This window comes from Eptesicus fuscus, chromosome 8 (genome assembly GCF_027574615.1).
Source record: "Eptesicus fuscus isolate TK198812 chromosome 8, DD_ASM_mEF_20220401, whole genome shotgun sequence".
Taxonomy (NCBI): domain Eukaryota; kingdom Metazoa; phylum Chordata; class Mammalia; order Chiroptera; family Vespertilionidae; genus Eptesicus; species Eptesicus fuscus.
In genome coordinates, this window is record NC_072480.1 from 101,128,516 (window position 1) to 101,200,604 (window position 72,089).

General features: G+C 46.5%; 1 protein-coding gene and 1 pseudogene across 1 annotated transcript; both read right to left on the reverse strand.

Moving 5' to 3' along the window:
- Positions 1-3,645: 3,645 nt before the first annotated feature.
- On the reverse strand, positions 3,646-38,473 carry NEIL3 (nei like DNA glycosylase 3). Its single transcript, XM_008151919.3, has 10 exons — positions 38,258-38,473; positions 27,723-27,850; positions 22,080-22,214; positions 21,323-21,536; positions 17,742-17,816; positions 15,293-15,459; positions 13,352-13,518; positions 10,948-11,365; positions 6,372-6,546; positions 3,646-4,091 (listed from the first exon to the last, which is right to left on the reverse strand). Exons 1-10 carry the CDS (start codon positions 38,411-38,413, stop codon positions 3,930-3,932), a joined length of 1,797 nt encoding a protein of 598 aa, XP_008150141.2. The 5' UTR covers positions 38,414-38,473; the 3' UTR covers positions 3,646-3,929.
- On the reverse strand, positions 19,980-20,100 carry LOC114235276 (small nucleolar RNA SNORA42/SNORA80 family; annotated as a pseudogene).
- Positions 38,474-72,089: the final 33,616 nt, after the last annotated feature.

A 72,089-nucleotide genomic window follows, 5' to 3' on the forward strand; every position in this document is an offset into this window, starting at 1 on the left:
GAGCCGCATGTGGCTCGCGAGCCGCAGTTTGCCGACCACGGGATTAGGGGAACTGCAATTCATCATGAATTTACACTCACTGTTGGGAGACGTGATCCCTCTCCAGAATGTGGGGCCCACCTGGATGACTCCGACTCTGGATCCCTCGATTCTTCATGAATTACGGCTGTTAGTCGTCCTTTTATGGTTCCTACTTCCAATTTTTCGATGTGTCACTGGAAGCATAAAACTCACCTCAGCATCTTCTTTCTAACACCTTCTTTCTAAACGTTCGGGTCTCTCTGTTCCCCAAACACAACATGTACCTCCTCATGCCCCACGCTTTCTTCCTGCTGTTCTCTCTACCCTTCGTGCCCTCTGACTATGGTGAAATGCAAGTCCTTCTTTAAATCGCTTCCATTGCTCTCTCCTTTCTGAAACTTCCCATGCTAATAGCTGTGATGGTAGTAGTAGTAGGAGTACTGTGAGTAATAAAGATAATAAAATGGAGTCAAGTGCTTTAACTGACAGGGCTTCTGCTAAGTCCTTTAAATGAATACACTTTATCCTCAATTAGGCGCTGTGAGATGGTGCCATTGTGCTCACCATCAGACCGATGGAGTAATGAAGACCTAGCACACAGCGGCTAAAGCTCCCTCAAATATCTTGTCCAAGGTCACATGGTCAAGGTCAAGGTAAGGGGTGGGGCAGGTCCTTGAACTCACCCTCTGACCCCAGAACTCAATCTTATTCCGGAATCTGAGTGATGAAACCCTACACAGACCGTCTCACGCAACACTGGCAGGCTAGACGCCATTCCCCTTTGCTCAAAGGCCCTCTGCTTGCATCATTAAGCAAAATTATAACCAAGAACTAGGCGTTAATGCTAAGACTGACAAATACCATCACTGAAATAAAACAAACTTGCAGGGGGGTCCCAATAGTAGAGGGGAGATGACCGAGAATAGACAGTGAAATTAAAGGCAGATCAATAAAATTTACTCAACTTGAACAAGAGAGAGAGAGAGAGAGAGAGAGAGAGAGAGAGAGAGAGAGAGAGAGAGAATGGAGCCCAGGATCTGTGGGACAGTAACTGCTGATGATCTAATCTTGCATCACTGAAATCTCAGCAGAGAAGGAAGAGTGTGGGACTGAGAAAGTGATTGAAGAAATGATGGTTGAAAAGTCCTCAAATCTGGCAAAAAGTATTACACCGACACGCCTAACTTTTTACAATTAGCGTCATGATGGTACCACTTCCCATAAGATGTAGAAACTTGCAATCATATAGGTCCTTCGACCTCTGTCCTTATACCATGGTTGTCATATGCATTCTATCTACAAACATTATACTAGAAACGTTACAATTGTTTTATTTTAAACAGTCCTGTGTATTTTAAAGAAACAGAGGCCACAACAACATTTTCTATTTATTTAGATTTCCATTTTAGATTTTCTGATTGCTTCTTGAAGATTTGAACTTTCATCTGGAATCACTTTCCTTTAGCATTTACTTCAGTGATAACAGCTGCTTTGAAATCCTTACTTGCTAATTCCAGCATCTCGGTCATCTTGGGTCGGGTTGATTGATTGTCTTTTCTCTGAAACTGGGTCACATTATTTGGTTCTTATGTTGCATAGTTTGGAGTTACTCCTGAGCATTGTGAACATCATGTGGTGGAGACCAGATTTGGTCTATTCCTCCACAGAGACGGGATGTTTTTTGTCTCAGCAGGCAATTCATTGGGTTGGATTCAAACCGGGATTTTCCTTGGGTGCCAGATCGAATCAGGGTTCAGTTCTTTTACCTTTAGCTGCTCTGTGTTCAGTCTGCCCCACCCACGTGTGTGTGACTCAGGGGTCAGTCAAGGACACAGAACTTGGGGCTCCCCTTCTCAGAATGTCTCCTGAGATTTCCCTCTTTCCAGTGGCCCCGTTGCCCCAGATGCCTGCCAGCTCGGCAGACCTGAGGGAATATGGGTTGTCTGCCAGAGCTTTTGGCCAGCCTGCCTGATCCTGACTTTCTCCCGGGGATAAAAAACTATAAAAAATGGAAAATCACCTCCAACTGCTCCCTTTTTCCACGCCTCACACCACTTCAGAATCTGCCTGCTTTTCTCCACATTCCAGCATTGGTTTTTTTGTCCAGAACCTGGACTTGGGTTCAGCTAGAGCTTACTCCACAATGGAAGCAGAAACCACCTTGAGATTTTGACATGAAATTTTGTTAAAACTCAAAATTAAGTTTGGAAGAATGCCATTTCTAAACATCTATCCTTGCCCTGGTTGGGTAGCTCAGTTGGTTAGAGCATCATTCTGATACACCAAGGTTTGTAGGTTTGATCTCCCGTCAGGGCACATACAAGAAGCAACCAACGAATGCATAAGTAAATGGAACAACAAATTGATGTCTCTCTCTCTCTCTCAAAATAAAAAACAAAGAAATCCTTCCTAAACAAGGTCCTATTTTGTCTATCCATCTGGCTCTGCGAAGTTCCTCAGTAAAGTTTTCTTCATATAAATCCTGCACGTTTCTTACTAGAGAAGCACCTAGGCTTATCATGATCAATGGGCAGTTTCATTCTGAAAGCACATGCTGAACGTCACGTGACTTCACTAAGACCGCCAACGGTCCAGTCTGGTGCCTGGTCTGCCCCGTAGAGTCGCTGTCCCCTTGAGATCTTTGGGTTAAGATCCCTGATCTCAGGTTGGTTCTAATTGTCTCTTCAGTGCAGAGTTCAAACATATAAGATAACTAGAGGCCCGATGCACAAAATTCATGCAAGGAGCTCGGCCCTTGCAGCCCGGCTGCCTCACAGCCTCACAGCCATGCCCACTGGTCTTCCTGAAGGTCGTCCGGAAGGTCATTCCACTGTCTGGTCTAACGAGCATATTAGCTCTTTATTATATAGGAGGAAACAGGCTCTGTTGTGCTGGTAACCTCACATGCTGTTACCTTCAAGACCTCTGCATGGACAATTTAGACAGAATGGAGAAGAGGTGCAAGCCATTTTCCATGCTGCTCTTTTTATTTTAAACAGATGGAACCACTCTGAATGGAAATTTCCCACAAATATGCAGAAATACCTTAAGATTGAGTTTTTATTTTCTTTGAATAAATAATCATCTAGTTACCTGAACTAAATGTAAAAAATAAAATAAAAAGGACAGCTAATTTAAAACTAGAAACAAAATATAGCTCATTATTGAGTTTTTGAAGTTGACTTATTTTTAAAAATTAATTGATATTAAAATCAAGATCAGAAAAATTTAAATCAACTTGTCTCCTAAAGCTATACAGACAATCTCTGTACTTCCATGGTACTTATGTATTCTGAATAACCACAGCTTTCCATGAAAATGCATTTGAAGTTAGGCAAATGCTTGGTATATCTCTAGCTTCTAACAGGAACTTGTTTGTTGAATAAAATACTAAGTAAAAAAGAAAATATTATTTTCCATAAAGAAGATCTCATTTCTTAAATGTTATTTAGAAAAACAAAAAAGTACCTTTAATCGCATGAATAGCGGTGATACCTGAGAAAATTATTCATTTCAGACAGAAGAGCTTAATATTTTATTGTGCTGCCTAATCTTCTCCTAAAAGAAATCATTTCTTCCCCAAAGAAGTTACAAGAGACCAAGAGCATGCTAAAAATACTTTATTGTCATTAATAAACACATTAAATAGACATAGTAAGTGTAATACACTGTACATTTGATGAAACACAAATAGCATTCATCAAGGTTAAAAAAAAAAATGCAGCCATAGAATGGAAAGATGGAACACACACAAAAAATGAACAGTTTTCAAATGTTGCATGACTTTACCATGTGCCATAGACAGTCTACGGACTTTCTGATAAACTCCAGGGGACTGAACACGCGTGGTTTGGAGAGAGGAGCTGCCGGATGTTCTGCAGGAGAAACATTAGCACCGGGAGTGGTGCTCACTCCGGGCCCGGTGCCGCCCACTGGAAGAAACGGCACTGTGTTTCCTTACCAAGAGGACACACAAAAAACTTCTTCCCGTTGTTAGGGCCCATCTTCAACACTGTCCTCAGGACGGAGCGTTTGCCGTGGTTGCAGAACGGGAAGGACAGGTCTGCCCACTGCCGGGACAAACAGAGAGATAGGAGAGCGTGGAGGGAAGCGAGGAGTACCCAGGGGCTCGGCCTGCGCACCTTTGGTCAGTGCCATGTTGCCTTCATTGCTGTGACTATCAATTTGACGTCGTAAAACCAACAGAAGTCATTCATTGTTACCATTAAAAAAGCCTATCTATATATATATCCTATATAATAAAGATGTAATATGCAAATGGTCTTCATAGCGTAACGACCGACCGTGTAACGACCGGATCACAGATCAGTAGGAGGGTGGGGCAGCGAGCTACAAGCAGGCGACAGTGAGCTACAAGCGGGGGGCAGAGAGCTATAGAAGGGGGCAGGGCAGCAAACTATGAGGGGGGGCAGAGGGAGCTACAGGAGGGCAGCAGCGAGCTACTGGTGAGCTACTGGCGCACAGATTCATGTGCAGGGCTACTAGTATATATCTATATAAAAGCCTAATATGCAAAGTGTCCCCTTGGGAGTTCCACCTACCGGGGAGTTTGCTCGCTATGACGTGCGCTAACCACCAGGAGGTGGCAAGGAACGAAGGGAGGCCCCAGCCAGCAGCCGACAATTGCTAGGACCCTACCGTGCACGAATTTCATGCACTGGGCCTCTAGTATCCTATAAGAAGCACCTCTTACAATTTTGCTTGGATCACACAGAAAATTGCCATAATTCAGAGCTTTCCTTTGTCTTGCTGTGAAGCAAATACCAATGTTCCTGCAGATCGATTTTAGTTACTGGTGAAACTATTAAGATCATCCGGTCAGTGTGAGTCAGTGGTTGAGGATTTACCTATGAACCAGGAGGTCACAGTTTGATTCTGTTAGGGCATATGTGTTAGTTTTGGACTTGATCCCCAGTTAGGGGAGGCAGCCCATTGATGACTCTCATCATTGATGTTCCTCTCTGAAATCAATAAAAATGTATTTAAAAAAAAACAAAACACTATTAAGATCAAAGAATGTCCATGATTCTAATACTAGACTTCCTCATCTCCTAAGCAAAGAACAAATCCAATAGAGAATTACTCGAACTAATTTAGGCAGTTCCACTGTGCTACTCTTGTTCTTATTAAGTTTGGCCTCAAGATGGGTATCAAGCAGGCTGTGATATGATTAACGTTGCTAATATTTCTCCATTACGTCTATAAAAGCCTCCCGAGGAGCCAATCTGTGTGGTAGGAGGGAGTCAATCTTGTGCCGGGTTAAGATCTGAAATCATGATCAGATTTTCCCCGGGAACTTCCTGAGGAAGATCCTGCATTGAAGACAGATATTTCCCCTCTCAGTAAGGCCAACCTGAACCTTGTGCTCCAGCTCAGGAACAGATCCGTTTTTCTCTTCTCTGTTACACACCAGATGAAGCAGTGAAAAGCATGTATCTTGAAACACGAGAGTGACACTCAGCACAGTGGATGCTCACACTCTGAGGAATGCAGAGTGAGAATGACCAGAAGGACCTGGTTCTTTGTTGTTGTTGTTAATCCTCACCCGAGGATATTTTTTCCATTGATTTTTAGAGAGTGGAAGGGGAGAGAAAGAGAGAGAGAGAGAGAGAGAGAGAGAGAGAGAGAGAGATGTGGGAGAGACACATTGACTGGTTACCTCCTGCAAGTGCCCCAGTGGGGAACAGGGATCGACCTGCAACCCTTGATCAGGAATGGAACCCGAGACTCTTCAGTGGTGCATGGGCTGGCACTCTAACAACTGAACCACACTGGCCAGGCCCAGAAGGACCCAATTCTTGTCTCCCATCTCCCATTCATTTTCAGGGGCACATGCACAGATCAGCGAGGTGTGAGGAATCGCCTGCGTCTGCACTGTTACTGTGCCATCGCTACTGTTGGATCAAGCTCGAGCAGTGGGAGTCGCTAAGTATACAGTAAACCCAAGGCATGGTGATGGTTTTTCCTATGTACCTCTGTGCAGGGCACCCGAAGGTCTTGATCACAGCACCGAAATGAAGAAGAGCAAGTATGCATCTTGAATTATTTAGTCCCCTGCGAGAATTACTCAAGGCCTTTCTATTTTATAAACCAAGGGCGACACTTCTATACCACGGCTGCGAACAGGAGACACTCTACTAATACAAGAGCTATCGTGTGATTAAGTTTTGTGATGACCCTCCTTGAATTTTAACTCAGGCTTTAGACTGAATGTCAACATGGCTATTTGAAATTTAAAGGTGAGACCGGAAAAGGATGGCTGTGTGCTACATTTCAATGGCCGCAGTATTCAACTACACCAGAGCAAGACTGACAAATCTCACACTTACTTCGAAAAACCCGCACTGCGCTTCCCTGGGTAGAGGACACGTGTAGAAGGGCCTGCCCTTGTTCTCGCCGTCCTTGCTCACGACCCGGAGGACGCAGAGGCGGCGGTGCTGACTGCAGCGAGGGGCGGGAGCCATGGGCGCACAAGCACCATCTGTCGTGTCCATCTGAGGTTCCCTGTAACGACAGGTGACAAAACAACTACCGCACCTGGTGCGAAGGGGACCACTCACAGCTCCTCACCCCGTAGAATCCGCCTGTGCAAAGTAATCGTATCAAAAAGTGGACCCTGGTCAACTCTAGGTAACCACGCAACTGCTAAGGCTAATTCGTGGTTTTCCCAGGTAAGTCTAACTTACTTCCTAAGCCACCTGTGTACCCAAAGCATGTCATTTCAATCTTACCTAATAATAGACAAACATGTAAATTGACCGTACCTCCGCTACGCCCACCAGCCAATCAGGAGTGAATATGCAAATTAACCAAACAAAGATGGCGGTTCATTTGCATATGCAGGCACGGAGCGGAGACTGAAGACAGTGTAGAAGGAAGCCAAATGCTACAGAAGGGAGCAAATCAGTGGAGAAGGGAGCGAGGCAGCGGAGATGGGAGGGGGCAAGGCAGCAGAGAAGGGAGCCCTATTCTTACAGGAATCTTCCTGCAACGGGCCTCTAGCATGTAAATAACAGCACAGCTGAACGGTGATGCAATGCAGCCAGCTTCGTTAGCTTGCATCCGTGATGGTTGGTTCTTCTCGTGCCCCACATTAGTGCGGCCACTTTTATTTCCGCTAAAATATTCTCAGGCCCAGCTGCCCTCCCACCTGGCAAAGTGACTAGACACAGTCTTCACTCATTGTTTTCTCACCACAGGCAAACTCTCAGCAATGGCCCTGCCTCGTCAAGGGAGTCGCTCCTTCCACTGTCCACTTACAAATGGTTTCCTACACTTCCCTGGGTCAAGGCCGCTGTAGTAGCCGCAGCCACGGTTCAGGGAGGAGCAGGCAGCTAGCGGAGCGGAAACGTGCCAGATGTGAAACAGGTCAGGATCCTGGTGCTTACCATGAGACTTACATAAAGTCTATTAAAGGACAGCACTTTATTTTAGACTGATAGAACATGCCCGGCCAGTGTGGCTCAGTGGTTGAGCGTCGACCTATGAACCAGGGGGTCATGGTTTGAATCCTGGTCAGGGCACATGCCTGGGTTTTGGAGCTAGATAAAATTCAAGTGTATCTAAGGACTGGTCTGAAAACAGGCCTCACCAACGTGTTGATGAGATCAGTAATTAAGAGATCAAAAGGCGAATTGATTATCATACAATTATTAAAGAAAAGCGGCACTGGCTGCAAGGTCTCTGAGGGGACCACCTGCTCTAAAGGTACCACGTGGAGAGCTCCTGCTTGGCGTCCTGTCCGCAGACGAACACTGCAGCTGCCAGACAAGCGGGAAAATGAGCTCAGTGGCAGTAATTTGCGATTTATTCCTGGGGAAGTGGCTGGGTGCAGGAGGGCTGCTGGGTAAATGCATCCCATCACTTGGCACTTATTTTGCTGGCGGATCTTGATTGGTTTAGAGGCTCAGGCCTGGGGTTCTTTATTCCACAGGTGCCCAGCCGCAGCGTCTCCAAGCAAGGCCGGGAGCTGTGATTAATCACACCACCCTCCTGCTAATGGCTCAGGAAGAAATCACTGAAATTTAAGGTTCCATTAATGTTTTTTTAAGTCCCTAATTCATTAGTGAAATTGTCCGAGATTGTCTACAAAGCACCAAGGAAATAAAAATAGGACGGGATATTTCATCTGGGTCCAGCAAATGCCACGGTATTTTAAAACGATCACATCTGCTGCTTTTATGCTCAAAAAGGCTCCTTGAAAAGGGTTTCCCTACAGGACTGCTCCCAGCTCAGACCTGTCACCGGCTCCTTTGTGAACCTTCATCACGAGCCATGAAATAGGGTTAGGAAGAGAAGATGGGGTGCTGATCGAGGTAAAAGCCTGGCCCCCACACTTTAGTTCAAGCGTCTATCATTTGAGAGTATGATGGACAAAACATAAGGCAGTCATTTTAAATGACTAGAGGCCCAGTGCAAGAAATTTATGCACGGGAGGGGGGGTCCCCTCAGCCCATCCTGAACCCTCTCAAAATCTGGGACCACTGGATCCTAACTGCTCACCTGCCTGCCTGACTGGTCACCCCCAACTGCTCCTCCCGGCGGCCTGGACTCCCCATGCAGCCTGTTCGGTCGTCCGTTCGGTTGCAATGGTCCTTAGGCTTTTATATATATAGATTATACACAAAACATTTTTAAAAGTCAGCCAGGGATAAATCATCGGGATTCACTGCTGGTAAATTTAGAGTTGGGAGGGAAACTTGAGATAGAAGCATCTACTGACCAAAACTGACTCAGAAATCTGTTAGGGTTTAAGGATTCCCAGGGGTTGGTCTAGGAGTATACGCCACGTGGTCCCTCATCTCGCTGCCCAGAGGAAGAATCTGTGCATCAGCCCAGACAGAGCTCACCAGAGACCTAGCAGCCAGACCCCTCTGAGGTTACCTGAGAGCCCGCCCACCCCACGCTAACTCTCTCTGCTCCGCCCCCATTGGAGAGATGGGATGTGTGGGAAGACGACTCTTGGCGTTCACTTCATTTGGAATCTAATGAACAATATAAACTGACACACAAAATAGGACCAGAGGCACAAAATAGGATGCAGGGAACAGACTGACCGATCTCAGAGGGGACGGGTGGAGAGGACTGGAAGAGGTTAACCAAAGAACACACATGCATATATGCATAGACACAGACAAGCATAGCCCATGGACACAGACAACAGTGGGGTGAAGGCCTAGGGCGGTGGTCGGCAAACACATTAGTCAACAGAGCCAAATATCAACAGTACAACGATTAAAATTTCTTTTGAGAGCTGAAAACCGACTCCTGCGCATGGGCCACGAAGTTTCAATCGCACTGTACGTGCGCGCCCGCACGTGGTATTTTGTGGAAGAGCCACACTCAAGGGGCCAAAGAGCCCCATGTGGCTTGCGAGCTGCAGTTTGCCGACCACTGGCCTAGGGTGGGGCGAGAGCTAGGTGGATGGAGGCAAAATGGGGGGGAGGGGGGGATGTAATAATGTCAACAATTTTTAAAATGCTGAATATACAGCATTTCCTTTCTGCAGGGAAACCTCCCCAGCAAACAGCTCGGGGAAGAAAGTTGAGATGTCCCTCTGATGGAGGCTGGCGTCAGGCTGGGCCAGCTGGGACGCCCGGGGAAAGCACTGAACCAGGAGGGAAGGAGTGTGGACAGACAGCGCCAGCCGCTGCCAATAATCACTAAAGAACAAGAGGCGACAGTGTCATTAACTTTCCGTGTCTCAGCGACATCAACGGGGCCTTCCCCGGAGGCCCTGGCACTCGCGTGAAGCACACGTGGCGGGGCGGTATTTACTGGCTGGAGGCGCAACTCTCTCACTGCAGACACACGTGCTCTTTGGGCCTTTGTGGTGGAAACAAAAACCACCCTCCCACTGGGCTGTCTGACATACAGCCACTGTCTCTGGCAGAAATGCCACTGAAAACATCTCAGCTCGTTCTTTAGCACAGGAGACACTTACTAACCTGCTGCCAACGGTCGCCTCCCTTCTGGAAAAGCGATCTTCCATTGGAAGGAAATAAAATGAAAATGCTAACAGTGGTGAACCGGTAAGATCATGGGTGTTTTAAATATTTTTCTTTATAGACTTCCCAAATGTGCTGTATTGAGCACATACATGGTTACAGGCAGAAAAGAGTAACTTGTTACCGAGGTGGGGGATTCTGTTTCTCATCCCCTTCTCCTCTCACATTGTAAACTGGAGAAGGAAGAAGCACCTGACTGCCCCCGGCTCTCAGGGTGTGACTTACAGGACCGCAGCCGTCTCAGCTTCCTTCCTGTAGGTGACTTTGATGACACTGATACAAAAATGAGAAGCAAAAGGTTGTAATTATGTAGGAAGGAAGGAAGGAAGGAAGGAAGGAAGGAAGGAAGGAAGGAAGGAAGGAAGGAAGGAAGGGATATTTCCAAAAGAGGAACCTGACAAAACTGCTTTATACAGTGGCCAATTAGAAACTGGATTTTTAAAATGTGAAAATGTTATGTATAAAATTCAAGTGACTTTATCTACATCTATAGCAACGGCAAATTTAGCCCTAAGTCAAAACCCACCCCAGGGACTCAGTATGGAAAATTGCTATTTTTTTTTAAATATATATATTTTATTGATTTTTTACAGAGAGGAAGGGAGAGGGATAGAGAGTTAGAAACATCAATCAGCTGCCTCCTGCACACTCCCTACTGGGTATATGCCCTTGACTGGAATCGAACCTGGGACCTTTGAGTCCACAGGCTGACGCTCTATCCACTGAGCCAAACCAGTTAGGGTGGAAAATTGCTATTAAACCAAGTGCTTGTGATCACTTAAAAACAAACAAACAAACACACAAAAACAACACACACACACACACACACACACACAAATAAAATAAAATAAAAAACCTTAACGCCAATGCCTTCGAGATCAAGGTGGAAGCATCCTACCTGTTAGAGAGTCCAGGGTCGCGACTTCCGGAGCCTGGCGAGGAGCCGTGGGCAGTTTTCAGTCTTTTGCAGGCGGGACGGCGGAGCGTGGAGACGGTGGGGGCTACTAGGAGGCTTGTCGTGTTGGGTGGTTGAGTTGTACTGTTGGCTCTCTCCTCAGAGGGGCGAGGCATGTCCCGGAGACAAACCTTAGTGGGAAGAGGGCTTTGAAACCCCCCATCGAGTAGCCCGTCTGGGCTTTTCTCTCTTCCCGAAGGCCTGCATTTATTGCTGAAATCCGTCAAGACCAGGGTTGTCGTGCCAAAGGCAGTTTTCCTGTTGATCTTCACTTCTGAGCTCGGCTTTCCAAAGCCGCTGCAGGGGTACTTCACCAAGTCGCTCACGGCAGCGGGGTTTTCCTCATTCTCGAGCCCGGGATCTGGAAGGAGAGAAGGAATTCTGCAGTGTGCCCAGAGATGGGATACTGAGTACTGGAAACATGGTCGTATTGGATGAAAACTTTCAGTTCACGTATTACGGTGAACTAATGTGTAGAACTAATAACACCAAGTGAGCTTGGGCAATTCATCATTAAGCTCCTGTTAGGCAAGGAAGCATAACATGCAACAAAGTTTTAACAACTCCGAGGGACCCGGAGCTGGGTTTCGCAAAGACTTTCACTTGCTTCCTATTGCATTGAGGCATCTACATCAGGGGTGGGGAACCTTTTTTCTGCCAAGGGCCATTTGGATATTTATAAAATCATTTGCAGGCCACAGAAAATGTCCACTTAAAAGCCAGCCTGTTCTATTTGGCCAAACATTTAATGAACGCACCCCCAATCCTGTGGCAGGGCCAGACCAAGTGATTTCACGGGCCTAATGCGGCCCGTGGGCTGGATGTTCCCCGCCCCTGCTCTGAAGGTTCTTCAGCTCTCACTTTGGTTATCACCAGGCAGGGGTACAGCAGTGGTAACTGGGAGGTGATGTGTCTAAAAGCTTCAGAGCCAGTAGCTAGAGGCTGCGTCTGCGGCGGGAGTGGGGGTGGTCAGGAATGTTTCGGGGAATGACAAGACACAAAGCAGAAGGCTCATCTTACCTAATAATAGACAAACATGTAAAGTGACCATACCTCCGCTATGCCCACAGCCAATCAGGAGTGAGTATGCAAATTAACCCAACAAAGATGGAGGGTTAATTTGCACACGCAGGTGCGGGGTGGCCGGGCGGGGCGGGACGCCTGCTATGACGGGGAGGGCGGGGGTTGGGGGGTGACGGAGGGAGCTACAGGAGCGAGGACGTGCCAGCTCCCGGGCGGTGGGGAGCGAAGCCAGGGGAAGGAAGCCTGTTCTTGCACGAATCTTCGTGCAGCGGGCCTCTAGTTAAAAATAAGACGAATGACAGAGATTTACAAAGCACCCTCAGATTTTGGAATCTGTACTGTAAGGTATTCTGGACTGTAGGTAAGGTAGATGTCTATCAGACTCAGAAAACAAACCATCAGGAAAACAGCAAGCAGGCTCAAGGCACTTGGGATAGTTGCAGTGAAGGTGGAATCCTAAGGCTGGCTTTCTGAGGGCTCCCAGGAGAGGCAGATGCGGGAGGGAGAGGCAGACGTGGGAGGGAGAGGCAGACGCGGGAGGGAGAGGCAGACGGGAGGGAGAGGCAGACACGGGAGGGAGAGCTGACGCGGGAGGGATGCGGTCCCTTTGTCCCTCCTGCTCTGTGCCAGGGGCCACGTGGCCCTTCCTTCCGACCCAGAGAACAAAGGGAACAAAGCGCCATCCGACAGTGAACACCACGCGGGGTCTCGAAGTCAAGAATGAATGTTCTCATCTCTAATTGAAGAAAGAAAGAACACTCTGAGAATACAATAGAGGCCAGAGGCCGCATCCACGCGAAGGTTCTTAATCACAGGTTTCCTCGAGGTTTCGCATTCTCCAAATTGTGAACCACAAAGAGTTATTCTGTGGGATTTCAATGGAATCAGCACAATTGTCCGGGTAAAGACTTTAATAACAAGGGGTGGGCAGCCTAAAGAAGAGAGGGAAAATGCAGCGCTTTTCTGTTCCACCTGCAAAGATATCCTTACAGAGACCCTCCCTCCCCATTGATGAAACCTTGGGACTGAAAGACAGACTGCGGAGTTGCTGAAATCTGCATAAAACAGAGCTTTCCTGAATAATTCATCAGGACCCCAGAGCGCAGATGGGATCCTGTCAGTTCTCTGAGACACAAAGGCGCACACTTTTCTAGCACAAGAGAGTTTTATCTTCCCTCCCGCCCCCCAGAACATCAGCGTGGGGTACGTGCAGCGGAGTGTTGCCCTGGTTAAGAGACATCCAGCCAGAACAAGGTACGCCCCCGACTGGTGTAATTAAAGGTCTGTGAGAAGGAACGCATTCCAAGTCCACGTTCATGCTTACCAGCAGGCCTGGGCGCCAGGCAAGCGTCGCAGGCCTGGGCAGAAGGCATGTTTATCAGGGTGCAGACCCCACACGCCCAGGCCTCTTCCCACTTCCTGGCCACGTGGTCCCCAAGATGGTCCCGATGGGGCGTGGGGCCGAGGGCAGTGTTTCTCGTTGGCGGCTTGCTGCGGAGAATTTTTACAGTTGACCATCAACACTGTCATTACTGCCTTGCTCTAATACATCCTGGGTGTTGGGGGAACTATTACCGAACCATTAATACACCCAAATGCCACAGGTTTACTGTTGCAAACTATCTCAATAAAATGCCTTCCCTTGGGCCCTGTGACGGCTGTTCAAGACAGAAATACCAAATAAAAGATCTTATTCAGGATCAAGGAGCTGTGGTTTTGTTACTGTTCTTTTATACCAACTAAAAATAGTTGACATAACCACCAGGAAGCGTTTCTCAAATAATGTTTTAACTAAGAGGTTCTCTTCCCAAAGCAAAACTAAAATATCTTTCTTCAGACTAATCAGGGGAGAGGAAGAGCCACGTGGACATTAGGACATTGACAGTGAAATAAAGTTTGCCGCAGCCGGTTTGGCTCAGCGGACAGAGCGTCAGCCTGTGAATTGAAGGGTCTCGGGTTCGATTCCAGTCAAGAGCACACGCCTGGGTTGTAGGCTCGATCCCCAGTGTGGGGCGTGTAGGATGCAGCCTATCAGTGATTTTCTCTCCTCATTGATGTTTCTGTCTCTCTCCCTCCCCCTTCCTCTCTGAAATCAATAAAAAAATATATTAAAAAAAAAAGAAAAAAAAGTGAAATCAAGTTTTACATTTTCCTCAGGTGCCTCTGGAATTCTCCACGGAAACTACTAAGCCCTGTGCCAATGGGCTGGTCTATAATGATGACAAGAATATCCATCCTCCTGTTATCTCACTGTGGTCCACCCGTCAGAGGAGGGGCTATGGAGGTCAGGTGACAGATGGCGTTTTACTTCAAGGTCATCCCGCAGAGGGCCCAGTGTGGCCCTGGACCCCATCTGTGGTTATTTTCCCCGTTCTCAAAAGCATCATTGCAACAGACAGACTCAGCTACCAGGAAAATCACCAGTCAGCTGTTCCACCAATAAGCCATACATTTTGTAAAGAGATCTCGTTCGTGTTTTATGTTATCCTATATAATAAAGAGGTAATATGCAAACGGTCATTACGCTGTGACGGGTAATGACCGATCACCAGGAGGGCGGGGCAACGAGCTACAAGCAGGGGAGAGCTACAGGAGGGCGGGGCACTGAGCTATGAGCGGCAGAGCTATAGCAGCGGTGGGCACGGCGGCCAGCTGAGGCAAGCGGCACCGAGCTACTGGCACACGGATTCGTGCGCAGGGCCACTAGTTTATAAATAAAGCGAGATGTTTGAAGATTGTCTTTCCAGTTATTGACATATCTACACCTCCTCGTAATCACGTTGCAAACAAGATTGCCGCCGAAGGCTGCATAGTAACATCTGAGCTGGAGACTTTCCAGAATCAGAATTGGTCCAAAATTCACCTGTGGCTCCTCCTGGTTCTTGATGATGTTACTTACTATTTAATTTTTTAATTTTTAAATATATTTTTATTGATGTCAGAGAGGAAGGGAGAGGGAGAGAGAGATAGAAACATCAATGATGAGAGAGAATCATTGATCAGCTGCCTCCTGCAAGCCCCCCCAATGGAGATCGAGCCACAACCTGGGCATGTGCCCTGACCGGGAATTAAACCAGGACCTCTTGGTTCATAGGTTGGTGCTCAACCACTGAGCCACGCTGGCCGGGCACTATTTCCTTCCAAGGTTCAAACGCTTCTGAGTTAGGTCTTCTTATTAACAGCCTGATAGCTATTCCGCTGTGGTTCCCTTATGAATGGCCTTTTATGAAAGTGGGGCCACTGCTACCCCGACTAGACGTCTCACCCTCTGTCGGCACGGTGAGCATCTTCTCTCTGGCAGTGAGGACAGAAGTACGTCATTCTGCTGTTCTCTCCCAAGCGACACACGGTTATTTTGCTGCGGCACCGACCACAGTGAGGACGCCCATAAACCTTATAGTGTTTGGAGACGGCAAGTCCAGCTTTACGGCACTAAAACCAAACAAAGGAACAATGTTATCCTCAAAACTGTTGCTAAGAGCCAAAGACAAGTTCTTGAAAGCCATTTCTGAAAATAATTTTTTTTAAAAATGTACGTTTGTATATACTAGTATGTCTGGATAATCTTTTCTTTCATCTGAGAAAAAGATACTGACAAGATTCAGCAATATTTGTTAAATAAGATTTCCTGTGACATAATTAAGTAATTATTTTATTACTTATTAGTATTCAAAATTGTTCTTTGAATAGCTTTACCCTCTTATCTAAATGGGATATAAGAGTTCCATAATTCAAAATGTCTTTCATGCTGTTAAGGTTTTAAAAAATTAAACGTAATTATGTAGTTAAAAGAAAAAGAGTAGATTAGCGTTAAAGCCGATTATTTTGGGAACTCGGAAGCTGTCCACTTTGTTTCAACAGCCAACCGAGAATTTAACAAGACCATCTTCTTTGTTGATCTGACAAAAGAGAGTTTTCAGTTTTTAATCCTCGATTCACTAAAAGGGAAAATAAAAATTCAAATGCCATCCTCGCAGAGAACAGGTTCCATTTTGGTATAAGTTCTGTTTCAAAAGACATTTGAGATTCTCCATCACAGTTTTATTCTGCTCACGTGCATTTAAGGCTCCCACAGAAAGAATATTTTGGGTTTACATCAGCAGTGTGAAATTTCAAAAGCCCAGAAATATGGCTGAAAATTACACACACATCACATTAATTTAAGCAAAGTACTGAAATACCAAACTTAATATGGGTAGGAAATGGATAGCTGTCTATAATTATACTAGAGGCCCGGTGCACGAATTCGTGCATGGGTAGGGTCCCTCGGGGTGTCCTACAGAGATCGGACCCCAGCTTGTGTCCCCAGCCTCACAGCCCCAGCTCCGGCCCCCAGCCTCTCAGGCCCGCAGCCCCTCCTGGCACCCTGCCTTGGCCTGGCACCGCCCCCTCACCTGCTCCACCATCCCGCCATGGTCCCACTGTTGTCAGGGCCCAATGGGGCTGGCAGCGCCTCCATTGCCACCCGCTGCCAGCACTGCGTCGCCAATGCCCACCAAGTTCCGTGCTGCCCCCTGGTGGTCAGTGTATGTCATAGCGAGCGGTTGAACGCCCGGTCTCCTGGTTGAACTCCCGGTCGAACACCGGCCGAGGGGACAATTTGCATATTAGGTTTTTATTATATAGGATTCCCTTGGAAGAATAAGTGAGAATATATAATACTAGAGGCCCAGTGCATGAAACCCGTGCACAGGTAGGGTCCCTAGGCCTGGCTGGCGATCAGGGCTCATTGGGGCCGTCTGGCCCTATTGGGGCCGGGCTTGCCAGGGCCTGCTAGCTGCTGGACAGAGCTGGAGGGACAGGGGGAAGGACCGCGGGAGGTTGGCTGGCTGTGGGAGGTTGGCTGTGGGAGCGCACTGACCACCAGGGGGCAGCTCCTGCATTGAGTGTGTGCCCCCTGGTGGTCAGTGCAGATCATAGCGACTGGTCAACTGGTCGTTCCGGTTGTTCAGTCGTAACCCGTCACTTAGGCTTTTATATATATAGATTAAAACAACCATAGATACTCAAGGCAGATCATGTAAAGCAAGAAGTTCATTAATATGTTAGGCAATTAATGAAGAATTCCACAATACCAGCCTTTCTGAACATAGTAAAAGTAGAAATTTGGAATACAGAAAATGGACTATGGATAAAAAATATTTGTGATGCTTTGTTTAAAAGATAAAATGTGTTTATTGAACTCTCTCTATATGTATGTATGTATATATGTATATATGCATAACTATAACTCGCAAAATTTATAGTTTAGCAAGTATTTATTTCATTCTCAAAATAGTCTTTGTGGTAGATTCTGATGGTTCCATTTTACAAACAGAAAGCTAAATTTAAAGTTATCTAAATAATCTCAACCACACAGACAGTAGTGGCAAAACCTGACTGAAATGAGGGCTATTTGAAGAAATTAATTCTCTCCAGGCTTCCTATATTTTACTTTTATATGCCTAAAATAGAACAAGAGTTCAAGTCGAATGCTAACATAGTTGTTCCCCAACGCAGTATAAAGATACTGGAACATAATTATAGTTGGATAAGTTCGGACTGACCTGTGACCTAAAATTTTAAGAGGTTAATTAGGCCCCTAACAGCACACTCTCCGTTACTGTACTTCCATACTCTGACCACTAGGTGGCTATATTCTGCCTTACCATTTCTGGTAGAATGGAAAGGGAAACCGTTGACATTTTCCACAATTGAAAAACACTTGGTCTTACCCTGTAGAAAAGAAGGCTGAAGTCACGTGTCATTTTCACTAGGTGTTGGGTCTGTTCTTCTGTTAACTGACAAACCTGAAAACAGAAAAGCGACTGAGGACAGTTTCATAATTTGCTCACGATAAAAAAATGGTATGACTCACCAGTTCTAGAGAACTGTAGATTTAAAATACATCCCCATCTTCTAGAACTCTGTCTCACACATCTACTATTTATTGTCATTAACAGTGGTTTTAGTTTTGTTTTTTAATTTTTTAAAAACATATTTTTATGGATTTCAGAGAGAAAGGGAGAGGGAGAGAGAGATAGAAGCATCAGTGATGAGAAAGAACCCCTTATTGGCTGCCTCCTGCACATCCCAACACTGGGGATCGAGCCCTCAACCTGGGCATGTGCCCTGACCAGGAATAGAACCATGATCTCCTGGTTCATAGGTTGATGCTCAACCACTGAGCCACGCCAGCCGGGCAATAGTGGTTTTATTTTTAATGCTAGGACTACAAATTTTAAAAATTCCTATTTATACATTTGAGTTCTAATTCAAGTGTTTATTGAATACATCTTCTGTATAAGATGGCGTCAAAGTCCCAGCACGGACTGTCAGCCACCTTAAAATTCTTGCTGGGTTTGCAAAGAGAGAGAGAAAAAGAAAAGAAGAAAAAAAAAAAAAAAGGCTCAGAAGTAGTTGACCATCAAGGTCACTACCAAGCTTTAAGAAGGTATGAATTTATATACACGCATTAATATCAAAGGACTTGTTAGCACATGGAAGAACTCAGGCACAGTCCTCCCTGCAGAATTCCTCCGTGACACGGCTTGGCATACACCCGTGTCACCCTCGCAGGATTAACCATCACGTGGCACGTGTGCTTTCCGTGGTCATTTCAGAAGAGCTGTCTGATGACTTACCCTGTGGCACGTGTATGAATGTATCTATGTCTATACACAGTAGAAACTAATGTATCAATGACTGTAAAACCTAAAGCCCTCTAATCAACAAAATCATTCTAAAAGCATCATATACATTTTCAATTACTTACTTAAAGTTTAAAACGTAGGCAGTCCTGAAGCTCATCTTTTTCTGACCATATCTTATGTACTTTATCTGGTTACGCCTTGAAACGTTAAACTGCCTTTTCAATAATTATGCATGTGCTTTTATAAGGCTAATAGCTAAACTTCAGAAATGTCATTAATTTTTAAGCTCTCAGACATTATGGGCAAATGACCTTTTACTAGATGAATGGCTGGCTTGGATGTCCAGATAAAAAAGTAAATAATCAATTTATCATCGATAATAGGGATAGTCCAGGTAGCGATACTCTGGGTTTGGTTTTGTTTTTCAGAAACATTTTCCATAGAGGTCTAGGTGATTGTAAAAGGCCTGTTGTTAAATTGTTTCATTATTCCCACATAACAGACATTGGGCAGTTTGTTTCAAGTGTCAAAAGGGAAAACCGCCTGGCTGGTGTGGCTCAGCTGGTTGGAGCATCATCCCATACTCTGAAAGGTCGAGGGTTTGATTCCTGGTCAGGGCACAAGCCTAGGATTTGGTTTGATTCCCTGTCCTGGTCCGCACATGTGCGCGAGGCAGCTGATCGATGTTCCTCTCTTTCTCTCTCTCTCTCCCTTCCCCTCTAACAACCAATGAAAATGTCCTCGTGTGAGGATTAAAAATGAATAAATAAATAAAGGCTGAGTCTCACCTAGAACTATTATTAACTGGTTTCTTTTAAAATTTATTTCCTACTGATTTGGATTTCATGAAGGCTGTCCAGGAAATAATTACACAAAATAAAACAGTATCTTTGTATTCACGTAAAAAAAAAAAAAGACTTAGTAATAGGGACCATTTGGGCCTGGCTAAAAGTCCTATGGGAGATTTCTTCCTTGGAAACTAAAATATACGTATCCCTCCACCCGGCTTAAGTTCTAACCTCTCCCACCGTCTCACAACTTTGTCCTGCTTAATCACCCTTCTCTTTTTTACACTTTTAACCTCTCCCATTTGACCAGGATTTTTCTCTCAACAGAAGAATAAGTTCACGTCTCTCCAGTTGAAGAACAAGAAAACGACATTAAACCAGTCCCTGTCCTGACATCTTCCTCCAGAAGTCTAGCACGTTCCCTTTATTCCCGCTATTTTAACAAGCACGGCCACATCTGGGTCCAGTTCTCACCAGTCACTCACTCTTTAGTCCCTGCTACTTGTCCATTCTTTTTTTTTTTTTTTTTAAATACTGTACAGCCCCCTTCAGTGCTCACAGCCCAAGGGTAAGGAGGCTGGGCAATGGTTTGAGGCTGCAACTTCCTCTGGCATGGGTCCACTACGAGAGGCCCACAGTGTACTTGTCCATTCTTATCATTCCATTAAAACTGCCTTTTCTGGCCGAAACCAGTTTTGCTCAGTGGATGGAGCGTCGGCCTGCGGACTCAAGGGTCCCAGGTTCGATTCCGGTCAGGGGCATGTGCCTTGGTTGCGGGCACATCCCCAGTGGGGGGTGTGCAGGAGGCGGCTGATCGATGTTTCTCTCTCATCGATGTTTCTAACTCTCTATCCCTCTCTCTTCCTCTCTGTAAAAAAATCAATAAAATATATTAAAAAAAAAACAACAAACAAACAAAAAAAAAAAACTGCCTTTTCTAATAAACAGGAGACACGAGCCTGGCTGGTGTGGCTCAGTGGTTGAGTGTCACCTATGAACCAGGAGGTCACGGTTTGATTCACCATCAGGGCACATGCCTGGGTTGCGGGCGGGCTCGATCTCCAGTAGGGGGCGTGCAGGAGGCAGCCAATCCATGAGTCTCATCACTGATGTTTCTCTCTCTCCCCCTCCCCCTTCCTGAGCTCAATAAAATTAAAAAAAAAAAAAAGGAAACATGAGCATGTGTTGAGTGTGAATTCAATTTTCCAGATACAAAAAGGAAGTTGTGCGCTGAGTTCACTCATCCAGTCAACGAATCTTTCTTTAATGCCAACCGTGTGCCAGGCGGTGTATTCTACACGCGTGGGCACACCGTGAACAGAGACACACCTTCCACCCAAGAGTCTGCATTCTAGCAGAGAGAGATTTCAAACAGCAAATATAACAAGCAAAGATCAGATGATGTTTGAACATGATCAGAATGGTATGAGGAAAATAAAAAGCAAAGCAAGTGAGGGAAGGCTGGGAGTATGAATTGGGAGGAGGGGATGCAACAGCGAATGCATTTTATTTTTTTATATAATTTTTTTTTTAAATTCTCATCCGAGGATATTTTTCCATTGATTTTTTTAGAGAGAGTGGAAGAGAGAGGGAACAACAGAGAGAAACATCGATTGGTTGCCTCCGTGGTACATGCCCTTGACCAGAATCGAACCCGGGACCCTTAGTTTCACAGGCAGACGTTCTGTCCACTGAGCAACACCAGCTGGGCACAACAGCAATTCTAAATAGTGTGGTCAGGGTTGGCCCCATTGAGAGGTTGACATGAGATCTGTTTGGGGAGCATGTCACCACACGACACATGGAAGTGTCCCATGCTGGTCTGTTAACCGTGTTTAAAAACACAGACAGCATTTTAAAACCCTCGTCACCTACTCGGACCGCGGGGTGGAGGCCACTGGCAAAGAGAGCTTCGTTTCGGATGATGTTGCCGACCCCAGGCAGCACGCGCTGGTCCATCACCACATCACAGAGCATCCGTCCCCGCTGCTTCCTCACTTCCCTTTCGGCTCGTGAGGAGTTAAATTTAGGCGAACACACATCCAACTCTTCCATCGTTCTTATCCTCCGTTGGCTTTCCGTTGAGTCTCTGTAGGAAGGAGTGTGAGACACGTTCGTCGTCAGTCTGGTTTCAACATCACAAAGTCTCACTTAAAATGAGCTTGGATAGGAATAACACTTCATGTAAATTGGGATATAAGAGTTATATAGCCAAGCGGTGAAGACCCTAACAAACTATATTACTTGAAGTCTCTTTTAAAATGAGGTATTGCCCGGCTGGCGTGGCTCAGTGGTTGAGCGCCAACCTATGAACCAGGAGGTCACAGGTTCGATTCCCGGTCAGGGCACATGCCCGGGTTGTGGGCTCCATCCCCAGGAGGGGGTATGTAGGAGGCAGCCGAATATATAATACTAGAATATATAATTCTCTCTCGTCATTGATGTTTCTATCTCTCACTCCCCCTCCATTCCTCTCTGAAATCAATAAAAAATATTAACATAAAATAAAATAAAAATGAGGTTTTATCAATTATAAAACATTTTTGAAAAATTCATTTACTTCCACATGTGACCCACTGTAGACCCAACCTTTAGGGTTTTGTAGCTGGAGGGCTTTTATTTTATTTTTCACCTGAGTTCTACCGACGAGTCAAAGAAACAAATCAAATCCTTGCTGAGCTGTACTTCCAGCACAGGAGAAATTCCATTTTTATTTTTATACTCAAGTGGGTTGATCCTGACGTAGCCTTTCATTCCAAAATGGATCCTGAAACAAAATCAAACCCCTTTCTGAGTGGCAGGAAGTAAATCATGTGTCCAATGGGTGTTCCTTCTCTTCACTGTGTGGATTCTAAGCAAACAAATGTTAGTCAGCACGGTCCCCCGGAAGGGCCAACCTTTTCTGTTCCGGCTCTGTACCTTCATCAAAACTAGAAGATGTGACAATCCGTTTTTCAATCCACAAATAAAATACATTCTGAGAGAAAGAATAAGGCCCCGAAAATAAGCCCAAGAAAACCTACCCGGTTCTACCTTCTTGAGAGATGAAACGTTTTTTATTCACGGAAGCGTCTAGCATCTCTCAGCTTTTGCTCAGATTCAAAGGCTGGGGATGAGATGAGGCTACATTTAAATTGCCTACAGTTTGTGTATTTATAAATTCTACAAAGCCACTAACACTCAAAGTCCTTATTTTCTAGCCACAGTGGCTTGGAAATGTTTACCCACTCCAAAAAGATATCTTCAGTTTGAGACACGTTTTTTTGTCCCGCCTAGTTTGGGATACACAATGAAACGATGCTCTGCAAAATCTTAAGCATTAAAAAAAAGACAGGTCAAAATGATACTGTCTTCAGTTCTCCTACCTTTACACGTATTGGGAAGAGGGGATATATAAATATTTACGGTTAACTTGAAAGCCACAATGTGGTGATAAAAAATTCATAACCTTTCAGTTTTTATAGGATTGATTAGCATGTCCCGTAAAAAAAAAAAAAAAAAAAAGGCAAGTGGCTTTGTGAGACCTCTGATGATGAAGATCAAACACCATTCTCAAGATGAAATACGGTGTTCTGCCTTTCACATCCTTCTCCTGATGGCTCTGCGGAGTTCATAAATATCGCTCTTTTGGCAGCAAATGTTGCCGCTCTGTGCTTCTAATTCCACAGCTCCGCGTTACAGCCTGGTACAAGGTTAGCCCGGCCAACTTTCAGAACGCGGGCTTTAAACTCTGTGTGCCCTACGATCAATCATGGGTGCATTTTACATGCCCATCGCTCCTGACAGGAGAGATGGGAGGCCGTGAGCACTCCATGATTTAGTTTATGGAGGCTCGACCCGGCGAAAGGTGTGCACTGCCGTGCCCAAGAGCCGCCGCGCCTCAAATCTTCTCCGCGGCGTGGCTCGTAAAGTGGATTCTAAATCACTTTCTGTAATGAAGCTGCATCCACATAAAACAATCGCAAAGGTTAAGATGCCATTCAAATGCTGGAGTGGCCCCAAGAAGAACCCTGAATCCAAGGAGTGTGCCTCTTTTTGGTCTTCTAAAGAAATCTACTCAATTTAGGGGGAACTATGCATAGAATAACTATTTTTTTTATCTTCTTTTTATTAAAAAGCTAAATGTTGTGATAACTGAGCCCCGATAAACCAACGGATTTTGTGTTTAATGTTCAGTACCTCTTAACGTAAACTGAGAAAAATCTGTACCATGAAAACGTTCCAGGCGCAATAAGGACCTACACTGTTGTAACAATGGCCACACTTACCGATCTCAATATGGGACCAGGACACAGGCCCACGCTACATTTACAATCAAGAGTTAGATTTGCTTTTCCAGATTCCTCATTGGGCCCTGGCTGGTGTGGCTCAGTGGATGGAGCGTCTACCTGCGAACTGAAGGGTCCCAGGGTTTGATTCTGGCCCAGGGCACAAAGGAAAAAGACAGGTCTGCTTCTACTTAGGATATAGATGCTAAACAAGGAGAAGAAAAATCACATTTATTTGAAACTGAGGTGTGGTTGACATATAACATCCTATTGGTCTCAGTTGTATGGCATAATGATTCGCTATTTGTATACGTAGCAAAATAGTCACCACAACAAGTCTAGTTAACATCCCTTACCTTACCCAGTTACCCCAAAAATGTTCTTTTTCTTGCGATGAAAACTTTTAGGATCCACTCGCTCAGCAGCTTTCAGAAACGCCATGCGGCGGGTTACTAACTGCCGTCGCCACCCCGCTGTGCACCGCACCCCCTGGCTTTCTTAGTTTATAACCGGAGCCGGTGCCTCTGGGTAACGGTCGGCTTCCTTAATTGCAAGTGACGAGGACCCAACTCAACGCAACTTAGGCATCAGGGCCTCACGGGACCTCAGGAAGGGCTGAAGTCGCCCCTGCAGGGAGGCGGGGTGCAGCCGGACCTCAGGCACAGGTGGGGTGAGGGCCCAAAGCGCCGCGGGACTCCCTCTGCTTCTCGGGGGCTGGTTTTCTCCCCCAGCACCGTGCACTGGGTCCCCGGACAAGCCCAGGGCCAGGGCCACCTCCCTGTTCATGTCACGTCCCCAGCTTCCTGCCTCACAGAGAGCCAGGCCCTGCTCAGCCCCCATCAGAACGATGGGAAACACTTAGACGGGCCCAGCAGAGGGTGTAGGAGAGAAGAGGTTAGGGAGGTTACGTTCAACTTGAACGCTGGTGACGCTAGCCAGACGACCAGTGTCCACGAGGAATAATGTCCCCAAGGGACAAGTGGGCATGCCGGGCAGACGACAGTGGGTGTTTACGAATGTGAAGTACAGGATTCAGTTAGCATCTTGATCACATTCTTTTTTGCCTAACTACAGTGGTCGGCAAACGCATCAGTCAACAGAGCCAAATATCAACAGGACAACGATTGAAATTTCTTTTGAGAGCCACATTTTTTAAACTTAAACTTCTTCCAACGCCACTTTTTCAAAATAGACTCGCCCAGGCCGTGGTATTTTGTGGAAGAGCCACACTCAGAGGGCCAAAGAGCCGCATGTGGCTCGCGAGCCGCAGTTTGCCGACCACTGGGCCCTAACATGTTACAGATTACAAAAACAGATTGCAAAGACTATGTCTGGATGGTCACTTTTGTACGCGGCATCTGAGGAGTTCCGTAAAAACTTGTTAGCACGCTGAGGAGAACTGCCAGCTGAGCTCTTGCCTCTCTGTCTAGAGGACCGTTATCACTGAAACGGCAATAAATTACAAAATCGATAATGCAGAAAGCTTCTCCACGGCGGCCAGGCCTCTCCAATATTCACACATAGTTTCTGCGTGGCTCTGATAATTGCAAACCATCAGTCACATCCCTCCCAACCTGGAAAGAGCCAAGTGTTCTGGAAAGAGAGCGTCATTAAAAAAATATATCCTTCAAATGTCGGTGCAAGATGTAACAGCTGTGTTCACGTGGACTGCCAGGGGCAGCGTGTAGGGTGGGCGTGTCCAGGCGGGCGGATGGGCAGACAGGAGATGCACGCACCACTCACAGAGATTACACCGGGCGGTGGGACAGTGAACGTGTCCATGTGTTGGTTCTTCAGTTTGCTCTCACGAGTATTTTGTTACACGTGTAATAACACATTAAAAACGAGTTTTGTTTTTGCTTTTAATGTGTTATTATATGAAGAGCGCCTGGCCGTGTCCAGAGGTGTAGGTATTAGCCACACATACCACAACGGCACAGCTGAAGCCAGGGTGTATGAAATAACCCGCAGAACCGGTATTCTCCGGTGCTGTTACGAGCGCTGGAGCGCTACGGTACATGTCTCAGTGAGAGAACTACCCCTCTCTGATTTGTATCTTTCCGAAGCATGTGCATTACTACACTGCACTGTCCCTGACCGCGGGCCAGGCCTCCAATCTAGATTCACAACCAACGAACCCCAGGAAGATGCATGGCCTGCCTGTCCGAGGCCCTCAAAGCCACGGGCCATTTTAATTGTGCAAAGCTGCGCCGCCTTCAGGGGACACTGGAAGCAGCATTAAGCACGCTTCCGGCCCTGAGCTCGCGGAACTGCAGGCCACCACCGGTGGGTGGAAGACAGAAGTCAAAAGGGAAGCCTGCATGTCCGTCTCCCGCTCCCAGCTCCCAGCCTGCAGCCTCAGGCGACCAGCACATTTCCGCGACAGAGTCAGCGACAGAGTCAGCCGTTCTCCCAAGAAGCGTGGGCCGGGCGTGCATTTCTTTAACTTCAACTGTGAACGGGGCTACCGTTGATTTTAGGAGGCTCAGTTATATTCCAACACCTGATCTGCCGTTGACCTTGAGTTGTTGGATCAAACAGTCGTCAAGGCTGCAGGGAATGAAAGGCAGCCGCCGCCACACTCCTCCCCACGTACCCCGAGACTCGCCCTCTCCAGGGATGGCGTCCTGGGGCTTCGTGTGAAGAGGCGATTGCCCTTGTCCGCTTGCTGATGGCCCTGCACTAGAAGTGACTCCCCCTTCTCAGCCCGGCGGGGAACCCTTGATAAGACCTGCCTCTCACCCTCCGGAAATAAACCTGCGCCTTACACCAGAGAATCAATACCATGTCAATGCTCCCCACCGATCTTACAGGGACTCCATTGTGTCCTACTCGGCTCGCAGCCAGGAGTGTTCAATCACCCAGCCCGGGACAATGAGGCAGCCCGCAGCAGAGACCTCTGCAGAACCCGGCGGCATGAGCTGATGCTATCACCTCCAGGTGGGCAGTGACAGTGGTGTCCTGGGACAGCAGCTGCTGACAACGGCAAACACCTCCAAGGACGAGCAGTGACATAAACTCGGAAGTAAGTCCTCCAAGCATGCGGGAGACGAGATGCAGTGAGTATCAATCCTATCACCTCTGATTATCTATATATATAAAAAGCCAGTGTCCATGATGACCGTGGCGGCAAACGGTATGAGCGTGCTGAGCCTCTAGTCTCATAATAGTCACACATCACCCCTTCTCGCCCATTATGGACCTGCAGTGGGAAGCCTGGGGTACAGTCAGAGGACTTTTAAGATAAAAACTGCCCAGTATCTTAAAGAGACGGAAAAACATTCAAGGAAGCAGCACCCATCGTTACGGCCTGCAGTGGCTCAGGCTGCGTGTGATAGACCTGGATTAGACGGCATATTCACCCATGGGCCTTTTTTCTTTTCCTGCAAAAGTTAAGAGGCAATTACATGCATTTCAACCTTTTTATTATCAAGGCAACCGAGGCAGCAGATTGCGTGGCCTGTGCCAGCAGAACAGCAGGGGATTTCCACGGGCCCCTGTGGAACAGCGGGGAGCCTGGGACTTCCGTGGACAGTTTCTGAATTCTACAAATACGTTTCCAGCTCTGTCCGAGGCTTCCGAGAGAGGAAGCAGGCAGAAAAACACAAAAACCTAGAGAACCATTTAATCCAAGCGAGGGGCTGTCATAAACCTCAAGAGGCTGATGTCGCTAATGCAATAAACATGTGGTGAACAGAGAGGGGAGCTGCGTAGGGAGTTCGGATAAGAACCACGGGCTGGGCTGTGCGGCTCGAGTACCTCTTGGGAAGTCCTCCGAGCCCATCCGTTTTTTAAGAAAAGAAATAAATAGCCCGGCCCTCCTCGTAGCCATGACATCACACTTTCTCCGGCTGCTGCTTACCGCTTTCCGTGATGGCCTCTCGGCCTCTTCTATTAGAGTGGAGCACGTCCTTCATGATTCCGTGTGACACCCGGCCCCCTGCACGGAGAGCCTCCCCCCCGCCGGGCGCATGGAGGTTACGATGGGCTGTACGGGTTTATCTTACCGCAAAGCTTTCGGCCCGAAGTACAGAAACAGCTCCTTCCCCAACGTTCCCACGCCGCTGTACGCGTGTCCACTCAGCAGCCTCAGGGAAAGCCCGCCGGAGTCGCTGTCATTGTTCTGTGTGGCAGCCTGGCAGAAAACACACACACACACACACACACACACACACACACACACGTGTAAACAAAATTATAATTTAATTCTTAAATGTGTTTCTGGTGCTTCCTGCCCAGGTGTGTTCCAATGAGGATTATCTCCAACAAGTCCCATGTAATCAACTGTTTACATACATTTTGTCAGATTACTAGGCAGTCATTTAAAAAAAAAGAGAGGCCACAAGACTGAGGTGGAAAAAACAAAAAAGGAACTGACGCTCAATCACAGTGAGTTTCTTCCAGGACCACACAGCTCTGCGATGTGGGAAGGAAACACAGGAAAACGATGTGAATGTCTTAACACCAACGAGGACACGGCCTTCCATTGCCAGAAGTACAGCCGAGGTTCCCGAAAGAGCCTTCAGATCGAAACAGCTGAAAATGGTGGGTGAAATATGACAAAGATATTCCGAGCTGCAATGATGAATGAGGAAGCCAGCAAGTAAGAGGATGAGGAGCTCCCCGACCCAGTGAGAGTGGGAAGGGATGCCAAGGGTGAGCGGCACCCCGAAGCCGCCCTATCAGGGGCATTTATGGGGCCCGTGGCACGGAGCTCCCGTTTTCACATCTGGTGGGTGTGGGGAACCAGAGAGCAAAGCTGGGCCCCCAGAGGACTCTAACCTGAGGCCTGCTCCCGCCTCCTCCTCAACAATGTCAACAATAAAGGAAAACGATACCCACCACCCTTCCCCCACCGCCATGCAAAACAAAGTGCACAAGGGATGAAGGGATAATAGGTATTGGAAAAAAAAAAAAAAGGTTGAGAAATGCCAGGAACTGAATTTTGTCCCTTCAAATCTTGAAACCCCCTTGTGCCTGGGTTTGAAACAGGGCCTTACAGATGCAATTAAGGTTTGATGAGGCCACCGGGTGGGGCCCTGATCCAATGGAGTTAGTGTCCTTCTAAGAAGAGACACCAGAGAGCTGGCCCTCCTCCTGTGAGCTCAGAGGAAAGGCCGTGTGAGAAAGAGAGCGGGTTTCTGCCCGCCAGGAGGCGAGCTCTCACCAGAAACCACACAGGCTGAACGAACCTTGATCTTGGACTTCTAGCTTCCAGAACTGAGAGGAGATAAACTTGTGTTTAGGCCTCCCAGTCTATGGCACTTTTGTTATGGGTGCCCACAACGGACCAAGGCAAGAACAGACACGACTGTTCCACTACTCCATTCACAGCTGCAGGGGCTACGTCAATGCCAGAGCTCCCCGACTGCCCCAAGTTCAGAAGGTCAGGTTGGCGGGGTTAGTTCCCTCCTTCCCATAAGAACTGGGGGGTCCACCACGGGTGCATGGTGACCCAGGCACAGCGCACAGGGGTGCTGAAAGGGGGCAGCCTTCCCGTTCTGCACAAACCACTAACAGGACCGGTGGGAGATGCCAGCACCGGGACTGCAGACACACAGGTCACCCCGCCCTCGGAAGACCTGCCTCTGGTTTCTCTATCTCCCTTGGATGAACCGGGGGCCTGTCAACGAAGATGGAGCCCTGGCCCGGCACGATGGAGGCCCCAGTGAGGAAATGCACTTGCCTTGTGCTTATACAGGAACCTGTGAGAGCCCTGAACTGAGAAGCATGGAGAGTCCCCACGGGTTTCTTCCTAACAAAAGCCTCCCCCCTGCCACTTACACACACCTCAAGCCCAGCGCAGATGAAGACAGTGGGTGCCCATGTACGTTTCCATGACAACCAACCGGCGGGCAGAAAGTTCTTATCAACTAGCCGGGACACTTTAAGCGGATGATGTAGAGAGCAGATGAAGATCTGTTATGAGTAAACTTTGCCTCCACGTCGGCGAGGTTTTATCCTTTGAGGATCTCGAATGCCTGAGATGTTTTAGCATTTTAAACCGTCACTTCTGAATTAAAGGCTCGCAGTCTTGCTTCCCCACTGCTCCATCGACAGCCTCTTCTCCCCTCCCAGCATTCTTTACCAGCGGCTGTTTCACCACGTGCTCGGACCCTCTGGCTCCTGCTCGGTTCCCAGCGGAGGCCGGTGGGCATCCGATCCCGTCTCATCCATGCAGCCCATAGGGAGGATGTTTGCTGCTACGGTCATTCCAGTGCTTGAACCGCCCCTAAATCTTTGTTTCCCAAGTTAAATCTAAAACGCAGCACCCACCCACGCTGTTGGAAAAGGCCATTCTGTGCAGTCCGTCACCCGCTCCACCTCCGTGAACCTGGGCTTCCCCTCGGGGAGGCGAAGAGCCCGCCCAGCCGGTGGGGGTCTATGGCCTGTGAGGGGGCATTGTGCCCTGGTCCGGGCTTGATGTCTACTCCTGAGTCCTGTTTAAGCAGCTTCACGTCAATGGCCCCCAGAAAGGTCCCCCCGTTTCTGTATTTCAGACCCCAGGGGAGGGTCCTTCCACTGCGGACAAAGTGGGGTACGTGCAATGGCAGTGCGTGTCCACCGTGGATCAGAGCCACCGGGGACCGGTGCGCAGTGGGGGCTGCATCTGTGCCCTCTCTCTCCTTCTGCTGTAAACAGGAGAACCTGGTGTCTCTGCTCAGCGACCTGGAATCGGGCCCTGTATTTTCCAGGACAATTAACCTGCCTTTAACCTTGTGATATGATATGATACGATATGATAACATAACACTCATGCTATATTCTATTTTCTTTGGCACAGCCTGACCCCCAGGTGAACACTGAAACACAGTATCTGATTGGCCCAGGGAACACTTCTCTGCCAGCTGCCGGGGGCTGTTCTCACTGCCCTGCTCTAAACCCAACCGCCCGCTCCACGACGTCCCAACGGGGGAACCACAGGACTGAGTTGCTCTCACTTCGCTACTGCTCTTCCCTGCCCAGACCACTCTTCCTCCGCTGAACCCTGACTTCAGTGGTTTGTAACGGCACCTGGCAAAGCGGCCGAGCAGGTCACCTGGAGACAGAAGGCGCTGCCACACACCTAGCAGAGGAGTGAAGGAGTCCCCGTCGTCTCCTGGGAAGTCGGCTCCCGTTGCGACAGGAACGGTTTGACAAGAGCTTACCCACTTGGTTTAAACCTCTCACCACCTCAGCCGTCACTGCTCGTGTCACTCACTGGGCTGTGTCTGCCACTGAGCCCTCTGACAACAACGGTGCCACGTGCCCTCTGGAGAGACACCCCTGCTCATTAAAGATGCACCTGCCATAGCTGCCTAATTGCAGGCACGCACTGTAGAGAAGTCTGTCTGCATCCACTGTGTCTGAGGCCGTGTTCTTGATGTCGGGGGTGTATCAATGAAAACACACACACACACACACAATGAAAAGCCTCCTGCCTTCAGATCGTCTGCATTCTACTCGGGGAGAGATCTTACCTAATAATAGAGAAACATGTAAATTGACCGTACCTCTGCTACGCCCACAGCCAGTCAGAGTGAGTATGCAAATTAACCCAACAAAGATGGCAGCTAATTTGCATACATACCTGGGTCCTGGGAACCTCCTCGGCACCCAGGTCACTCCCAGCCGGCGATCGGAGGGGCCGGGAGGGGCCCCCTTCCCAAGCCTAAAGCCTGGGGCAGAGGCTTTAGGCTTGGGCAGGGGCTGAGCCTGGGATCAGAGGGAAGGGGAAAAAATCAATGAAAACATATCCTCAGGTGAGGATAAAAAGAAAAATAAAGAAAGAAATGTCATATCCTATGAAAGACACATCTTGAAAATGCCTAAAGAAAGTTGTCATTTTTTTCATGGTGAAGGGACTGGAGTCCGAGTTGATAAAAATACCTTGGCAGCTGTGATGACTGGCAGTGGCTGCAGCAGCAGGATGATGGGGCTGGCGCCTTCCCCTGATCAGCCCGGTTGCCTGACGCAAAGGGAGGCCAGACTGCGGCTTAGGTCCGCTCCCAATGGGGAGTGGGCCTAAGCCGTCAGTAGGACATCCCCTGAGGGCTCCCAGTATGTGAGAGGGGGCAGGCTGGGCTGAAGGACCCCTCCCCAGTGCACGAATTTTGTGCACCAGGCCCCTAGTTTAACAATAAACAGAATAACAATATATTAGAACATTCTGAAAAGAAACTGAGATGAGAAAGAGATCAAAATAGGGGAGGGCGTAGCAGGCTGCAACTTTAGTTGGGCTGTCCTCGCTGGGAAAACGATATTTGAGCACGTCTTAAAGGAGTTGTGAGTCAGCCACACCTAAGCAAGAGGAATGGCAATCAATACACATGCCCTGGGGGTGGCAGAGTTTCCTGTGTCCTGAGGAAACAGACACAGAGCAGAGGGAGGACGGGACCCTGAGGAAGTCTGACATCATAAGAATCAGATCATGTGCCCACCAGGTCCACGCTGAAGACCTGGCTCTTCCTCTGATAGAAATGAGGTGGAGCCGAAACCAGTTTGGCTCAGTGGATAGAGCGTCGGCCTGCGGACTGAAAGGACCAGGTTCAATTCCAGTCACGAAAATATACCTTGGTTGAGAACAGATAGGATATCCATCACTCTTTTAAATGCTCTTCTCACTGCTGGACAGAATTCCCGCTAAAGGCTCCAGGGTGGAAGCAGGAAAAGAACCACCCAGACAAGAGCTGGAGGTGATCCGGATCATTTAAAGTCACCCCGTTCTCAAAACACCCAAATCTAACTCAGCACTCATACATCGTTGGAAGTTGTTGGACTGGCTAAACAAAATATTTAAGAGTACAATTCATTTCGAATTTTTGTGTGCCACTCCTTCTTAAATCGATATATGACATACATTTCAGAAGAGAACAATGAAGAGAAATAGTAACACCTGGTGAAAAAAAAGGTAGGTTCTTCATGAAAACCTCTACCATTTTTTTTTTTTTTTTTGCCCAAATAGTTAAATGCTCTGGGCTCCTAACCATGTTTATTAGGAAGAAATTCAAACCCAGCTTATCCCGACTTCTGTCCTGGACCTCCCCAGGGGGATGTCTAGGTGCTAACTGCATCTAAGGCCCTGCCTCAGGATGGTACAGGACCCACTGGTCCCATGTTTGGCCAGCACAGCCGAAACCTCCTAACCAACGCTGAGGGGTGGGTTAAAAAAAAAAAAAAATCCAGGATTTCCCCCTCGGGCATCAAAGCAGTCCTGCAGCAAACATCCCTGCACTCTCCAAATGACTGCCACCTGTCGGCAGTCTTAGCCTGTCGAGTGGATCTACCCACGGGAAACGTGGCCACTCACGAAGAGGAAGTCTCAGGGGCCAGCCCTGCGAAACTGGACGGTTCCCGGACTGCGTGTGAACAGAGAGAGCGCAGAGCGTGCCCTGGAAATACATCCCGTGCTGCGTAGCAGGAGGAACCCGAAAGCACAAAGGGCCGTGGACTTAACATGCATGAGACCACTGACCCTCTCCACCGGCTGTCAGGGAAAAACGAAATGTGTTGTCCCGGCTGACAGAGCCTCGAAGGGAAGCGAAAACCAAGGCCTTCCAGGTGCAGTGTCTGTCTTCCTCCCTTTACTGGTGTTTTGTCCTGTCTTCCAGAATTAAAAAGAACACGCAGTGCGCCCTCCAAACAAGAAATGCTGAGCCAGCCAAGAAAGGAAAGGCTCCACAGACAGAAGAGATGTCCACGGCCTGATGAAGGTGACGGTGACCTTCAGCACAGAGGTGGGCAGGAGGGTAAGTGGAGGAACCGTCCCAGGGAGAGAAACCGTCTGGAAACCTACAGACCCGACACGATCAGTGCCCAGGGCGGCAGCAAAGGCTCCAGCTGCAGGTGCTGCGTGACCTTGGCTGGGACGAGTTTTAATACTCAATGAGAAATTCAAATGAAATGTTAGCATAGCCCCTTCCTTGCTCACACGCAGAGTCTGTAATTCTCCTGCTATTAGAATGCCCCCCCGCCCCGAGTCCCCGGGAAGCAGAGTGATGGTGAGGCTTTCTACCTGACAAAGGGTCGGCCACAAGCACAGAGCTCACCACCCTGAGGGATGCTGTGACGTGGTTCTCCCTCATCTATATATATAAACAGGTAATATGCAAATTAGCCGGGCATCACGACCGGCTCGAGGAGGCTGCATCAGGACCACTCAGGAGGAGCTGCGCGCACAGATGGGCAGGAGGGGACTGCGTGCCGCCCCCACCCCAGCGGACACACACACACACACACACACACACACACACACCAGGGGTGGGGTTGTGCTCCAAGCGGCCATGTGGCACGGCTCGGAGCATGTCCCCGGTGGGTGGTGGCAGCAGCCGGAGCGAAGCATCTCAGGTCCTGGGTGCCGGTGGGAAGCCGGTGCCGGCAGCCAGGGGAAGGAAGGCCTATTCTTGCACAAATCTTTGTGCATCGGGCCTCTAGTTTGTCTATAAGCTCCGTGAGGACAGTAGGGATGCTGCTGAAAATCCCTGAGAGCCCCACTCAATGCCTGGAGGCCAGTGAACATTTTGGGGGTTAATCTGCTCCCTCCTCCTTTTCCTCCTGAATCTGAGTGTGGCTTTAAAACCCAGGCCCACTGTCTCCCCACCCACCACCCCCATCTTGCTTGACCAGCCCAAGATTTCTTGGCAAAAACTTCCACTCTGCCATCTGTTTAACCTACTTAGAAAATTATTAACACCGCTGACTCCTATGTTCTAATTATCTGCAATGGAGTGCGGTTTAAGTGTAAGAGGACCCAATTCTCAGGACTATCCAAAGCTAGATAAAAACAAAATATTATACTTACCAGAATCTCCCACAAAGGAAAAAAGAGCTTTATGGGGAGGTTTCGGGAGGGATTTAGGAAGGGACGGATGTATTTTCAGCAACCAGTCCTAGCATGGCCTGGTTTTAATGAGATGTTTCTTCGCATTTAAAGGATTGCTCTAAAAACATTGATTCCAATACTTCATTTTGGTTGTGAGGAAAATGATACATAAAAATCCTTTTATTCAGCTGTCTATCACGCTGACACCTGACCCAAGTCATAGGATTCCCAGTACACCAGCGTTTCTAAAAACATCAGCTGGGGACAAAAAAATAATTTTCAATTGATGATTGGCTATGTCAAGCACCTGCATACACACTGAGTGGCCAGATTATTATGATCTCCGAATGCATAATAATCTGGCCACTCAGTGTATATCCTATATAATAAAAGGCTAATATGCAAATTGTCCCCTCGACCAGGAGTTCGACCAGCAGGCAGGCAGGCTGGCCAACCGCCCATGTCCCCTCACCCTGGCCAGGCTGGCCAGACCCCACCCATCCACCCATGCATGCACTCATGCACCAGGCCTCTAATATATACACATACACACACACACTGAGTGGCCAGATTATTATGCGTTCAGAGATCATAATAATCTGGCCACTCAGTGTATATTTTAACTGCCTTTTTAAGCTCCATCTTCGGGGGGAAATTCTGGTGCACCAGTGACAGTTTGTTCCACGATGTTGAGAGCTATCGCGTGGGAACCAGGCAGGGCTTTTGCATTAAACCTGAGATTTACAAGATCTTCACTGGACCTACTGCAGAATCCCCTCTGTATGAGCTCCAGCTGCCCAAATCCAAAAGTGACTTTCCACAAGCCTTCTGTCTTTGCTGTAACTGTACACAACAGCCCGATATATACTTGACTTTCTCATGTTGACCCTTATAATCCGGTCACTATATTATTTGAACATTTCATCCTCCCCTTCCCCCCAGAAATAGAGCCGGAAATCTCCTTTGCCACGACTCTAAGTATGATTGAGAAGGATTCACCTTCCCATTGTCAAGTGGCTTACTAATAGGAAACTGTCAAAACCACACGGGTCCTGGGAGACAGCACACGCCATACTGGGCTGATAACCACGCATCCCGCTTGGCCATGGGGAAGGGAAGATGCTCTCTGTCAGAGCAGATTAAGGCTCTTCCACAGAGAAATGTTTCGGGTTCCAGTGCAGTTACACCATCGCCCCAGAGGGAAAAAAGTATACCATATTCACTCTCACAGTTTCTTCTCCTGGTTTTCCTGCCTTTTAAAAAATTTCCTAATACCACACTTTTCTTATTCAGAGGTCACTTACATGCCAATTTAAACCATCAAAGAGCCCAAGCCCCCAAACAGAGGTCTTTCGGTCCATTCATCAAAACACAGCCTGCAATTTTGTAAGCGGGGAACCTTCAAGCACTTAACCCCGAGGCGAAACGCTTTGCACATAATTTGAGGGCACACACGATTACAAAAAAGACAAAGGGGCTGGTGAGAAAGCCCTGATCTGGGAGAAAAAGTAACAATTTCCAGGATTTGTCCTCTCCTGGGCACTGAACTACCAGTTTCAGATGTTCTCTAATCTAATCCTGAGCAAATAAGCACCTACGGATAGGAAGTAAGGAGGGGGTTCAAGTTCAAAACCAAGAGAATCGGATGTTCACGGGGAATGTGATGATTAAAGCTACCATGGCCGTGGGAAATCACCTCCCTCCTCTCCTCACCCATAAGCCTTAGCTGTAGCCTGCCACCTCTTGTTCCTGGATTCTCCATAATGCGGGTGACAATGTCCCTGAGGCATTAAGGGAAAACCATTATCAGCAGCCATTTAAGAAGGTGAGGAAGTGTGTAATACACGTCCCACAGAGGGAAGAGCTGGTTTTGTTCCCCTGGTTCCTTCAATATTCAACATTTTGTTGAACGGGTAAATTTTTATAAGAATATTTTAGTATTTGAAGAGACCATCCGAGATCCATCTATGGGACACCCTGAGGAGCTGTTAAGAAGCACTGTAATAGGAGACGAGATGCTGACTGCTTATTGACATATACAGCCAAAATAAATAAAATACAAAGGCAGTTAATTGGAAGGAGGAGGGAAACATTACTTTTCCCAGTTTGAAAACTGTCTTTTCTCGGCCTTAGAACCTCATTTGTTCCAAGTGGAAAGCCTATGCTAAGTTCACAGCAGGCAACTCCTTGCAGGACCAAAGGCTGCCAGGAGCTTTGCCGGAGACTGAAAGCCAGCACGATAGGGCAGGCCTCCCTGAAACCCCAAGGTCTGCACATCCAGGGGGGCTTTGCCAGGGGGGACAGCTTCATCAGAGCTTTTCAGGCCAAGTTCCAGACTCACCCAATGAGCATCTCACCAACAGCAGCCAAGGCCCGAGTGGCGAGAAGCTGTGCTACAAATGACTTTAAAAAGGAAGCATCCAGCCGAAACCGGTTTGGCTCAGTGGATAGAGCGTCGGTCTTCGGACTGGTGGGTCCCAGGTTCGATTCCGGTCAAGGGCATGTACATTGGTTGCGGGCACATCCCCCGGTGGTGGGTGTGCAGGAGGCAGCTGGTCGATGTCTCTCTCTCATCGATGTTTCTAACTCTCTAGCCCTCTCCCTTCCTCTCTGTGAAAAATCAATAAAATATATTTAAAAAAAAAATAAAAAGAAAGCATCCACTTAGGGGAGCCACAGCTGGGTTCCCCTGCCCCTTCATCAGATGACAATCTCGAGCGGGAAGGTTAGTGCTAAAGGTTGCGTGTGCTGTTTCAGAATTATAAATTAGTTGTGATCCTCTTAACAACTGCCACATGTTAGGCCAGCCAGGAGCTGGAATCGCATGCTGAAAGCTTGCCTTAAAATGTAACTGATGTCACCTTGCCATACTAGCAGTCAGCAGCTGTGCGTCGCTGCAGGTTGCCCAGGACCAAACCAGAGAGGGTCGGACCTGCATCACCACCATTTGTCCACCATCCAGAACTGAAATATCATTGCTGACATGTACGCATAAGGAACTGTTTGACATTGAAATTGGGTCTCAAAAGAACTGTTGGCCCAGAAAGACACTCACTACAGACTGATTCATTTGCCTCTCAGCATAACCATTATTGCTTGTCTCACATTCGGTTCTTATAAGTGTATTTCTTGTATCACATGATCTCACTCATCTAGGGGAAATGATGAACAACATAGACTGATGAACAAAAACAGACCTGGAGACAGGGAGGCATGGATCAGACTGTCAAACCTCAGAGGGAAGGCAGTGGAGGGTGGGGGGAAAGGGGGAGAGATCAACCAAAGGACTTGTATGCATGCACATAAGCCTAACCAGGGGTCAAGGACAACAGGGGGGTGGGGGCATGCGTGGAGAGGGGTTTGGGATGGGAATGGGGGGATGAGGACAAATATGTGATACCTTAATCAATAAAGAAATTAAAAAAATGTAATGGGAAAAAACGTCACAGGCAGCAGAGACCTGCCAATGTTACTGGGGAAAACGCAGCTGTAAGAAGCCTTCCCCGCTGGGCTGGGAGGAAGGTCAGCCAGGGCACTCAGTAACTCCCGCTGGGCCCCCAGCAGCTCCCACTGCGCAGGCGCGCCGCCCGCCCCGTAAATCAGGATAAACTTTGGGCGCCAGCGGGTCCAGGCAGCCAGGACCGGAGCGGAGAGGACACCTGGGACACTGCCAACCGTACAGGGTCTTTATCCCACGGCCCCCGGCGCCCCCGTAGCTTGCAAGTTCCAGGAGCCGCTCACCTGGGAAGGCGCCGCAGCCGCCGGGGCAGCGGGGGGCGAGCCCGGGCCCCGCAGGCTCCGCAGAGCGCTCCCCCGCACGGCCGTCACCGCCTGGCCCGGGCGCACCCGCGCCCGAATCTTCTCTCCGTTCAGGGTGCAGCCTGGTCCTTCCACCATCTCCGAGGCCGGCCCTGCGGCCCTAGCGTCAGGGCTCGGAGGGGACACCTGCCGCGCAATCCAAGCTCTGCGCCAACTCCGCTGAGATGTTCAAAGTTCCCGCGCTCAGGCCCCGCCCCGCCCCGCCCCAGGCCCCGCCCCAGGCCCCGCCCCATCGTCCTTAGGCCCCGCCCCACCGTTCCAAGGCCCCGCCCCGGAACCGCTCACCTAGCCAAGTTCCTGGCCAGACCCCGCCCATCCCTTCCCAGGCCCCGCCCAGCCGCGCCCTGCAGCGCAAGCGCAGTGAGTCAGCCCTCAGGCCCTGGATGCGGGATTGTACTAGAAGAAGTGGGAGAGTCAGGTGAGTGCAGCCAACCACCGGGGCTGAACTGTTAGGAGTAGAGGCAGTTGGGACCTCAGAAGCGTGGACTTCACCTTCTGTGCTCTGAGGTTTTGCCCTTGTCGTTGAGCTGCTCAGTACATGCACGTTTTGTGACTCGCCCTCTTCCTCTGTCCTGAAATCCACGTCGGTATGGCCCAGCAGGCCTCTGGGGTTTGTAGGTCCTATTCGGAGTGGGAGGGCGGAGAGGGCCTCAGAGGAGGGTATGAGGACAGACAGCGTTTATTTTTCTCTCCCACACGTTTATCACGTCTTAGGAAATGTGGCTTTATCGACCAAATATATTTTAGGGTCCATATTCAAAACCCCTTCATTTTTACAGGCCACTGAGTGTCCCATTCGTCTTCACACTTCCCACAGCAGCCAGGGGGTTGCACTTGACAGTCAACAAATATTTGTCGATTTATGACTGCTAACTTAAGATTGAAAAGAAATTGGACCTTTCTGTCTCCAAATACTTTTCCTCATGTCGTTAATGTCATTCTTATGAGTTGAGATGCTCAGAGAAGAGATGGAATCTGAGTGGATCATGTAAGAAGTGGGGGCCGTAGGCAAGGAGAAAGGTCGATTAAGGAAATTCTAAGCAAGAAGAACCGGAAAACATGGGGTGCACTTGAGCCATGGTGATTCCAGCAGAGGTGTCGGCAGATAACATTGGGAAGATTCCTAGGGACCACGTTGTGGAGAACACAGGAGAGGGAAGAGGATATTTCATTTCCCTGGGGTCATGGGCAGCCAGTGAAACTTTTGAGCAGATATAGGGACCCCCCTAAGCCCCTAAATTCATGATACCTATTTACTGAAACGGAAATTCAGAACTTCAGTCAAACTGGGAACCCGCTCTGCAGTTGGGACCCATTATTGCTCGTTCTTCATTAGGACAGAGATGGGCCACAGTTGCTCATGGTAAGTGGGTAGCGTTTCTCACAGAACGCCGAGTTCAGAATACTTTGCAGTGCTTCGTTCAAAGTGTCTGTTTTCACGAATAGTAATCCTATTTAGTGCCTCCATGTGCCAGGCAGTGTTCAAAGTGCTTTGAAATACAGACTCTCTTAATCCTCAGAGCAGTCCTCTGAGGTTAGTACTATTTTTATCTTCATTTTACAGACGAAGGAACCGGGGCACAGAGAGGTTCGGTAACTTGCTCAAGGTCACGGACTTGGGATGCAGTCAGGCACGCTATGGCCTTAGCCAAATATTTTCAGCAGCGTCCATTATGCTACACTGGCCCTCCACCAAGTATTTTTAGCAACAACTGAAGAAATGGTGGTTTAGAGGAAAAGCCACCTTTCACTCGGCCGTCTAAGGGCAGGAAAGACAGTCTAAAAACTTCCCTTTAGCCTGTTACGTTTTGACATGTTTTGGATAATGAGACTTTGTTTTTACCCTTCTCCTTGCAAGGTCTGTAGACAGATCTTTTAGCTGGAATGATAAACATGCAGCATGGGGGAAATCCTTTAATTTCTGTGTTTTGCATCAATTACCTGAATATATTTAACAAGGAGAGAGTGAACACACATCATCTGTCAAAGCCCTCTTAATTTGAGCTGTGAGCAGAGGAAACAGCCATCAGTGAACGTTCCACGCAGGTGTTTTCGGTGGTATTTGCTAAAGAGCCTCCGGTTTCTGCCCATCAAGAGAAACTTTGAACGTGAGACTACCCGGCGAATAATAAAATGCACAGCAATAGAACCCGTTTTGACACTTTTATTGTTTGAAGCATATGCCGAGTGTTGAAACTTTGCAAAGCAGTGACATTCATTCCAGTGTGAAGGCTGGGAGAGCCGGGTGACAGGTACCTGCCTGCAAAGTCAAACAGTCTAAATGGCAGCAGCCACCCGGGCCTCCTTGGAGACACACGACTGCTCTGACTTTCCCAGCCTTTTCAGAGGGCGGTGACCTAGGAGGGCGAGGCTCTCCCTGCAGTTGTGACTTGCCAAATTCTTCGTGGAAAGAAGCTTTCTGATTCCTTTTTAAACTTAAGCACATTAAGTAAGTGAAGGTAGTATCTGAGCATGAACTTAATTTGGGGGAAAATAAGAACTAAATAGTTACTAGACACTCACAAAAGATCCAAAGTACTCATTTTGTGAGGGGTTCTCTCCATGAGAGAGGATGGAAGAATGCATTTATTTTCTATTTTGAAACAGAAAAGCGAGCTATTTGGGGGTAATATCTTGGAGCAACATTTCTCAGCAGCCTCATCCAAGTCAAGGCATGAAACCCACCGTTGGGCATTCATTCAGAAAACAATCTGATGTGTTGCCAGGAGAGGGCTCGATCCGTGGCCAAAAGAGATGAAGTAACTCTCAGAAAGGAGGCAACACCAGGACTGACGGAGGTAACTTGACGTGCTGTGAGCAGACCCCGGAGGTCACCTGGTCCCAGACATCTTGGCTAGGTTTTGAGGAGAAAGGAGTGAAAGCTCATCACATGAGGAATGGAGGAGGATCTTCAGGCAGCTAGGGGAGAAAATACAAAGCGAGGAGCTGTGAGAGACTACATGTTCTGGGAACTGCAAGAATATATGGAGGATAAGAGGCTGGGAAGTGAGGGCAGAGGGGCCAAGTCTAAGATGATACCCTAAGGATGGATGTCATGTTGAAAGTACTGGGGGGACGCAGGAGAGTGACGTGATTGGCTTTATTAGGTGATCACCAGAAGGTGGGAAGCAGTGGTTCTCAACCTTCTGGTGACATTTGGTCACAACGAGGGGGAAAACGAGTGTGACTGGCATCTAATGGGCAGAGGACAGCCCGGCTACCAAGTGTCTTACCATGCACAGAACAAGCCACCACAACTAAGAATTGCCCGGATGAAAGTGTCAGTGGTGCCGAGGCTGAGAGGCCCTGTCCTACTGTGTGGGCGAGGGCCCTCAGTACTATCCTATATAATAAAAGGCTAATATGCAAATTGACTGGTGGAACGACTGGTTGCTATGACATGCACTGACCACCTGGGGGAAGACGCTCAATGCAGGAGCGGCTCCCTGGTAGTCGGTGTGCTCCCACAGGGGGAGTGCTGCTCAGCCAGAAGCCGGGCTCACGGCTAGCGAGCGCAGCGGAGGTGGCAGGAGCCTTTCCTGCCTCCGAAGCAGCGCTAAGGACCCCTCGGGGGTCCCGGACTGCGAGAGGACACAGGCCGGGCTGAGGGCCACCCCCCCACACCAGTGCACGAATGTCGTGGGCCAGTCCTCTAGTGATGAATAGTGGTGTGATGCAAGATACCCGTGCCTTGTTGGGTCCAACGTTTCTTCAATAAGCACTATCTAGCTGAGCCTTTAAAGTAAATACTTTCTTATCCCCTGAGAGACACCATATTTGTTCCCTCTTTTCCTAGCATTTCTTTTGTTTCTTTTAATGATAAATAAGTGTAACATTTATTAAATGCGTTTTCCCCATGTACTAAGATAATAATTTAAAATGTTTTTGCATCGATGGAGCTTTGATCAGGAAACCATTGCAGCATTCCTGAGACATCCCCTCCCAATTCAATATTAATCTTAATAGATTTTGAATTTATTTGGTTAATATTTTATTTCATATTTTCTCACCTCTTCAAGATGTGGACTGACTATTTATATGTCTTTTTTTATATATTCTTGTCCAATTTTAATGTCCAGATATTAAGCTCATAAAATGACTTGTACATTTTGTAAATTGTGTTTTTTTCTGGAAAAGTTTTTATTAGATAAAGTTCTCTGCCTTTTAAAGTTTGACTTACCAACCTCTAATGGACCCTATTTTGACTAACAGATATTTTGTTAGCAAGGAAGAAAAGGAGGGATACCAGAGCTATGTGATGGCATTTTCTAGAAGAAGCTGTTGAATCGTTAAATATTTTCTGCAATTCATCGTAAGTGAGCTCTAAAGATTCACAGCAGACTTGAGCAGTTCACACTACTTGGCAGTTTCGGAGAGGATTAAGAACATCAGTGCATGTGTATATTTGCTTTGTATTTTTGTGTGTGGCATTGTCATTTTGGTTGCCAACCATTTCGAAGACCGTTTCCCTCACAATTCCTGCCAGATTATTAGTGGAAAGAATCAAAATATGCCAACAGAAACTATGTTTTAATGGGCAAAGGGAAAGACAGACAGAAATCCGGGCTCAGAGGCTCAGAGGCAGCTACTATAAACACTGGCTGTTGGCGGAGACCGCCTTTGTTACAGTGGGAAGATGCAGCAGAATTCCCACTTGAGGCAAAGGGGCAGCTATGGTGTGCCTTGAGTGGGTCAGAATGGGGGGTGCAGTTTAGTGAGGAGCTCCCCCTGAGAAATTAAAGCTGAGAACAGAGATCTTAATAGCTTTCAGCTGGCGTCTCAGGCAGGGACCCAGGACCAAGACTGTAAGAAGTTTGAAATCTTTTTACTTAGACTCATTGTTGTTATTTACTTTTTCATTGTTGACTCTATTAGAGATGTTCCCCATTTCTCCCCTCTGCCTCCCTCCACCCTGCCCCCAACCCTCCTGATTGCCAGTTTCACATAATTAGTAACTGGAAAACTCTTTTTTTTGTTGTGAATCCTAATTGGTGGATATTTTTTCCATTGATTTTTTTTTTTTTTTTTTAGAGAGAAGGAAAGGGAGGGGGAGGAAGAGAGAGAGATACAGAGAAACATTGATATGAGACATGTCAGTTGGTTGCCTCCCACATGGCCGGGGCCAGGAATGAACCCAGGTACGTGGACTTGACCGGAAATCAATCCTGTGACTCTTCAGTGCACAGGCCGATGCTCTAACCACTGAGCTCACCAGCCAGGGTTGTAACTAGAAACCTCTTAAGACATCAACAGCCTGTGTGCTTGTTCTTAGGGACAGCAAGGCATGTGGAGAAGTGGAAGTGAGAGACAGAGCGGGAGGTGGCAGCTGACAAGAAGAGCAGAGACTAAGCCCATTCCTTCTGGCTCACAGGACAGGTCTTCAGCCTGAGAATGGGCCTGGAGTTTAAAACAGAAGTGGATGAATTATGTCATGATGCCATGTTATCTTCTCGGTGGACACCCGAGCTCAGCGTGGCCGCGTCCAGGCATGATTGGAAGTGAGGCGACAGCGAAATGGATAGCTGTGAAGTGACAGCGGCAGATGGATCTCACTAGCATGAGGCAGCCAGAGGTGTGCAAAGTTTAAACAAAAATCCTCCCTCCTGAGCATGACAGACCATAGAGAACAGGTGACATCATTAGCGAAAGGCCAGGTATAAATATAGCGAGCTAGTTTAAGGCAGCTGGGCATGGGCTGGCCTTAGCAAGCATGTTCACGTACCTGGGAGATAAGTTGGCAGCTCTGTGTATATCCATCCCTATGGAATTGAGTCCAGTCTATCGTGGTTGATGTCTTAATGAGAACACAATGGTTATAATATATTAAAACTAGAGGCCCGATGCATGAAATTCGTGCACTTTGGGGGTGGGTCCCCTCAGCCCGATTGCAAGAAGGCGCAGGCCAGGCCCAGGGACCCCACTGGTGCAGGATCAGGGCTGGGGAGGGGTGCGGAAGGTTGGCCAGCTGGGGAGGGACCGCAGGAGGGCTCCAGGACATGTCAGGCCCGTCTTGCTCAGTCCCAATTGGCCAGATCCCAGCAGCAAGCTAACCTAACAGTTGGAGCATCTGCCCCCTGGTGGTCAGTGTACGTCATAGCGAGTGGTTGAGCGGCCTTGGCATATCATTAGCATATTACAGTTTGATTGGTTGAATGGCCGACAGGAGACGGGACACTTAACATATTAGGCTTTTATTATATAAGATTAAAATGGATTTACCAACAGAGCAGAAGGGTCTGTTTTAGCAGCCAAATGTAAGCTCGCTTCCTGCCCAAACTTTTGGCACATAATTTTAATCAGCTACGGAAGTCAACAGAAAATCTCAGTCATATGTAATTTGTAGATGTCTTAAAACTCATGAATAAAATCAAGGGCAATGTTTTGATAGTGTTCATTTTATGCAGACAAGGTTCAGAGTTCATCTGTTAAGCCTCAAGAAGGATTCTTTGGCATTTCTGATCTGATTATTACTGGCTTGGACCCAGTTTAGACTAGTGATTAAGCCATAATAGGCTTTAGTTTCTATTATTAATCTCTTAGACTGGAAAGGCTTATCAGACCCAAAGCTATTAAACATTTAAAATTCTGGAGTTTTTCCTTACTTGCTAAATACTGAAACCCAGAGGCTTTTGGTTATACTGCTTTCATTTATGAATCAGTTGAAAACTGCTAATGTGTATGTGTGTCCACTTCCATGTGCTCACACCCTTATGTGCATTCACATGTATGTGTTCTATAGTTTTTCAGGGATGAGTACTCACCTTTACAAAATACTAGAGGCCTGGTGCATGAAATTCATGCATGGGGGGGTGTCCCTCAGCCCAGCCTGTACCCTCTCTAATCTGGGACCCCTCGAGGGATGTCCGACTGTCCACTTAGGCCCGATCCTACCGGGCAGCCGGACATCCCTCTCATAATCCAGGACTGCTGGCTCCCAACTGCTTGCTTGCCTGACTTCCTGATTGTGCCTAACCATTACCCTGCCAGCCTGATTGATGCCTAACTGCTCCCCTGCTAGCCTGATTGCCCCTAACTGCCCTCCCCTGCAGGCCTGGTCACCCCTAACTGCCCTCCCCTGCAGGCCTGGTCCCCCCCAACTGCTCTCCCCTGCAGGCCTGGTCACCCCCAACTGCTCTCCCCTGCAGGCCTGGGTCCCGCCCAACTGCCCTTCCCTGCAGGCCCGGTCACCCCCAACTTCCCTCCTCTGCCAGCCTGGTCAACCCTAACTGCCCTCCCCTGCAGGCCTGGTCCCTCCCAAATGCCCTCCCCTCCTGGCCATCTTGTGATGGCCATCTTGTGTCCACATGGGGGCAGCCATCTTGTGTGTTGGAGTGACGGTCAATTTGCATATGACTCTTTTATTAGATAGGATTGTAACTTAGAGGAGCAAAGCTGAGAAACACTGCAGTCTGTTATGCATAACTAGGCTCGGGCACCCAGGGGCCACCTGGAATGAGTCCATCTCAGATGTGGAAGTGAGCTTCAGTAGGCATTGCTGTGCCCACCGGCTTCTAAGTGGCCTCACTCTTCAGCACATGCACGTTGGGACTTGCTCCTTTGGGACTAAAACTCCCCCAAAGAAAAGGGGTGAGCATGAGTTCAACTCGGAAGAGGCCACGGCAGTTACAGAAGCACCTGGCAGAGATGCCAGCTATGACAGTCGTTGTGCACACGTTGCACCTTGTACTGTCTTTCAAACTGTGTGGGAAGTTGAATTGTTTCTCAGAAGTCAGCCATCTTCCTGGGCTCCCTGTTTCCTTTTACTGAAAGCGCTGATATTTCAAAGAGAGAAAAGTACTACTCGGAGGACTTCAGATGACCAGCATGGAGCGTAACGGGGAAATCGCACCGAGTTCTGTGCGTGGTAACGCAGAGAGTGTGAAAATGTGTTCTTGTAGAAGCTGTTCTAGAGGAATAGAAAATGTGGATGTGTAACCCTCGGGCAGAGGTTGGGATTTACCTTTGGATACGGCCGCTCATTTCTTAAAGAGTTTCTCTATTGGTCTTAGTCAGGCGTTACGTCCAGCTGCATGGACCAGAAACACAATTTCGGTGACTTCACCAACTAGGGGTTTCTTTTTCTCATATTGTAAGTCCAGACAGAGATAGGCCAAGGTGGCCGCATGATGTCATCAGCATCCTGGACTTACTGTGTCTTTTTTTTTTTTAATAAATCTTTATTGTTCAGATTATTACAGTTGTTCCTCTTTTTTCCCCCCATAGCTCCCCTTCACCCGGTTCCCACCCCACCCTCTGCCCTTACCCCTCCCACTATCCTCATCCATAGGTGTACGGTTTTTGTCCAGTCTCTTCCCGCACCCCCCTACTCCCCCTTCCCCCGAGGATTGTCAGTCCACTCACTTTCTATGCCCCTGATTTTATTATATTCACCAGTTTATTTTGTTCATCAGATTTTTTCTTCACTTGATTTTTAGATTCACTTGTTGATAGACATGTATTTGTTGTTCATAATTTTTATCTTTACTTTTTTCTTCTTCTTCTTCTTCTTAAAGAATACCTTTCAGCATTTCATATAATACTGGTTTGGCGGTGATGAACTCCTTTAGCTTTTTCTTATCTGTGGAGCTCTTTATCTGACCTTCAATTCTGAACGATAACTTTGCTTACTGTGTCTTGTGGTTCCTTCCTCCTCATGGTTACTTCTTGGTCACAAGAGAGTGTTCTCAACCTCTGCTCTCTCTTCTGTATCCAGACAGGAAGAGCAGGAGAGCTCCGAGGAGGAAGGGCCGGAGTCTGTCTGCTGCTGACATCATGCTGGAGGAGGAAGCTGTCTCTCACAGGGACGTGAAGTACTTCAGAGCCTACCAGGCTTCAGGAAGAAGGTCTGTTGTTTTCTTCGGACTATCTCATGTACTATGTTCTTTCAATGCAGTGCAACTAAAGACACTCTATTCTTGTTTCATGGGGTTTCCTTCCCCGGTCCATATTTGAATCTTTATTCTGCTGACTTATTTTATGAGTGAGTCCTCCATCAAAATGATAGTTTTCCAGATGTTACCGTGGCTCCGAACTCTTCTCTCCTTTAGCAGCGATTTCCAGTGAGAGGCTGTCTCTGACACGTGCGTTCTCACTGTTGTTCACGGGCTTTGGGAATGTCCGTGCCCCTTCCGTCAGCCTCGCCCTCCTCCCGCATTATTCCCGAGGCTACTCCCTGCACATTCATTTCCTGGGGATGTTCCAGAACCCTCCATCTCCCCTCCGTGTTTGACGATTGCAGATGGCTTCTCTGTCGTGTGTTTATATTCTCAAAGTCTGTGCTGCTAAAGCTGATGTCCCCTCTCACTTCAGTGACCGCTCAGTAAGAGCCGAACATTTGTGGAATGTGACTGCGGGTGACCCCAACTGTGCCTTCTGTTTTCCCTCTTTCTGTTAATTCCACCTGTAGTGATTTTAGACTTTATTATAACTTTAGGAATCTTGAAGAGCATCTTTGCATGCTCCCTTCTTTATGGAATAAAGGGTGAAGGGGCTGATCCTTCCATGAACTATTAATGGCAAGTGTTTATATTAGAGACTAAAACCCAAAGTAGCATGCATCTCTCCTGTTTCATGTCCCACACTCTCTGCCTTTAATCCACTTTTCCCACCTGGCCCCATGAGATACACCACATGTTCGCAGCCTTTTCAAAGCATTTTTTCATTTAGCCTCATGCTGTCTTGATAGTCAGGCATTGACTTTGACAAGGACTGGACTATTACTGAATAATAATGTAATATTTTGGCATGTGGGCTCTCCTACAATTATATGGTTAGTAGGAAAAATGACCAGCTATGCCAAAACCAGTTTGGCTCTGTGGATAGAGCATCGGTCTGCAGACTGGGGGGTCCCAGGTTCGATTCCGGTCAAGGGCATGTACATTGGTTGCGGGCACATCCCCGGTAGGGGGCGTGCAGGAGGCAGCTGGTCGATGTTTCTCTCTCATCGATGTTTCTAGCTTTCTATCCCTCTCCCTTCCTCTCTGTAAAAAATCAATAAAATATATTTTAAAAAAATGATCAGCTATGTAATATAATCTGATAGATACTAAAATGAAATGTAAAAGCTGATATAAGTATACTTATTGACATAAATAGACCGAGGGAAGGAAAGCAGGCTTGTGTCTTTTTAAAAAAACACACCCCGCCATAAAATTAAATATAAAGGAATAGCACAAAGCTGCAGCTGTCTGCAAAATAGATGGACATGAAACATCACGTTATTGGATATTTTTATCACAGAATCATGACATAATTCTTACACATTTGTAGGAAAATAGACAAGAATTAGAATTATCTATGGTAAAGGACTGAGTAGAGATTGAACAAGGTACCCAAGTGGTTTACCCAAGTGGAGTGACAGTCAATTTGCATATTACTCTTTTATTAGATAGGATTGTAACTTACATACCCGTAATCCAAATGGTGGTAAGACAGGCCCAGGTGTGCAGGGCTGGTGGACAAGGACGAAGGCAGCATGGCGCCCGGTTGAATGACAGAGGACACAAGGAAGAAGGGGTTGGAGGTTGGGCATAAATCTGTAAATCTGAGGCTGGGTGTGTCAGATACTCGGGGGTAAAGCAGACCTGTTCCACTAGCCATGGATTCTGATCACGGGTATGTAATTGATAAAGCACATCTTTGGAAACTACATTATATCACATGCTATTATCAATCACCATGGACATAGTTTACACGCTATGGAGGGTTGCAGAGAAGATAAGTTTATGAATCAAAACGGGTGAGTAAAAATGATCAATCGACATCACTTCGCAATTTTGGAAATCCTTGCCCTGACATTAGGAAGGTTTATTTTTCCATTTTATGTCAGTTCTGTGATTTAAGCTCATTTATTTTTGTGCTATTTCTTCATTAATATGAACATCTAATCACTTCTCCTCTACATTTAAACACTTAATGACAACTAAATTTCCCACTCCTTTCACATTTGTATTCTTCAAGCCCCTTTTAGTATCTTCCTAAGAAACACCACCAAGTCTCCCCACAGACAAGGATCTGACGTGTCACATCGTGAGAGTGGTGAAGGGCTACACTCTGACTAAGCCGGAAATACTCCAGGGAGAGGAAGCCCTGTTCAGCAATAGATCCCTCACCTAGGCTTCCAGTTAGACACCCACTTGGGTATAAATATTCCCCTTTTAAAAAGAATATAACTCTCCTGGCCTCAGTGGTTGAGCATTGACCTATGAACCAAGAGTACACGGTTCGATTCCTGGTCAGGGCACATGCCCAGGTTGCAGGCTCCATCCCCAGTAGGAGCCATGCAGGAGGCAACCGATCGATGATGCTCTCTCATCATTGATGTTTCTATCTTTCGCTTCCTCTCCCTTCCTCTCTGAAATCAATAAAAATATATTTTTTAAAATAGAAAATAACTTGAGAAAGGTTATTTTTGCTTTAGCATCAGTCCTTTAAATCAGAATATCCCTGGCCTGTCCCTCTCCCACCGTTTTCTCCCAATCAGGACACCAGGTGAGCAAAGGAGAATTCACCACAGCATTCTCCAGGGGGCTCTGCCCTGCCTCTCCCCCGCTCCATCCAAGGCTCCCTCCTCACCCCTGAGCAGTCGGTTGTTACCCGATCCCTCGCTCATAAACAGTTACGTCTTCAGTTGGGAAGAATATATGCTAGCTACAGTATGGATGGATTCACTCACGCAGCCTGAAAACTTCCTTTAGAGACGAGAACGGTTCGGGGGAGCCAAGACCCGGCTCCCCGGAGACCCAACACCTCTCGCCTGCACAGAATGGCATAGACTCCAGGACCACTGAGCCCTCGAAAACAGGACTGTGACAGTCAGGAAAAGAGAGGGGCATTGGGGAGTCCGCAGAAGGGCTTGGTGGGAGGAGGACAGTGAAAACATTGGGAATCTGGGGGCGTCTGGGGCAGGGGATGGGAGGACATATGTCAGCAACAAGTGAAAGGGTTTTAGAAAGAGACAGAAAGTTCATCAGAACAAATCTGTTATACCTGAAGCTTTTGGAGAAAGCTGAAGTGGGACAGGGATCGCTGTCGAAGTACCGCTATTCAGCAGACAACTTTGAGGAGAAATGACATGAAAGGAAGGTTGTTAGAATTTGAATAGTGGCCAGCAGCCGCTTTCTATACAGGGTCTCCTGGTAACTACTTTAGGCTTTCCGGCTCTGAGGCAACATTGAGGACATGATGGAGGCATTTATGTAACAAGAGTGAGAAAGTTTCACTAATGTTTTGATGAAATTCCAAATATGATGATGATAATTAAATTCATTTTTTAAAATGTAGGTGTAATAATGAGATGTAAGGAATTCTCTTTTGGGGGAGGATAGCATTTTATTTAACTGAGGTTCAAACTTAGTGTTCACTATCATCAAAATCAATTGCAGATTCATCGGTCAGTGTTGATCCAAGAGGAGATTTTAAGTATTTCTTCTTGGAAAGTATCTTTTCACACAGATCGCTGTTGGGAATCACTGGAGTCAATATAGCAGCTCATGGTTTTAATGGAGCATATTCATCGATGGGAAGGCATAGATAACTCCGTTATATTTTTCTCCTGATACTTGATTTTAGCACATCGTTATATTTCATATTGGTAGCTTCCAAAGGGAGATTAGGTGGAAGCTCGTCAGTGGCACAGTTAATTGGATTTTGAAATATGGAGGGTTTCCCCCTATGTCCCAGCACTTTGATTAAGGTCTAAAAAATGCTGCTGGGAATATATCGTTTGAACTTGGAAAACATATCTCCCGTAAATATTTGTGGGAATGGAGATCTTGCTTTTTTTTTTTTTTTTAATATATTTTATTGATTTTTTTTTTTTTTAACAGAGAGGAAGGGAGAGGGATAGAGAGTTAGAAACATCAATGAGAGAGAAACGTCGATCAGCTGCCTCCTGCACACCCTCTACCGGGGATGTGCCCGCAACCTGGGACCCTTCAGTCCACAGGCCCACGCTCTATGCACTGAGCCAAACCGGTTAGGGCTGGAGATCTTGTTTTTTTTTTTTCTAAATATACTTGTATTGATTTCAGAGAAGAAGAGAGAGGGAGGGATAGAGAGAGAGAGAGATACATTGATTATGTATACATTGATTGGCTGCCTCCTGCATGCTCACCACTGGAGAATGAGCCCGCAACCCGGGCATGTGCCCTGACCTGGAATTGAACCATGACCTTCTGGTTCATAGGTTGGTGCGCATCCCTGGCCACACCGGCCAGGCAAGATCAGGGTCTTAATGTGCCTTTCCACTGATGTAGTTAGTAACCCACAATGAAGAGGACCAGTCAGCCTGGCAGGAAGAACCCAGTTAATTTCTCTGTCACCTCCTAGAAATTTACTTTATCCGAGTGGCATCATACAATAAAGAAAAACTCTAATTGGGGGTGTATATGCATTTTTCTTTTCATCTCTCACTGTTGAGTAATGGCTTTTGTTATTTATAACCAGAAGGGGAATTGGTTATTGCTCTACGTCTCCACCACCTTGCATCTTTCTTCTTGTGAGAGTGACCAGAAGGTGTCGATTGCGTCCCCGTTCCCCAAACACGCCAGCCTGCATGAGGCAGGCCCATGGCTGTTCTCCTGGTTCTGTGTAGCCAGCCCAGAGCTGAGTCTGTCACTAATCCGTGGCTCACACAGGTCCCCGGAGTGAGAGAATGAATGAAACATTGTCACGTTTGATGCCCATGACATTATCCCCATTAGACAGATGAGGGAAGGGAGGTCAGACAGGCTAATTAAGGAATGTTCTACAAGGTCACGGAGATGATAAGTGATAGCGCACAGACTGAAACCGGCCTGCAGCCTTGAGAGCCATTATCTTTTCAATTACCCCGGGCTGCTTCTACCCGCAAATCATTACAGCCGGACAAGTATTTAGGGCTGACCCACGGAGCCGTGTTCTTTTCAGAAGATTGTATTATGAATACTTCATGCTTGGTCTCCACACTTTGGTGATGTTCGGAATCGTAAAGCAGGCTTACCCTGCCTCAGGACAGAAGCAGCAGGGAGGCCCTGGAACAGTGTGGCACAAACTTTTAGTGTGTGTCTGGAGAGGACTGGGGTGCCTTCACCATGTCAGGGTGCTCCTTCCCACAGCTGTTGAGAGGTTTGGGGAGGCCAGGGCCCACTTTTGTGCTGCCGAGGCAGGTATGGATCTGAGGCTCTGGTTTCTAAGTCCAGGGAAGGAAATGGTGATGGTGCCCTGACCATCAGTGGATGGCTCAGTGGATAGAGCATCGGCCTGCAGACTGAAGGGTCCCAGGTTCGATTCCGGTCAAGGGCATGTACCTTGGTTGCGGGCACATCCCCAGTAGGAGGTGTGCAGGAGGCAGCTGATCGATGTTTCTCTCTCATCGATGTTTCTAACTCTATCCCTCTCCCTCCCTCTCTGTAAAAAATCAATAAAATATATTAAAAAAAGAAAAAAGAAAAAGAAAATGGCGATGGTGGGAACTTGCTCTGGGGAATTCACCCGGAGAAAGAGGCTCACTGACCACAGGCAGGCGTTGCCGAGGGAGCAGCAGTGTGGTGGCCTCCGCTTACAGGCAGAACCGGCGGTCCCCAAATGCAATCTCCGTTCTCCAGAGGACAGTTCATCCTCTCAGAAATGCCCCGTGATTGTTTTCTGTTATTTTGTGCTGCTTAGAAGGACTACTTATGGGCCTCTTTAGTCAACAGGAGAAGGAAAGAAAAGAACAAGGAGCCAAATGATTCTCCGATGGCCTCAAGGCCGTGGACTGAGGGTGTCTCTCACACACAACCCGGTCCTCTAGGCGGTTCTGGGAAATACGTTTAAAATCAGGATGAAGCACTCTCCCAACACTGGCGCGGTGAGATTGATTCGGAAGAAATGTGTTCCTTTGTTCCGAGAGAATGTCTGTTTTCCGTAGTGTTTTTAAGAAATCCCTTTAAACTTACTGAGATCTCCGTAATCAGATGTTAATCTCTAACATTAAGAATTGGATTAAATTCACTTACATCAGCCAGTCTTGGCTCCTGTTACATTCAGCATATGAGTTATTTTCTTTTGACAATTACTGTTAGTAACTCCATGCTTTCTAAACTTGCGCTATTAGGCCTTAGTGTATATAACATGTGTGTGTGTATGTATTTATTTATTTTTAATCCTCATCCAAGGATATGTTTTTATTTTTTTTAGAGAGAGAGGATGGGAGAGAAAGAAACATCAATGTGTGAGAGGAGCATCCATCAGTTGCCTCCTGTACACTCCCTGACCAGGGATTGAACCTGTCACCCAGGTGTGTGCTCTGACCGGGAACTGAACCTGTAACCTTTTTAGTGTAAGATATTCCAACCAACTGAGCCACTCGGCTAGGGCAGTATTTATTTATTTATTTATTTATTTATTTATTTATTTATTTATTTTTTAATTTATTTTAGAGGGGAAATGAATAGGAATTTAAAACTAGTACCAGCAATTCCATCAATATTTTGGGACATCTGTGTACTGTTTTGGCTCTGTAGGGGAGGAAAAATAATTTTCCCTCTACCCTTCTGAGTTCTTAGCTGAGACCTCTGTAATAAAAGACAGATTAGCAAGAGAAAAACAAAACATGTTTGATAAACATGCATGTATACCTCATGTGTACCTGGGAGATACCAGAGGAAAGGGACCAACTCCAAGAGGTGGCTTAGGATTCAGGCTTCATTACCACCGTCATAGGGAAAGGTAGGGCGACGTAGCCTCGTAGGCGAGAGGAAATTGTTTTTAGGCATAAAGAATGGGACTTAGAAGAACATGCTGATGGAAGGTAAGATTGTGACAAAGTGTGTCCGGCTGGGATACCAGCTTCTAGTCTCTCCTGGGACAAGAGGCAGTCCTCGGCTGGGAGGAGGTGGATGACAATGGGTCTCCTTTGGGGGACCTGTCGTGAGGCCGGGAGGGAATTCTGAGAAAGCCTCCCCCTGCACTTGCTGGTTTTCCAGGGCCTGGAGCTCGAAAGAATCAATATGCCGAAGCAGCGCGTTTTGGGGGGGGGGGGGTGTGTTCTGCTGCTCTTCACCTGCTCTGCGCCTCCCGTGTGTGTTCCCCGTGGGTAGGACGTGTGCTTCCTTAGAAACTGTGATTCTCCGTGTTAAATTAATACGTTTATAAGTCACTGTGCCTGCTTTACTCTGTATCTGTAAAATTTATATTCGAGGTTGCCAAAAATATTTTCAGGAAATTCACTTTGGGAAAATGAAAGGCGGGCTTACGTTTGGGGTTCATCTTTAGCATCTTACTAGGGTTTGAGCTTTTCTAGGTAATATATCATTCATGGCTGTTTTCTCAACACTGAATCAGATGACTGACCCCATTCAACATTCAATAAAGTTTTTTATTCACTCACTGAATGGGAGACAACTAACCAATACCTTTCATGCCCAGGGCTTGGCACACCAGGGTCAAATCTAGCCTTTGGGATGTTTGTGTATGCCTGTAAGCTAAGAATGTTTTTTACGTTTTTAAAGGGTTGTAAGCATAACAAAGAAGAATATGTGAGAGAGACTATGTGAACCATAAAGCCTGAAGAATTTATTGTCTGGTCCTATACAGAAGAACGTCTGCAGACCCAGCTCTGTTTTTAAGGATACACTCTTTTTTTCTTCCTGCAATAGTTCCCCTTATCTGTGGTTTTGCTTTCCATGGTTTCAGTTACCCACAGTCAACCACGGTCTGAAACTATTACCTGGAAAACTCCAGAAGCAAACCATTCATACCTACTTTAGTCTGAATTCAGACCAGTTTGTGAAGTGAGGCTATCCAGGGAGGTGGACCCTCATCATTCCTTCTCTTTTGTTAACAGAACTCCTATTTTGTTTGGTTTATATTGTCCCTACCTCTAGGGATGAAATGTGGCAGGCCAAAACCAGTTTTGACAATCCCACTCATCATTATTAGGGGTTCATCTGGGGTAGGCATGTGACTCATTGCTGAAGATGACACGGATGGGGGAATGTCCAGGGCGATACCTGGGAAAGATTTTACTCCCCTCTTAAACATACGGAAAGGAATATACATGTTTGCTCCCACTGCATTCGTTCTTCCTGGAGACTTGGTTATGTGTGGACACACAGTCATCTCTGACCTTGAAGAAAGAGAAAACAGTTCACTGTGATGCTGAGATAACATGCTATCCCTGTTGGGCCGCTGGACTGGCCTCAGAACCACCTACCTTCAGTTCTCTGGTCAGATGGCTTCGTGGTTCAGGCCGTTATGAACTGCGTATTCTGACACTTGCTGCCAAAATATCCTAACCGAGTTGTTCAGGTTTTAAATTATCTTCTAACAGCTAGATTAAATTATTAACACATTGTGGACCAGTAGTTTTATTGCTAGCTTTACCCAGTGGCCAGATAAGTTTCTATTGAACGAGTACAGAAAACGTTTTACATAAATGTTAAAGGCACACTTTAAAATTAAATACCCATAGCATTTTGAAGTTATTTCTTACATGTTCTTACAAGATAATATCTTTTTAAAGAATTCTCATGATTGGCCAGAAGCCTTAGAACAGGAAACACAAGAATTCTTGTGATCCGTCTGCAACATGTTAGAAGTTTGTTTGCAATGAGAAGCTTTCTCCAACACTTGGAGTCATGAGTGCAACTCTAGGGTCGTCTAGAAAGGGATGAATGTGACCTGGTATTGCATCAACATGGAGATAACCATTTGGGCTTAAATTTGTGTGAGAAGTAACCATTTGGAGAGCAGAGCAGATTCAACCAAGACCAATCAATTTAAACCTCTCATCTGATTTAGAAGCAAGTGTGTGTGTGTGTGTGTGTGTGTGTGTGTGTGTGTGTGTGTTTATGTGCATGTTCTGGGTGAACACAAAATGCATATTTTCCACGTAAGTAGATATTGTTCAGAATGCATTAGACTAGGAATTAAGGCGAAGATGCCTTTGACCTCTCAAGAAAGATTTGTTAATTTATGCTCTAAACTTCATGCTCTTGAATTTTGCCAGGAGCCCCCAAATGGCTGAAATTTCAGCATGGATGAAATGAGATGATTTATGATATTGTTTTACCTTCTTTCCTTTGACATCCCAGCCTGTCCCGTTGCATTTCACTGCCGCACAGGAAACTGCCCAGGTCTCACAACTGCAGCATCATGCCCTGAGACTTCTGTTGGCTCCACTTTCGTTTTCTTAGCTCTTGTGACCCTGAGAATTACCTGAGTTTGATTGCTTTTTGGAAACCTTTCCAGTAATTTGATGATCGAGGTGGTGTTTTTCTCAGTTGTGTGCATATCTTACTCATGAATGTATGGCACTGAAAGCACGTGGGCGGACATTCCGTGTCCTCCCCCATCGCTGCCTCATGTTGCCTCCTGTCGTGGGTCAGCCTGTGAACTCTCATGGGCCGTTCCATTGCTGTCCATTCTCGGGACTGTGAGCTCTCGCAGGGGCCCATTATTCCTGAATTTGGGAAGAGACAACTCTCTGCTCCCCACCACGCTGCTTTCATGTAGCAAATCAAGAATAGAAAACTTCTTTATCTAAAGGGGAAAGGGCGCCCTCACCAGTGTGGCTCAGTGGATAGAGCGTCGGCCTGTGGACTGAAGGGTGCCGGGTTCGATTCTGATCAAGGGCATGTACCTTGGTTGCGGGCACATCCCCAGTAGCGGGTGTGCAGGAGGCAGCTGATCGATGTTTCTCTCTCATCGATGTTTCTAGCTCTCTATCTCTCTCCCTTCCTCTCTGTAAAAATCAATAAAATATATTTAAAAAATAATAAAGGAATAAAGGGTTATATATCCTATAATGAAATTCTAACATGTACATAATGCTTTATGGTAAGTGTGCATTCATGTTTCTTATCCTCATAAAAACCCCATAACATTACCAAGGTATTGCTTTTTTAAATCAATTTCATGTTTAAAAAAAAATAGATGCTCGGGAAGTTTAAGAGGCTTGTTCAAATCACTTTCCTTTGAAGAAAGAGATTCTTTCTCTAAACAGAGGTCTCCTAATTCTAATCCCTCCCAGAAATAGGACTTTGAATTGTTTTTAAAAAATGTTTTTATTTATTTTAGAAAGAGAGAGAGAAAGGGAAAGAGAGAGATAGAAACATGGATGAGAGAGAAGCATCAACATTGACCGCTGCCTCCTGCACGCTCCCTGCTGAGAATTGAGTCCACAACCCTGGCATGTATCCTGACCAGAAATCAAGCACGACCTCTCTATGCCCAACCAAATGAGCCACACCAGCCAGGTTATCTCTTTTGTTTTGTTTTGTTGTTATCGCCACCATCTTTTTTTAATGGCCTTTGGAAATAATTTCTGAAATATAATTTTTGTCAGATGTGGCCAGTTAATGAGGCCAGCTGACATCTGGCATGTCCACTGAAATCAGCGAACCTGTGTAAACATCTTTCCACCAACTTCTGTTTCAGAAACATGTAGCACAATGTACTGACCGTGTCTTTGGGAGACGTAGGAGCATTTGGAATTGTTTGAACACTGCACATGAACGCAGGAAACAGCTACACGTTCTGTCGGTGCCGTGGCAGATGTCAGAGTCACTGAAGACTGTAATAAAAAGTCCAAACGGGAAGGTCCCCGGTTAATCTGTGACGCCACCTTTTCCCGCTCGGCTTCTCAGCCGGTGACAGAATTCTGTGTACATGACCGCCAGGCTTTTTTGGTGGTTCACATATGTGCGGTGTGCATTCCATTTTAATTAACCTCAGGACTCCACCAGCCAGAGCCGGGCTCCCTAATTATTTTCATGAAAACCAGTGATCTGCCCAGAAATGAAGGTTGAGAGAAAATATAAGCCATCAGAGCCATTGCAAAATCTACACAAATAGGCATGGTTGCTAGGAAATATGACCGACTTTTTTTTAAAAAGACTTTCATATTATTTAACTTTTGGTGAATGGTGTTACAGTTAACTCTAGAAATGACTCATGGGCTAATTCTTTTTGTACATCTGTGTATCAATACACACACACACACACACACACGTGTGTGTATGTATATATTTAGGGCACATTAAAGAAAATAGGCCCTAAGGTAATATTTCTCATCTTCATAATGCATGTGAGAAAGTATTCTTGTTTTATCCTCTAAAAATAGCTGAGACCAGAAATTGAACGCACTGCTATCCACAAGCCGGCCTTGGCAGGGAGCGCCAGGATTATCTTCAGGATCAAGGCTTCGTGATTGAGATCAAATGAAAGAGACTTTACCGCTCTTTATGTAATTAAATGCGGTCATTATGAAAGTTTCTCTGCACAGCTGTGAGGCTGGTAAAAGTTAGCATTATCAGTTATCCCTTTTTTTCTTTAACAGGATTCGTAGCTTCTCAGCTATTCCCTGTTCTGAAAATGAAATGGCCTTTGGAACCTTCCATAGGTACGCATTGCTTATATGTTGCCTTAATAGCAATTCTATCCCTCATTTTTTAAATTCAGTGAAGCATCCAGATAGTGAAACTGCCAGGGCTTGACAGTTTATTTATGTGGTGACTCGCAGATAATGGGTCAAGTGGCCAAGCAGGTCATAACGTAGTCAATTCAGTTTCGTCTTAAACTTTTAGACAGCTGAGCTAATTAATAGCCTAATAGCCACCAGCCAGGCTGTTAATTAGGCCACTCTAATGTCCTGAGGTATGTGTGAGAGGGGAAGTTACCTTGTTCCAAAGTAGGGAGCTGGGTGTGCCCATGGTTAGGGACCTGGGGTGACTGATGTATTACCTCACCTACTCGATCATATCTAACAAAAGTTCCCCCAATACTAGTATGTTTATTAGTATCTAGACTGTATTTTATCTCCTTGTTTGTCTAAATCTCTAATGATCCTGAACTTGGGTAGAAAAGATCGAGGTGCAGTATGTTGGGGTCCTTAACACCCCATGTATTAGTCCAAGCTCAGACCCAAAAGGGTGGCCCTGTGTCCTTCAGGGAAAGACGGGAAAGGAGACTTGGCCATGCCACCAGGTCCCTCCTGAGGGCATCTGTCTGACTCTGTCTGAGGGACTCTTGGTCTTGAGAATGATTCCTGTCTAAGCCTTAGATGAGGGGGCCCTCTAGTCCTTCACGATGCGAAGTCGGGCTTCTGCTTACAACACGGGGGTTTCTTTGTTTATTCAGATCAAGTTGGACCCTAGTCCTCTGCCCAACTATTTTAGCCTAAGAGGTAACCATGGCTAAATGGCAACTACTAAGCATTCCCAGGGCGCAAACTATTCGGATCATCTTTCTGCCCCTGCTGCCTATTTCTGTAACCACGAGCCCCCCGTTTCCAGGAGGAAAGAGCTGCCACTTAGACTTTTATACTCTGGGGTCCTATCACCCTCCCCGAAACCAGGGAGCCTGGGTCTACCTCCTCACCCGGCCTCCTAGGAGCAGCCGCTGCAGCATCTTTCAAGGTGCTGCATGTGTTTCTTACCAAGAAGATACTTAACATGTTTATGTGGAGATAATTTCAGACGCACAGCAGATGTGCAAAAACAAGCAAACCCAAAGGACAGCGGCGTGCCCTTTACCCAGGCCCACTTGCTGTTAACAATTCGCTCCATTCGCTTTATCATCCGGACTCTCTCAACACTTGGGAGTAGGATTCGTAGCTCTCGGTCCTGTCCCACCACAGTTATTTCTTTAGAAAAAGGATGTATGCTCATGGGACAGCTGTGCAGTTATCATTTTCACTGAACTTAACAGCAGCTCAACTCTTTTGTTGTATCTATTATCCAAATTCCAGTTGTGTCAGCTGACCCCGTCAGGTCCTGTTTGCGTCCGTCTGCCCTTTGGTATGTACTGCGATCTAGGGCTAGTACTGCACTTCGCTATCATAACTGTGTAGACTCACTTCAGTTGGAAGGTTTCTAAAGCCTTTATTTTTCTTTTATGACATTAGCATGTATGCAGAACATAATCCTCCCCACCCCCCTCCAAAAATAGAATAGCATGTTCCCTATTTGAGGTTACCTTGCTGGTTCCTCATGGTTAGATTTTGGTTGTGTTCCCAGCCAGACTGCCGCACAGAGGACATTGGGATTTGCTGTCCTCCTCAGGGTCTCGAAGCAGGGGGCCCACAATGCCCTTCTGCATCTTGGTCACCCCGTCCAGGTGTCGTCTGATTGCGCCGCTGAAGAGTCACTGTATTTCACCCTGTACTCAATCCACAATCTGTAGAAGGACAATTCAAGTTCCTACAAACACTTTGCTTCTTACCAAATGTATCCCCTAGTTTTAGCACCAATGGATGGTTGTTGCCTATACTGGTATTCACTAAGGGGTTGCAAAACGATAGTTTTCCCAACTTCAGTACTTCCTCCAGAGTTACCCATCAACACTTGGCATTCTTCTAAAACAAAAGCCTCCTTCTTCTTTGTATTTAATTATTTTGTATTGTAAAAAAAAAAAAAAAGGAAAAGAAAAGAAAAGAAAGCAAAAAAAAAAAAGGAAAGAAAGAAACAGCAGGCTCCAAATGGAGTCACCTGTGCAAAGCTCCACATCAGGAAACCAAAACTTGATACCTAACCGAAGAGCAGGTCCAGCCTCCGGGAATGGACCCTCTGCCCCGTGGGTCTGGAATGACCTGCTCAGCACTAGGAGGTCCTCGGCCTGACAGACTCCCTCCCTCCCTCCCTCCCCCATGGACAGTGACCTTGCCCGAAACAAGCCTAGAATCACTCTTCCCTAGAATCACTTCCCTGCCGTCTCCTGCCTAGACAAGTCTTCTGCTCTGCACAGTCCTCGGAGCTCCTTTGTGTGTGCTCCATGGACGCCGCCCCATTCGTGACTTGTTAAAAAAGCCATTTAGATCTCATGTACATGCAGCTGAGTTTTGTGGTTTTTAAAAACAGATTAGATAGGCATAGATGTTATATATAAAGTATATGTTTCCTATATCATACCAAAATATGTAAGTCTACATATATGATGGTGAGTTTATCCTATCTGATAAAGAGGGAATATGCTAATTTACCATCACACCCTCACAAAGCTGGTAGCCCCCACAGCCAATAAGGAGAGAATATGCTAATTGACTGCCACACCCTCAAAGATGGCGGTGCCCAGTCCCCTCAGCCCCCCCCCCAGCTGCCCAGGGCCGCCCAAGGCTCAGGTAACCAGGGCCGGCCAAGGCTTGCGCTGCCGGCAGTGGTAGCAGCAGAGGTGTGATGGGGACATCGCCTTACCCTGATCGCCGGGTCGCCTCCTGCCCCTCAGGGCTCCCGGACTGTGAGAGGGGCAGGCTGGGCTGAGGGACCCCCCCTCCAGTGCATGAAATTTCATGCACTGGGCCTCTAGTATTAATATATGTTGTATTTTTGGTATGGACTCATAGTTTCCCATTTTTCCCCCAGTGGTTTATAACATTTGTCTTTTTTTTTTAAACCAATTTCTTTCTAAATGCCTAGGCACAGGCAGGATCCTCTGAACTAGGAGATTTTCTTATACATTGAGTGATTTAATGGCACATTCAATGAATCCATCCCAGTCTTATTTTTCTGTTTTAAAATGCCTTCTTTCATTTTCCACTAATAATTTTAGGCAGATCACCTTCATTTAGTTCAGGCCTTCCACTGAGTCCAGGTTCCAGTCAACTAACAAGGCCAACACTTACTAGTAATCCCATATTGGGAAGCTGGAGTTGGCACATTAGGTATATAATCTCTGGTCGATACACATATATGGATATATGTGGCCTGATCAATAGCTGTATTTCTCTTCCCTTGTCCAGTCCCATTCTCACACCTGGTCCTCAGCCTTCTGCAGGTGTGTATGAGTTAAGTCATGGGTTTTGGTTTACCACATAACTTTTTCCATGTCAGACTCGGTATTTTTCTCCCTGGGACAAGCTGAGGTCCCACTCTTGTCTTAGGCGCAGTGTCTGTGAGGTGCAGGAAGCAGAGCTGGGGGAGGGGTATTGTCCTCCCTTTGAAGGTGAAGGTGCTGCAAGGTCTCCTAGCAACTCAGAGCTTGTGTCACCAGAGAGGAGAGGAAGAGCTATTTCCCCTGGCAAAGGGATGCTCTCCCGCCTCGATGGATGCAGAGTGGCCAGGCTCCTTGGAGTCACCACCATGTGCCCCGTCAAGGTTCTAATCTTGCTTAATACCAGTAAATCCTTTCACCTATGGGGAGGGGCAAGGTTTTGAATCCATGTTATGTTGGGACTCAGCAAACGCTAGGAACTGACTCAGTGTCTGATTTCTGGCCCTGGCGGTTTTGTGGCCGCAAGAGATCATGATGGATGTTCCCTCATCTTCTAAACATGTCTGGAGCTGAAATTGAAAATCCAGAGCTAGTCCTGTCTTTTTTTTTTTGTTTCTTCTTTACTCTCCAGTGTAAGGAGAAATGGCTGGAGGCCTGTATTCTTCCTTCATTCCTCCGTAATGGTTTGTCACAGCCGTCGTCTGGTCTGCCAATCCTTTCACGCCAGGAGGCACTCTATTTCCAGGGACTGGTTGTGATCCTATGAGGCACTATGGGCTCTGGGCTGTGTTTTCCCTTTTTAAATGGTCCTGGGAGCCATCCTTCACACCCAAATGGGTCTCACAATCCCTCCCAAATTCCATTCCTTGAATTTTGCTCCCAATTACTTCTATATTAGATACCGTATCAGTCAGAACTCAGGGTAACAACAGGGTCCACTCCAGATTTTACAAAGAGGAAAAGATTAAACAGAGGATGACAGACGTATATTAAGGAAGGCTGGGAGGACAGCTTCCACTTGGGCCACCAGAAATGCCTTCCACAACCAAGGACAGATGTGCAGGGGACACAGCGCTGGGGCTGAGAGTGGCTCTGGCCCGGGATCAGGGGTCCAGCATGGAGAGGCTAATGCCCCCGTCACCTCCGATACAGCACCATACGGAAACTAAAGAAGCAGGAAAACGGACACGAACAGGGCAGACAGTCTTCGGTTCTAGGATCTCGTTATCCAGGAAAACATCAAAAGGGACAAGAAAATGGTTTCAGCCTCATCTTTACTTTCCAGATCTCCCTCAAGTGCATTCAATCTGAAGAACCTAATTTGCATCCCGAATCCTCGCTGCAGTGGATAAATGTTTTCAGCTCCCCCACATCTCAATCAGAGGTAGAGTGGAATCCAGGCTGAAGGAGCCATCCACAGTGTTTAACACGCCCCCAGAGAGAATCGCCACAGACTCAGGCGCATTCAGACCCATTTACCCAATTTTAAGGCGTTGGAAGCAGCAAACACTCGATTCAGTCCTCATAGTGCGTCCCTGGCCACCGGATGTGGTGAAGCTCATGAAATGCTGATTCTCAGTCCTACAGACTGAAATCCTTGACGCTGGTTTTCCTCTTTTGCTTATCGTTCTTAAATCGTGAAAATAAATGGCATCCAGTTCATGGCCAAAGTGATTTTCATACTTAGCTTGATACTTGTTTTATGTGCTTTTTGTTTTGTTTTGTTAATCTTCACCCCATGATATTTTTTCCATTGGTTTTTAAAGAGAGTGGAAGGGAGGGAGGGGAAGAGAGAGAAGCATCAGTGGGTCTGGTTGCCTCCTGCTTGTGCCCCAACAGGAGCCACGGGTGGAAGCTACAACCCGAACATGCCCTTGACTGGGAATCAAAACCATGACCCTTTGGTATGTGGGCCAAAGCTCTAACCACTGAACAATGCCAGCCAGAGCTAGCTTGATACTGTTTAAAAATTATAGTTAGCATACAATATTATTTTAGTTTCATGTCTTGAATGTAATAATTCAACATTTATGTACCTTAAGAAATGAATACTACACTAAGTCTAGTAACTGTCACCATACATAGTTATCACGATATTATTGACTACTAGAGGCCCGATGCATGAAGATTTGTGCAAGAATGGGCCTTCCTTCCCCTGGCTGCTGGTACCACCTTTGCTCCGGCCCGGAGCCGCCTTTCCGCCTTCCCACGCTGCCCAGAGGCCCAGAGCAGCTGGGGTGGTGTGGAACACCTGCGTCGCCGCCATGGCGATGACACAAGCGTCCCGCCCCCGGCCGCTCAGCACCTGTGTATGCAAATTAACCCACCATCACTATCTTTGTTGGGTTAATTTGCATACTCACTCCTGATTGGCTGGTGGCCATTGTGAAGGTACAGTCAATTTGCAACTTCCTCTTTTATTAGTGTAGGTATTTCCTGTGCTGTATGTTACATCCCTGTGACTTATTTTATAACTAGAAGTTTGTCCTTCTTAACCTCCTTCCCCCTTTCTACCCACCTCCCTACCCCCAGAGAACCATCAGTGTGTTCTCTGTATCTGTGAGTTTATTTCTGTTTCACTTTGTTCATTTGTTTTGTTTCTTAGATTCCACATATAATTGAACTCATATGGTATTTGTCTTTCTCTGTCCAACTTATTTCACTGAGCATAATACTCTCTCGCCCCATCCATGTTGTTGCAAATGGCAAGATTTTATTCTTTTTGATGGCTGAGTAATATTCCATTATATATAATCATTTTATATAATATATATTTCATTATATATATCCCATTATAAATGTAAATATATTCCATTATATGCATCACTTCTTTATCTACTCATCTGTTGATGGACACCTAAGTTACTTCCATGTCATGGCTATTGTAGTAATGCTGTAATGAACATAGGGGTGCACATATCTTTTCGAATTAGTGTTTTCATTTTTTTTAGATAACTACCCAGAGTGAATTACTAAGTCATATCGTAGTTCTATTTTTAACTTTTTGAGGACTCTCCATACTCGTTTCCATAGTGGCTGCACTAGCATCCAATCCCACCTGAGGTGTAAAATGGTTGCCTCTCTCTGCATCCTCTCCAGCACTTGTTGTTTATTGTCTGTTTGATACTAGCCATTCTGACACATGGGAGGCGATGTCTCGTTGAGGTTTTGATCTTCATTTCCATGATGACTAGTGATGTTGGACATCTTTCCTTGTGTCTGTTGGCCATCTGTGTATTTTCTTTGGGGAAACGAATATTCAGGTCCTCTGCCCATTTTTTTTTTATCAGGATTGCTGTTTTTATTGATACTGAGTTGTACGAGTTCTTTAAATATTTTGGATATTAACCCATTCTTGCATATATCATTAGCAAATGTCAGTAACTACATTTTTAAAAAACATGTGTTTTTGACTTTAGGGAGAAAGGAAGGGAGAGAGAGAAACATCAATGAAAGAGAAACATCCATTGACTATCTTCTGTACACCCCCTACTGGGCATCGAGCCCGCAACTGGGGTATGTGCCCTGACTGGGAATGGGACTGAAATCCTTCAGTGGATGGGACAATGCCCAGCCAACCAAGCCACACTGGCCAGGGCTCAGTAACTGCATTTTCAGCTGACGTTGAAATTCATAGGGTAAACATGGAAAATATACACTGTAGGCTAATTGGCTTTGAAACATTGGGGGATTTCTTTTCCTCAGAAGATTCCACTGAAAGATAAATGGACACACACAGCATGGAAAGTATCGACCACGTGGAAACCACAGGCGGAAGCTCAGTTGGCTTGCACTGCCATCCGTTCTAGAGATGCATGTACACACGCTCACTTCCATTGTGTTCTTTTTGTTTGTACTTGTTCATCTCATCTAAGCAAAGGCCTCTTATTTTAAAAAGAATTCAATGAAAAGGGGAAAATCTAAGACAGGAGAAGAAACTTTTAAAAAATACCTTTTTGATATCTTATTTGAAGGTGTTCATTTTGTGGTAAATTATTTTGTTATATGTTATGTTTTAACGTATGCTGGAAAACTTTTGTTAGTTCATACATGAGCCTTTGGAATTCATGCCCAAGAATATTTGTTCCCTAAGCTTTGATGTGAACAGAGTCTCCCCCAATTATGTAATAAAGAAAATAAGTGGGTCCTGGCCGGTGTGGCTCAGGTGGTTGGGCATTTCCCTTGCACCTAAAGGTTGCTGGTTCGATTCCCAGTCAGGGCACAAGCCTGGGTTGTGGGCTCGATCTCAGGTAGGGGGTGTGCAGGAGGCAGCCAATTGATGTTTCACTCTCATATCGATGTTTCTCGCTCTTTCCATCTCCCTTCTTTTCTAAAAAATAAAAATAAAAAATCAATAAAAATATTTTTAGAAAAAAAGAAAATAAGGTGGCTACATATTAGTCAGGGTTTCAGTTAATATCTGGCCTTTTCTTGGGGATGAGCTGACACTTTCCCAGGCAAAGTAGAGTTACAAATATCAATGGTATCAGAGTGAAAAAACATTGTCACTTCTGATCGAGTGTCTGGAAGATTCACTCCATTTTATACGTTATTTCCCGTGATATTCTTGAATTTACTGAAAGTAAATATTAATGATATCACAAAAACCAGAAGATGATCCCAACTATAGATACAGAATAAAACACCTACGAAATATCACTGTAATGAACCCAAAGAGGTACTTGATTTTTGTTGCAGGAGAATTTAGTTCAATAGAGCACATAACTATACATTGCATTTCTAGAGCAATAGAGGACCCATAGCACTAAATATCAGAGCTGGCTCTTGAAATGAGCATTGGAAAGAAATGTGGGAGCTAACTCAGTGTAGTGATTACATTGGAGTGCACATTTGTAAGGACGAAGAGTTCCCAGAGGATGTACTCACACCGGTTTAATAAAGGCTGAGGCTGTGGTAGATCGGGAGAAAGAAGCCACGGGCAGTCATCAATCATAGAGACATCCAAGTATTTCCAGGCACAGTCCTTTGTGTCCTTCCTTGGCCATCTAGGATGTATTTCATTTTTGCATATCAACCACTGAGACTTGTCTGAGGTACTTGTCAGGGGAGTCCAAGCTCAAGTTCACCAGGGGACTTGAGTAATTTCACATCATACAGGTAAAGCCAGGATGGGAAACTTGTTGAACGAGGAGCAAACTCCATTCTGTGCCTGCCTTATAAACCTACTAGTGGCCCAGTGCACAAATTCGTGCACATTGAAAGGCAATTAATTAGAAGAAATATTTTAATATCGCTATTCACCCTTTCTCTATAAAAGAAGTGTCAACCAAATTCACGATGGATAATAACAGATTGAAACACACGCGTGCGATTGGTGCCAGCAAGAGCTTTGTATGTATCGCACATGCACAAGTCAACTTAGCCTTTTTATATATATAGAATAAACTTGCTTAATTAGACCTGCTTTCTGATTTAGCTAAACTTTTTCCAGCCCAGTGAAGCGCCCCAACTTCTCTTTCAGGTAATTGTCAGCAGCACAGCCGTTAATATCAACATGAAGCAGATTATTATTGTAGATCACGCAGGGAGAACAAAGGGTAAAATATTTAACTGCAGCAGTGTTAGATTATATTCTGTGCAGTGACAAAACCTGAAGTCATTTTCAAGGTCTACCATTTCTTCTTTTCAGTTGTGTCAAGTTTCTAAACTTTCTAAATCTTCATTTTCCGGCTAATGAAAAGAAAATAGGATTCTACCGAGTCTCCTCTCTACCTACTCCAGGACTTCTGTGAGGATCAAATGAGATGAGGCATGGGAAAACGATTCACAGACATTTGGTTAACCTTTTGCACTCGGATGTCGAGTGTGACTCGACACGGTTAGCATTAGAATAAAGGAATCAAGAAAAAAGCAAGCGAGTGCAAAGGGTTAAAGTGTGAAATGTTTGCACCTGGCTATAAAGCAAGCTGAGTCCCTGGGCTGAAGAAACTCCAAGGAGGCAGGGAGGCAGGGAGAGGAAGCTGGGCATTGCTATGTGACCTGGCACCCACAGCCACTGTTTCCTGGCTGGGCTGGGCTGTGGGCCGCATTTTGCGCCATGTGGTCTTGGCACCGTCGGCTGAGATTTGGTGGGCTGTCACTCTGGGGTGGTGGCAGGGCCTGTGTTCCACTTGGGGGAAGCTGAGTGTTGCTTTGCGGGTGCCAGGGCTGTGATGCTGTTTCTCTGTAAATGGCCAGTGCGTATCACGGCAGCTCCTGCACTGAGTGTCTATCCCTGGTGGTCAGTGCATGTCATAGCAACCGGTTGGATGCTTGGACACTTAGCATATTAGCCTTTTATATATATATTAGAGTTCTGGTGCATGAAATTCGTGCACAGGGGGGGTCTCCTCAGCCCAGCCTGCACCATCTCCAATCTGGGACCCCTTGGGCGATGTCGGACATCCCTCTCACAATTCGGGACCACTGGCTCCTAACTGCTCACTTGCCTGCCTGCCTGATCGCCCCTAACTGCCCCCCTGCTGTCCTGGTCACCCCCAACTGACCCCACTGTCGGCCTAGTCGCCCCCAACTGCCACCTCCCCACTAGCCTGGTTGCCCCTAACTGCCCCCCCCCGGTGGCTTGGTCACCCCTTACTGCCCCCCGCTGCCCACCTGGTCACCTGCAACTGCTCCCCCCCCCCCCGAGAGCCTGGTCGCCCCACACAGCCCTGTTCCATCGTCCGTTCGGTTGCGATGGTCACTTAGGCTTTTATTATTACAGATGAGCACACCTATTCAAGCCCCCACCTCTCCCATTGGTGAATTTTTACTTCTCTTCTTGATTCCCAGTATACCTGTATTTTTGGATTCCTGATTCCTCACCTGACTTCTATTCTCAAAATGATCTCCTTTGACCTTGTTTTCTCATGAGCCTTAGTATAGTGATTTGGAAGAGAAAATAAGACGAAAGACATAAAACTTGGCATTTTTTCTGTCTGCAAGACTGCTTGTTATATTAGGATATTTAGTGGCTCATTGGATCTTTGAATTGATAGGATGGAAATTGGGGGTTAAATCATTTTAAATTATTTATTTGGGAAGGACACAAGAGAATAGTTGCCTTATATGATCCTTAGATGCAGTGTATTCATTGTAAATTCATCTGTTACATATGGAAAACATCTTTTGGTTAGATAACATTCACTGTGATAAGATTCTATCTTCATTTTCCATTTTTATGTTCTCAATTTTTGGAGAAAACCCAAGAGATCTTATTATAGGTAATAGTAGAGTTCTGTACTCTAAATATAGCCAGCCCGTGACACCATTTGCCACATAGAACACGTGCAATTGCTTTTTATTGTAATGTCACTGAGGTTGACTGGGCTGAGACAGCATTCTCCTGTCACTGTCATGGCCTTCAACACTCTCCTGTCGACAGATGCCTGATTCTTATCCAACTGCCTTTCTTACAAAGTCTGGCTTGATGGCCTGTTGACCCAGGGCTCTTTTCAGAAGTTGCCGGAATTACTTAATTGGCATTTTAAGCGTGTTTAATGTCCTGATGAAGTTCACAGTTTCCCATGTGTGTTCTAGAGAAATCAATGGCTGGCATAAAGACTTCATTGGTTCATCAGGAGGCATATAATAAGAACAACGCTGACAACACTAACTTTGAGTACCGACCACATGTCAAGTTCTGAACTATACAAATTACATGTATTGATTTTGTGAGTCCTCAATAATTTTGTGAGGCATTAACTGTTATTGTGCCCATTTTACAGATGTGGAAACTGAAGCATAGAGAGGTTTAGCACTTTGTCCAAGTGCGTACAGTCGGAAAAGTCTGACCTGGCATTTAAACAAGTGTATCGTGAAAAAGTCCCAAAGTCAACAGAAGATGAAACAGAACAAAGCAAGAAAAGCCACAGTAACAGTACAATAAAGAGCTTTTCTTTGACGGTTGTTCTTCATACACATTTGTCCACGGACTATCCATTTTGACCACTACCCACCACTAAAAGTGCACACTTTGGGAAAGACTTTATTAATTTAGTTAGATTCACTACAGACCCCAGATCAACTCCGAAGTTCTCAAGTTGCTCGGGGAAATTTGAATAAATAGTATGAAATTTCCCAGGGGAGGGGTGAGGGTTCAAAATATTTCATCACATTTACTTTAGAAAAACACACGAAGTGGGAGATGAGCCAACAGGTTTCCCACTGTGACTGTTGGCATGCTCCATCAAGGCAAGCGTTTTTCTTTGTGTTGGTGTCTCCCATACCCCGAGAGTCGGAATAATGCCTAGAATACAGTAGGTGCTTAAAAACACTGGACAAATAAGTGAATTGAACAGACACTATGGGTCATAACCTCACCATACACTAGATTTGTTCTAAACTCTGGAGAATAGCAGAAGAGAGACTGGCAAAGCAGAGTGGAAAGAAGTTCAGGTCTGTCTGACATGTCCGGGTCCTCACCTTACTCCACGGCACTCGAGAATATTCACAGCCATGCCCCAGGGAGCGGGAGGAGGTCCTTCATTTGGAATATTTGGTGTGTGTGGTTTTTTTTTTTTTGTGAGGACAAGGTAGGTTTTCATTCACTAATTCCAAATGGTGAATACTTTTCGAGGGCTTATTATGTAGTAGCCACTGGATACATAGGAAAGAACATATATATTCTTCACCGCATTTTACATATGAGAAACGAAGGCCACAGAGCTAGTGACTGGCAAGCTGGGATCATGAACCTCATCAGCCCACGTTAGAGCCACGCTGGTGCCAGTGGTCGGTGGTCCCTCCTCGGATTCAGTGGAACTGAAGACACATACTCACAAAGCCTATCGGAAGGTACAAAAGTCACCTGCCGTGCGGGACAGCGGCCGGTGGTGTGAGAGAGTGAGGGAGGGAGGGAGCGGCAGGGGGACGCTGAGAGAATGGCATTTGGCTGGGGAGGGAGGTTCTGTGCCAGTCGGCCTGTTTAGGCCTTGTGAGTGTTTGTGAGCCGTTTTTATTTCAGTGGGAGTTCGTGTAAGGTTTTTGTGGGGATGTGACATGATCCTATTTATGTTTTATAAATGCCACTCATTCTGCTTCTTGTATTTTTATAGAATAGTCACGATGATTAATGGCACATTCTTGACAGGATGTTTCTTCCTTCTAACATGCTTTCTCATTACTTTAGCTCATTCACGTGTCTCATAGATGATATTTGGAAAATGCTTTTGAATAGAAACCATATTTAAGACTATTTTTGGATTGATATGCTGTAACATAAATAGATACGATGTGTATGAGAAGCAAGTTTAGAAGATTTGTACATGTGACTGTGATTTAAAATTAAGGAAAGGCCTGTGGCAGAGGTACTAGTGAGTACTTCACTGCACCATTGATAGACGTTACTAACAGTAACTTTTCCAAAGCTACTCAATGCTTATTGTAGGCTATGTACATGTTAAATGACATTAGCATATTTATATATTTAGACAGTGTTTTCTATAAGTAGTACTGATGCAGGCATAAGGAATTATAATGTAATCATATTATGTAATTGTAATCTAAACTATTAAACTTATGAATATATAATTCTATAGTAGAAGTAAACTGATCTATAATAGAATTAAACTATATATAGAAATATATAATTCTATAATAGAATTAAATAGTAAACTGGTGGGTTTACTATTTCACCCACCTTTTAAATATAATGAATTAAAGGCGAGGAAACCCGGGACGTTAGTGAACTGCAGTAAAGAGAATGCGTACACTGGCCTGTATGGTGAACTGCTGAGCCTCGCAGGTTTGTACTGATGTGATTGCGTGTTCTTTGCAAAGCCACCACCTAGGAAAACAACCCGGCCACCTTAGGGTGCGCGGTGTTTGTATCTCATTCCTATAAACAAGTTGTCGTTTGGAATCAGAAGTAAAAACCGTGGCCTTTGGCGCCGGTTAAAAGCTGAAACGGTCGCTCTAACAAACACAATTTCTCTTCCTGGGCTGCTTGGAGATTGGCAGGCGCTCAGCCCTGAGCATCCCAGGCAAGCTCACGGTCCCGCAGCGCCCCCTGGAGGCCAATGGCGGAACAGCAGCCTGTCCGGCGGCAGCTGGAAGGCCAGGTACCAGTTCTCTGGGAGCAAGT

Excerpts from the sequence above, each read along its gene's own strand:
- NEIL3 (XM_008151919.3), bottom strand. The coding sequence starts at position 38,413 with ATGGTGGAAGGACCAGGCTGCACCCTGAACGGAGAGAAGATTCGGGCG. Across the intron at positions 27,851-38,257 it reads CGGCTGCGGCGCCTTCCCAG|GCTGCCACACAGAACAATGA; the intron begins GTGAGCGGCTCC and ends GTTTTCTGCCAG. Across the intron at positions 11,366-13,351 it reads CCTGGCGCCCAGGCCTGCTG|ATCCCGGGCTCGAGAATGAG; the intron begins GTAAGCATGAAC and ends CTCTCCTTCCAG.